Here is a 72,089-nt window from a genome sequence, read left to right on the forward strand (position 1 = left end):
AATCTATAGCATACAAAACTTAAGATTTTATTTAATCATAACTTCATTAAACTAAAAGGTATATTACATATATAAAAAGAAAATTGCTACTCCCATTTATAACAAAAACTCAAGCGGTTATTTTGAAGTGATTATTACGCTTAAGGAAATATGATTAACAATAAAAAAATCAAGTTTTATAATAAGAGATATACTATTGTAAGATTCCTCCCCAGCCTCTCAGGATGTCCAGTATCTTCCCCTGTAATCATTTTCCTCTTCAGAAATATAAGAGATCTTGTTTCTGCCTCTTTTGGCCTAGAGAGAGAAAATATTCTAGAGAGATAATATTCAAATTTTAAATATTTTTGGATAGAAAAATACCTCATCTTATTAAAATAAGTTTCCTTGAAATAGAAGTTCAAAAAGATTTTCAGAAGGTGCATTAGAAATTAAGTATAATCTGTTCAAGAGGCATTATCCTGGGGGTGAAGATTTTTTCTAAATTTTAAATTAAGGTTCCTATGGACCAATAACATTCATCCAAATGCAAGGAGGAGATAAATGAAGAAATAAAAGAAAAATCTCCCAAAAATGAGTAAATACTCACATAAGATGAAGAGTTGACTAAGGACAAGGTTAATAGTTAAAAAAGAGAGATATTTAGGTGAAATGATGCATTTTTAACACCTCTGCATGGGGGAATTTCCCTCATGAAGAGGGCGCCTAATTCACATGCTTGAATGAGTTTTAAACTCCCAAATAATGAGATATTTTCATCTCTCCTGTTTCAATTAGATCCAAAAAGTGAGCAAAATTGACCTAAAAATGGTCAAAATTGACCAAACTGATCTGGAAAATTCTAGAATCAGTTGGCTTGGTTAGAGGCTCACTTTTTCCTATAAATAGAATCCCTCCTCTTTGTTAAAACTTAATAGTGTTTTATGTACTGTTACTCTGCTCCTCCCAAGCTAAGAACTGTGAATTTATTAATAATTCACTAGTTTTTGACATTTTCCTCTTCCAAAGATTGGTGGCCACTCTTGTTACAAACAAGAGTTGAACCCTCAAACCATCAAGCCAAAGGAAAGCTCCAAGAAATTATGTAAGTAGATATTCTTGTATTTTTCTTATTGATTTTATGTTTTTCTAATGTTTATGATTGTTTGAAGTGATAAATGGATGTTATGCCTTGATCGAAAGGCTTTTCCCCTCTCTCTTCTTAGAATCAACCCTTCTTTATCCTAGTTAAGTGAAGATTGTTGAAATTAAACTTTTTATAATGTTTTCTCTTTTATAAGTGAATTTTGATTAGTATAGATTACTTTAAATCAATTAGAGTTAATTTTAAGATAAAATTAAGTTAAAAAAATTAAAAAATGGTCAGCCATACAAAGGAGGTTATGGCAAAATTTTTAGAAATAAGAATTATATTTTATTATGCTAAAAGAGTAATTCCTATCAATTCTATACTCTAAAAGTGTCATTTTCATGCATAAAAGATTATTATTTTATTGTAAAAGTGTTATTTTTATCATATTTGATTTTCATGCATAAAGGTATGTATAAAAGATTATTATTTTATTATAAAAGTATTACTTTTATCATATTTGATTTTCATGCATAGAGGTATGCATAAAAGATTATTATTTTATTGTAAAAGTGTTACTTTTATCATATTTGATTTTCATGCATAGAGGTTTGCATAAAAGATTATTATTTTTTTGTAAAAGTGTTATTTTTATCATATTTGATTTGCATGCATAAAAGATTATTATTTTATTATAAAAGTGTTACTTTTATCATATTTGATTTTCATGCATAGAGGTATGCATAAAAGATTATTATTTTATTGTAAAAGTGTTATTTTTATCATATTTGATTTTCATGCATAAAGGTATGCATAAAAGATTATTATTTTATTATAAAAGTGTTACTTTTATCATATTTGATTTTCATGCATAGAGGTATGCATAAAAGATTATTATTTTATTGTAAAAGTGTTACTTTTATCATATTTGATTTTCATGCATAGAGGTATGCATGAAAGATTATTATTTTATTGTAAAAGTGTTATTTTTATCATATTTGATTTTCATGCATAGAGGTATGCATGAAAGATTATTATTTTATTATAAAAGTGTTACTTTTATCATATTTGATTTTCATGCATAGAAGTATGCATAAAAGATTATTTTTTTATAAAAGTGTTACTTTCATCTCATAAATGATTTTATGCATAAATTAGATGCATAAAAGAAATTCTTTTATATTAAAAGAGTGATTTTCATCATAAATGATTGTATGCATAATCATATGCATAAAAGATTTTTTTTATATTAAAAGAGTGATTTTCATCATAAATGATTTTATGCATAAATAGGATGCATAAGAAAAGTTCTTTTATTCTAAAAGTGTAATTCCTACTAAATTGGATTTATGCATGGAAAGATGCATAAAGAAATCTAGTTGTAGTTCAAAAGAGTTATTTTTGTCAATTTTGATAAATTAAGCATAGGAAGATGCATTAAAGATTTGGTTTTCTATTCAAAAGTGTCATTCTCATTTAAAATCAATTTATGCATAGGAAGATGCATAAAAGATTGATTTTTATTTCGAAAGTGTTAGTCTCCTTAAAATGGAATTTATGCATAAATAAATGCGTAAAGAAATCTTATATCGAAAATAAGAATTCTCTTGTATTCTATAAATAGAAATGAGGATGTGAAACGAATCAATTAGATGAAAATGAACGAGGAATAGATGTAGTTATATGTATGTGAAAGAAATGATGTAGATATGGAATGTGGATGTGGATGTATGTAAACGTGAATAAGGATGTGGAATGTGGATATGGATGTCTAGATGTGAATGTGAATGTGAATGTGGATGTATGTGAATGTGAATGTGGATGTATGTGAATGTGAATGTGGATATGTGAATGTGGATATGGATGTAGATATGGAATGTGAATGTGGATGTATGTGAATGTGAATGTGGATGTGTGAATGTGGATATGGATGTAGATATGGAATGTGGATGTGAATGTATGTAAATGTGAATAAGGATGTGGAATGTGGATACGGATGTCTGGATGTGAATGTGAATGTGAATGTGGATGTATGTGAATGTGAATGTGGATGTGTGAATGTGGATATGGATGTAGATATGGAATGTGAATGTGGATGTATGTGAATGTGAATGTGGATATGGATGTAGATATGGAATGTGAATGTGGATGTATGTAAATGTGAATAAGGATGTGGAATGTGGATATGGATATCTGGATGTGAATGTGAATGTGAATGTGGATGTGTGAATGGGGATATGGATGTAGATATGAAATGTGAATGTGGATGTATGTGAATGTGAATGTGGATGTGTGAATGGGGATATGGATGTAGATATGGAATGTGAATGTGGATGTATGTGAATATGAATGTGGATGTGTGAATGGGGATATGGATGTAGATATGGAATGTGGATGTGGATGTGGAATGTGGATAAGGATGTATGGATGTGAATGTGAATGTGGATGTACGAATGTAGATGTGGATGTGGATGTATGAATGTTGATTTGGATGTGAATGTATGAATGTGGATGTGAAAATGGATGTATAAATGTAGATGTGAATGTGGATGTACGATGTGGATGTGTGTGTGAAATAATGAATGCAAATATGAATGTGAATGAATATGAAGTCGATATGAGCGAATGGATGAGATGAGATGTCATGTGAATCATTAGAATGTGAATGAATAATATAAGATCTGAACGAATGAGATATAATGAGAAATGGATGTGATGAGACGTAATGTAAATCAAGAAAGATAGGAATGAATGTTATATGAAGTGAATGAATCCGATGTGATGGGATGGAAAATGATGTATCTGGTCAAGAATGGATACACATATGATTTGGAATTGGATTAAGTAATATGGATTGATATGGAATAATGTGGAATGACGAGAGTTCAATATAGAAACTGTATTTGTAAACTGTTTGCAAATGATTGTTTTATGTCAAAGATGCTGGGGAAGCATTTTGACTACCTTGAGTATGTGGTCGTAGAGACCTACCTGATAAAGTTGCAACTTGCTGACGGAGAGTCAATGGAGGACATCTCGCATAGCAAGGTCGGCCGAGGTCTTGACCAGCCTCGGTTCAATTTAAATGGTGAGCTTCGAGTACGGTGGATGAGGGACCAAGGAAGCGACCTATGAGTGAAGCACTAGGTGACCTGCGAAGGATCCTAGACGGTGCTGACCATACGGTGCTCGGGCTCTGGGTCACCGAAGATACCCACACGTGCATCGTGGAAGATATTGGAATAAGGAGTAAGAGATGTTTTCTGAAACCGGGCATGGATCTAGTTGATTGACCTTGCTGGTCCTCAACGGATGAGTCCATGGCTCTTTTATATGGATCTGTTGGTTGATCTTGCTGATCTTCCATGGAGATTCCATTTTGTTATGTGAATATATTACCGGTTACTATGAGCTAGGAACTATCGAAAAGGCCCCTGAGTGAACAGGTGGTGAGCGTTCTGGTTGCCAATGATGCCATAAGTACACCGATGAATGAATAATTGGAAATATGGACTCAACCAGAGATTTTGAGGATTGTGATCAGTGACATAATGGTTTCATTAAAGGATTGTTTTAAAGTTACCTGATGCAGGAACATATTGGGTGTGTAAGTGGTGTGACTAGTTTTATGTTTGCGTGAACTTCCAGCTAGGGGGCCTGGGAACTCTTTTCCCTGGTACTCGGGACAAAACCTAACCAAATTCTAAATTGGATCCCATCACTACAGTGGTTGGGCGGTTGGCTAACCCATGGGACTGGATGGGGTTAGGCTGGACTGATGAATCTATAAATCGAGACTCAAATTCTGTTTAGTTCGATAGATGAAGTAAATCCCGGACAAAAATTGTTCTATGGAAAAAGGATCAACGGTTGTGCCTCTCGATGAGGAAAAAAGCGTTGGTCTCTATGATCCAAGTGCAATCTGTCCCTTGAATCTGACTATGGAACTTACGAGTTCGGTTAGATCAGTTCAATTAAGTAAGGCTTTTGACTACGTTAGGGAAAAGCTATCCTGGTGGAATCGCCCGTGCTTTTCGGGCAAGAGAAGTTTTTCCAAGTTTGGTTTGGAAGAATCGAGGAATTAGTCACCTGTCCGGATATCCATGGTGGGCGAGGCCCCGAGTGTGGGACCCTGCCCCACGCAAGATGTGCTACTTCCGTTGCTAGCACCCCGAATCCGTTGTGCGGTGGGGACAGGGATCTGTCAGTTGGTATCAGAGCTATTTGGCTAATGAGGATCAACCGAGAAGCCAAATACGTCAAAAATTTATCAAGAGGCACTAAAAGGTTGTAATTGTGTGATAAAATTCATACAATTGATATTCAAACTGAAATTCGTAATTTGGTAATTCGGTCTTCAGGTGGAAGTACCGCAGTTGCATGGAATCCTTGACTTGCTTGAGGCCTAGACATGATAGTATTTACCTTATAATTCCAAGGACCGTGACTACCCGTATATACCGAGGATATAACTGCAGCTCTTTACTGGCTCTATATACGAGTAAATCTAAGACTTGAAATTATAAGCATTAATGCTATCCAATATTCGAATGTGGTTGATATGATTTTTAAATTCTAGTTGAGAACTGATGAGTTGATTTGGATTCTGATTGAAAAATGATGATCCCCGAAAATTGGTTGAAATATAATGAGCTAAGCGAAACCGCAATGAGGATGAATGGGACGAGTCCCTGTGATAATGTTCGTAGCTAAAATGAAGTTAATGACTTTAGCCAATCACTATCAGATTAGTGGATTGTGCTACCAGATTACTACTGTTAACTTTTGATCAGTGGATCAAGTTAAGGGATGATAAATTAAAAATCTGAAAAATTGAAATCCCCATGGACTGTTCAGATGGAAAAATTTAGTCTAATGGACCATTACTGTGTTAAAGATATGAATGAGATATTCTGAATGAATTATTAACTGATAATGCATTCTATATGAGTATCTTTATCCCTTGATTCTGTGGGGAGCCGACCTATTTAGAGAACCCCGAAATCAGTTGAATCAAAATTCGGATTGAATCATAAATAAAGAGACTTAACTAGAATTTTCGTATTGATAGGAACATGGATCGAGGTCGTCGTGGTAGAAATGTTAACCCCCAACTCGATGAAGAAGAGCTTGACCTAGATGTTCGTAAAACTCTTCAAGCCTGGACCTTTCAAAGGTGAAGGGGAAAACTTGGGCGAGACTGTGGAGAAGTGGATCGAATCAATGGAAGAATACTTCGATGTCACCGGGTACAATGAGAAGAGCAAAATGGCTCTTTCAAGGCTAAGTTCCCTCTTCCAAAGATTGGTGGGCCACTCTTGTTACAAACAAGAGTGGAACCCTCAAACCATCAAGCCAAAGGAAAGCTCCAAGAAATTATGTAAGTAGAGATTCTTGTATTTTTCTTATTGATTTTATGTTTTTCGAATGTTTATGATTGTTTGAAGTGATAAATGGATGTTATGCCTTGATCGAAAGGCTTTTCCCCTCTCTCTTCTTAGAATCAACCCTTCTCTATCCTAGTAAGTGAAGATTGTTGGAATTAAACTAGATAAAATTAAGTAAGGAAAATTTAAAAATGATCAGCCATACAAAGGAGGTTATGGCGAAATTTTTGGAAATAAGAATTATCTTTTATTATGCTAAAAGAGTAATTCATATCAATTCTATACTCTAAAAGTGTCATTTTCATGCATAAAAGATTATTATTTTATTGTAAAAGTGTTATTTTTATCATATTTGATTTTCATGCATAAAGGTATGCATAAAAGATTATTATTTTATTATAAAAGTATTACTTTTATCATATTTGATTTTCATGCATAGAGGTATGCATAAAAGATTATTATTTTATTGTAAAAGCGTTACTTTTATCATATTTGTTTTTCATGCATAGAGGTATGTATAAAAGATTATTATTTTATTGTAAAAGTGTTACTTTTATCATATTTGATTTTCATGCATAAAGGTATGCATAAAAGATTATTATTTTATTATAAAAGTGTTATTTTTATCATATTTGATTTTCATGCATAGAGGTATGCATAAAAGATTATTATTTTATTATAAAAGTGATATTTTTATCATATTTAATTTTCAAGCATAACACCATATTGGGGAATATGGGAATTTCCCATAAGTTTGGGACACGTGGTCAAATCTTTGGATTAATCATAACTTGAACACCGTTACTCCAAATTGAGCGCTCTATAGCTCACTAGATTCCATTTTCCAAGCGCTTTCCAACAATAGGTCACATGATATGGTTTTGAAAAACTTATAGGCATATTATCCAGGTCCCACCTTTTTAGTATTCAAAAAATGGGAGTTGGGAAATTCCCAAACTCACGAATATAGTGTTGCATAAAGGTATGCATAAAAGATTATTATTTTATTATAAAAGTGTTTCTTTTATCATATTTGATTTTCATGCATAGAGGTATGCATAAAAGATTATTATTTTATTGTAAAAGTTTTACTTTTATCATATTTGATTTTCATGCATAGAGGTATGCATAAAAGATTATTATTTCATTGTAAAAGTGTTATTTTTATCATATTTGATTTTCATGCATAAAGGTATGCATAAAAGATTATTATTTTATTATAAAAGTGTTACTTTTATCATATTTGATTTTCATGCATAGAAGTATGTATAAAAGATTTTTTTAATAAAAGTGTTACTTTCATCATAAATGATTTTATGCATAAATTAGATGCATAAAAGAAATTCTTTTATATTAAAAGAGTGATTTTCATCATATAAATGATTGCATGTATAATCATATGCATAAAAGTTATTTTTTTATATTAAAAGAGTGATTTTTATCATAAATGATTTTATGCATAAATAGGATGCATAAGAAAAATTCTTTTATTCTAAAAGTGTAATTCCGACTAAATTGGATTTATGCATGGAAAGATGCATAAAGAAATCTAGTTGTAGTTCAAAAGAGTTATTTTTGTCAATTTTGATAAATTAAGCATAGGAAGATGCATTAAAGATTTGGTTTTCTATTCAAAAGTGTCATTCTCATTTAAAATCAATTTATGCATAGGAAGATGCATAAAAGATTGATTTTTATTTCGAAAGTGTTAGTCTCCTTAAAATGGAATTTATGCATAAATAAATGCGTAAAGAAATCTTATATCGAAAATAAGAATTCTCTTGTATTCTATAAATAGATATGAGGATGTGAAACGAATCAATGAGATGAAAATGAACGAGAAATAGATGCAGTTATATGTATGTGAAAGAAATGATGTAGATATGGAATGTGGATGTGGATGTATGTAAATGTGAATAAGGATGTGGAATGTGGATATGGATGTCTGGATGTGAATGTGAATGTGAATGTGGATGTATGTGAATGTGAATGTGGATGTGTGAATGGGGATATGGATGTAGATATGGAATGTGAATGTGGATGTATGTGAATGTGAATGTGGATGTGTGAATGTGGATATGGATGTAGATATGGAATGTGAATGTGGATGTATGTGAATGTGAATAAGGATGTGTGAATGTGGATATGGATGTAGATATGGAATGTGGATGTGAATGTATGTAAATGTGAATAAGGATGTGGAATGTGGATATGGATGTCTGGATGTGAATGTGAATGTGAATGTGGATGTATGTGAATGTGAATGTGGATGTGTGAATGTGGATATGGATGTAGATATGGAATGTGAATGTGGATGTATGTGAATGTGAATGTGGATGTGTGAATGTGGATTTGGATGTAGATATGGAATGTGAATGTGGATGTATGTAAATGTGAATAAGGATGTGGAATGTGGATATGGATGTCTGGATGTGAATGTGAATGTGAATGTGGATGTGTGAATGGGGATATGGATGTAGATACGGAATGTGAATGTGGATGTATGTGAATATGAATGTGGATGTGTGAATGGGGATATGGATATAGATATGGAATGTGGATGTGGATGTATGAATGTGGATTTGGATGTGGATATATGAATGTGGATGTGAAAATGGATGTATAAATGTAGATGTGAATGTGGATGTACGAATGTGGATGTGTGTGTGGAATAATAAATGCAAATATGAATGTGAATGGATATGAAGTCGATATGAGCGAATGAATGAAATGAGATGTCATGTGAATCATCAGAATGTGAATGAATAATATAAGATCTGAACGAATGAGATATAATGAGAAATGGATGTGATGAGACGTAATGTAAATCAAGAAAGATAGGAATGAATGTTATATGAAGTGAATGAATCCGATGTGATGGGATGGAAAATGATGTAGCTAGTCAAGAATGGATACACATATGATTTGGAATTGGATTAAGTAATATGGATTGATATGGAATAATGTGGAATGACGAGAGTTCAATATAGAAACTATATTTGTAAACTGTTTGCAAATGACTGTTTTATGTCAAAGATGCTGGGGAAGCATTTTGACTGTCTTGAGTATGTGGTCGTAGAGACCTACCTGATAAAGTTGCAACTGCTGACGGAGAGTCAATGGAGGACGTCTCGCGTAGCAAGGTCAGCCGAGGTCTTGACCAGCCTCGGTTCGATTTAAATGGTGAGCTTCCGGTACGGTGGATGAGGGACCAAGGAAGCGGCCTATGAGTGAAGCACTAGGTGACCTGCGAAGGATCCTAGAGGGTGTTGACCATACGGTGCTCGGGCTCTGGGTCGCCGAAGATACCCACACGTGCGTCGTGGAAGATATTGGAATAAGAAGTAAGAGATGTTTTCTGAAACCGGACATGGATCTGGTTGATTGACCTTGCTGGTCCTCAACGGATGAGTCCATGGCTCTTTTATATGGATATGTTGGTTGATCTTGTCGATCTTCCACGGAGATTCCATTTTTTATGTGAATATATTACCGGTTACTACTATGAGTTAGGAACTATCGAAAAGGCCCCTGAGTGAACAGGTGGTGAGCATTCTGGTTGCCAATGATGCCATAAGTACACCGATGAATGAATGATTGGAAATATGGACTCAACCAGAGATTTTGAGGATTGTGATTAGCGACATAATGGTTTCATTAAAGGATTGTTTTAAAGTTAGCTGATGCGGAGAAAAAGGCAATTTCATATTGGGTGTGTAAGTGGTGTGACTAGTTTTATGTTTGCATGAACTTCCGGCTAGGGGGCCTGGGAACTCTTTTTCCTGGTACCCAAGACAAAACCTAACCAAATTCTAAACTCGATCCCATCACTACAGTGGTTGGGTGGTTGGCTAACCCATGGGACTCGATGGGGTTAGGCTGGACTGATGGATCCGTAAATCGAGACTCAAATTCTATTTAGTTCGATAGATGAAGTAAATCCCGGACAAAAATTGTTCTATGGAAAAAGGATCAATGGCTGTGCCTCTCGATGAGGAAAAAGGCATTGGTCTCTATGATCCAAGTGCAATCTGTCCCTTGAATCTGACTATGGAACTTACAAGTTCGGGGGCGGATCAGTTCAGTTAAGTAAGGCTTTTGACTACGTTAGGGAAAAGCTATCCTGGTGGAATCGCCCGTGCTTTCCGGGCAAGAGAAGTTTTTCCAAGTTCAGTTTGGAAGAATCGAGGAATTAGTCACCTGTCCGGATATCTGTGGTGGTGGGCGAGGCCCCGAGTGTGGGACCGTGCCCCATGCAAGATGTGCTACTTCCGCTGCTAGCACCCCGAATCCGTTGTGCGGTGGGGACAGGGATCTCACAACTATTGTCAAAAAACCAATCAAAGTAGGATTGATACTTTCTTTATACTTTTATGTTTCTCATGTTAATCAATTTTGAAAGGTCATTCAACTTACACTAACATAAAAGTTTCCTTCTATCTATTTCTATCCAATCTTTAAATAAGACCTTACATATTGATTATTTAATCTCTCTCTCTATCTCTATCTCTATCTATCTATATATATATATATATATATATATATATATATATATGTGAGTGTGTGTGTCTGAGAGAGAGAGAGAGAGAGAGAGAGAGAGAGAGGGAGGGAGAGATTGTACAATAGTTCACCATATGCCTAATCTCTAACAACTTTCTTCCCATATTTAGCAAATTAAGATTTTTATAAATCTTCCCTTTAACTATTTGGATTAAAAGAAACTTTTGCTATATGGTCCCTATTTTTGTCTATGTACTTGCAAGCTTTAAATTATTATAAACACCTAATGTAAAGAATCCCTCGTGAAAGTAGCTATAATTTTACATTGACCATAAGAACAATAAGAAACACTTTAGTTTTCAAAGAAGAGATCATTCTTATGGATGTCGACTCTTCTAGGTCGTTGTTTGTTAAGACCTGGATTCCACCTAATTTACTCTTTGCAAAGTCAACATAGGTTACTCTTACTTGGGTCCTACATTCAACTTGTAACATCTACTTCCTTGTCATTTGTGTGCAATTTAAAATTTCCCACAATCCCATGGATTGCATGTCTAAATTGCCATTATGTAGATGCATGTCTGCCATGGTTAAATAAACTTTTATCTTTATTAGGGAGTGATATAACTTTGATATACTCTGGAATTTACACCATCAAGGCCAAACAAAAAGCATGCCATAAATAATAGCTACATGAAACCACCTCCACTTTTCTTTCTTTGGAGTCAAAGATCCACTATATATAGGTAGACAAAAATATATATGTGACTAAAACACACAAAAATATATATGTGACTAAAGATCCACTATATATAGGTAGACAAAAATATATATGTGACTAAAACACACAAAATCATGTAACTTAATCCATTTATATCAATCAAGACACATTCAAACCAAATTCCAAGTTTATCCAAACAAAACAATGATAAAATATTTAATATATATATCCTTTATTAAGCCTTTCCTGCAAGGCTCTCAATGTCCTTGAATAAGGTAAGATAAAGAAGAGGTTTAGAAAAAAAAACATGACTTTTAATTCTATGAATATTAAAAAGTAACTATATTATATCTTACTGTCTCTTTCATTCATCTCACCAATTGATATGTGGGAACATGGAAAACCACAATAATCCATCATATCAAGTAGAGGTAGTTAATAAAGCTTTTGGAAGAGTAGCCACATTCTGGAATCACCACAATTATCCATCACATCAAATAGAGGTAGCTAATAAAGCTTTATATCCGTTAAGAAGAATATGCTAGTCCAACTCTACACATTTGGAGGATTGATGCAGCTTGGATGGCATTGCATCTATGAGAAGGATAAAATGTGGTATTACTCCACATTGGACAGAAACAACTCTACATTGGACAGAAACAACTCCAACCTAGGACCATCACAATAATTGTGAGATGTTAGAAACATGTTTCATTATCTTATTAGACTTAGGACCATGGAAATAATGGAGATGTTTAGAAACATTATTCATTAGTGTATTAAACTTTGTAAATTGAAGGCTTCAAAATATAATTAGAAGTCATACATACCCAAGATACAAATAAGCCACATTATCTTCTTACGTTGATTTTGGAGATTCTTCGATTGATTTTTCAACCACTATTTCTGTAGACACTCTTGGATGGTATAAGTTGTTGCTTAGGCACTCTTGGATGGGATAAGTGCTCAAACCCCATGAGGGAACATTGACCCCTATAGGAATAGCCTTTGATAGCTACATATGTCCATGAAACCTTCATAAGCTCACCTATGTTTCTTCATCACGTAACTTTGTCAACACTGAACCATAACGTCTTACCTTGAGTTTGAGAAGATTGTTTTCTTCCTGAAGAAGAGCTTCCTATAATCAAAAAATTTAAAAACAAAAATGCAACACACCACACAAATTACTTTTAAGATTTTCAACAAAATCCACATCTTTAATTACTTTCAATATTTTCAACAAATTTCACATGATGTTGATGCTCTCACAATGGACCACATTGACTCACCCACTCATGTCACTCAAGTCACACATTTAAATCATGCTCATTATGAAGCATTCTTAGAATCTCATGCACTTTCCTAAAATCTCATCCACTTAAGATCTCTTATGAATGCCTAGCAGTGCTCATCATCATTGTCACAGTTGTTGGGGACGTTCAAAGTATCACAACTACCATTTTTTGAGGTAGATAAGGAAAATTAGAAATAGAATATACACACTTCTTTGAGCTGGCACCCAATGAGGGTATGGTGATTCCTACTCAAAACAATATCTTGTATATAGAGTTTAGTGGGTATGTTGTGTTAGGTAAGTCTTATAGTACCTCAACTCCTCATAAGGCAATACTTGGTTGTTTTATTGCTCTTAACTAGTTTGGCAAGGTAATGCCTTGCTGGGTAACCAAGGCATTATAGTACCTCAACTCCTCATAAGGCAATACTTGGTTGTTTTATTGCTCTTAACTAGTTTGGCAAGGTAATGCCTTGGTGGGTAACCAAATCACTCTAACAATTGTGAGAGATAAGTAATGATAAGTGTTTCTATGTTTATGTCTATGGGTGGCATTCTAAGGCCATGTTAGTCCTTGGCTTAGAAAACAAGATAAAATACAAAAAGTTGTTTTCCAATAAAAAAATATTAAGTACTCTAAATGCTATTATCTAGAGTGAGTCATCCCCAAAAGTGTTGTAATCAAATTAAGCCTAGAGTGAGTCATTCCCAAAAGTGTCGTAATCAAATTAATCCTACCAACCAGGAACCTTAGAGCATCTAGAAGCTACATGCTAGCATAAATCATTCCTAAAAGGAGCATAATCAAAGACCAAGGATGCCTTTTAGAATTATTAACCACATACTGGTTTTTTTAACTAGCCTTAGGCCCAGGATCCTCTTGTAATTACCACTTTTCACCACCCATAGTAGGCGCTTTTTATCTGCTTGTAGGTTATGCCACCGCGCAGAGAGGAAGCACCTTGTCAGGTTTTGAAACAAGGACCTCCTAGTCCAAGGCATACACCTTCACCATTTGGGCTATCCCCTCATCGACTACACATTGGTGTTTTAGAAAAAATATTTAATGGGATAATTCTTGGTGAAAAATATAGCTTGGACAATATGCTTATAAAAGAAAAGTTTATAAATCTGCATAAAATGGATCTTCTTAAAAATTCCCCCTAAGAGAAATGAAATGGATACAACTTAATATAATTTTTTTTCTATTTTAGATTTCCAACACTCATGCCATATGAAGAAAGAATATGCAACACACTGAGAATGTAACATAGTTGGACCTAAGGTTGTTTTGCACTCTTTTCTATATAATATTTTTTTAAATACTATTTATTTCATTAATGCTAAATTTATATTCTCTATCTTTTTACCCATGGCATATGTATGATATATGATGGTCAAGTGTTATTTACCATCCAATATACAAGTTAGAAGGATAGGAGCCTTAAAGTTTTAATTTTGTTGTTTTTTTTAACTCTTATTATGCCTATTATTCTACTATAAATATGTAGATTCTTATTATGTCTATTATTAGAGTACACAATTATTACTAACTTGTTTCTATTACAAAGCTATTCATTAAAACTCTCTTTGGTAAATTTATAATTCAAATAGAAAAACATGTTTAGATATTAAATCAAAACATATCAGAGACTAAAAATGATATCTGTCATCTTATTATTGTTTATAAATCTTACCCTTTCACAAATTTCTTGAGCTTTTTCTTCTAATAGTTGCACCTGTTTCATTGAATAGAAAACTAATAACATTAAGAAAATATGATTTTTTAGCCATTTTGAATAATATTTTCAAAGAACAAAATTGTAGTAAAATGTAAACAACACGTACCATTCTTTCTCTTATCTTGTCAAGTGCAATATCAATTCTATTTTCAATATCTTCAATCTCACCAAGATTCAAGGGCATGATATTCTCACCCAACATGTAGCTGTAAAAGTGTTAAGAACAAGTGTCACATGATTTTTAGAAAAATTGTCACATGCAGTAGACCCAATGTATACTAGAAGTTTTAGCACTGTTGAGTGAACTTTCAAATCTACAAAGTGTACCTTTGGAGATCATTTAAGTAGTCTATTTTCTCATGTGCTATAAGAGCTTTGCGCCTCCAATACTATTTGAACAACCATTACAAATAAATGAAGATTACAAAGTTATTTAAATAAGAAATATAAAAAAGATATTGTGTGAGTTTATCTACATAAACAGAGTTCTTAATGATCTACTACTTGTTAAAAATAAGAGGGTTGCTTAATGGTGGAAAAATGGACTAAAAACTAAGCTTAAAATAATATTCACATAGTTGTTTCTCATATCCATGGTACGAATCTATTTGTACAGAACGGTTCCATACGATATCGTACTCTCTCATAATGTATGAACTAAACTTTGAATCTCTAACCTCCCTCTCTCTCTCTCTCTCTCTCTCTCTCTCTCTCTCTCTCTCTCTCTCTCTCTCTCTCTCTCTCTCTCTCTCTCGTGCTCTCTATCAACTCTCAATCCTCTCTCCCCCCTCTCCCAAGAATGTCTCTCTCTCCCCCCTCCCTCTCTCTCCCTCAACTTCTCAATCCTCTCTCTCAACTTTCAGTCAAGCCTCTCTCTCTCTCTCTCTCTCTCTCTCTCTCTCTCTCTCTCTCTCTCTCTCTCTCTCTCTCTCTCTCTCAACAAGTGTTAAAAACCCTTATTTTATCGTATAGTATCCCAAAATTTCATATCCCACCAAAAATTCCCGTACAATACAGTACCGTACATCGTATTTTTGTACCGTAAAAAATATGAATTCACATAGAGTAACTCACACAAAGTGTTGATTAGTATTAATAATAATGAGATTAACCATAATGAATAAGACTAAGCACTATGATTAACTCATAAAGACAAGAGAACAAGGGTAGAGTGCACAATGGATGGTGAGCACAATACAGGAAAGCCTGCTCTTGGGAGATAAATTTGAGGAAAATTTGGACAGAACAAACCTAGTCAAGAAAAGAGAAGAGATTGAAGCTAGAAAGAAGCCGATGTGCAATGGTAGAGCAATCGAAGAAAGGATGTAGAAGTGCCAACTAGAGCCAATTATAGCCCAAAGCAACAGAAGCGTCTCGAGAAAAGAAATGGAAGGAATCCAGATAAGAAAACTGACAAGAAAAAGTGAGGAAAAGGAAAGGGAAGCAAACGAGGAAGAAGAAAGAATGTATAGAGGTCAAGGCATGTCAACTAACGAGGAGAAAAGCAGCAACTCTATGAAGGAATATCTACCCTTTGCACACTTGAATGATTTCAAGGCTAATATATACCCTTATAAAATCAATGCAAGTCCAAGTTCCACTACCTATATAATAATCCCATTTAAAGCAAAAATGTTATTTAAAAAAACATGTTTTAGATTAGTGATTTGAGCTCTCAAATGATGTTCATTGTAGCACATTGGGGACATATCAGCACTTCAGCAGCGTTTTGGAAGGGGGAATGTCGTGGCTTTTAATACTATTGTGAGTAGTGCTTTTTCACTGCTCAGTAGCACTTTAAAAATGTTGTTGAGCAATGCTCAACAATGTTTTTTTGTGCTGCTGAGCAACACTTTTTCATTGCTCAGTAACATTTTTAGTAGAAAAAACACTTACAGTGTAAAAAAATAAAATACTACTCAGCAGCATGACCTAGAAAAAATACTCTCGCTTTTTTTACCTCTGCGTCGATTTTATCATTTGAATATTCTAACCTTCATGCCTTGGGTTTTCTTGTAGGTTTATGTTTAGTCTATCACTTCTACCTCTCCTACCCTATTCTCCTCAAGCTCAAGCAAGGTATATCTTCTCTTTTCCTTCATCTCCTATATAAACAAGTTTTCCATGAAAGCTTTCTTGTAAGTATTTTCCTTCTCTTTCCTCTCCTTTCCTTCATCTCCTATGCAAACAAGCTTTCCATGAAAGCTTTCTTGTGAGTATTTCCCTTCTCTTCCCTCTCTTTTAAGTTCTTCTTTTATTATATGCATAAAACCCAATTTCTATGAAAATAACACTTTTATATAAAAGAAAATCCTTTTATGCATCTATTTATGCATAAAAATCAATTTTGATGAAACTAACACTTTTATAATAAAAAAATTTTTTATGCATAAAAATCCATTTTGATGAAATGAACACTTTTATAATAAAAATCCATTTTGATGAAAGTAACACTTTTATAATTAAAAAAATTATTTTATGCATCTATTTATGCATAAAAATCAATATTGATGAAAGTAACACTTTTAAAATAATAAAAAATCTTTTATGCATGATTTTATGCATAAAAATCAATATTGATGAAAGTAACACTTTTATAATAAAAAAATTCTTTTACGCATCATTTTATGCATAAAAATCAATATTGATGAAAGTAACACTTTTATAATAAAAGAATTTCTTTTATGCATTTATTTATACATAAAAATCAATATTGATGAAAGTAACACTTTTATAATTAAAAAAATTTCTTTTATGCATTTATTTATGCATAAAAATCTAATATTGATGAAAGTAAAACTTTTATAATTAAAAAAATATCCAATATGCATCTTTCTATGCATAGAATTTAAATCTAATGAAAATCACACTTTTATGAAAAAAAAATAATCAATATGCATCTTTCTATGCATAGAATTTAAATCTAATGAAAATCACTCTTTTATAATTTAAAAAATAACCAATATGCATCCTTCTATGCATAGAATTTAAATCTAATGAAAATCACTCTTTTATAATAAAAAAATAACCAATATGCATCCTTCTATGCATAGAGTTTAAATCTAATGAAAATCACTCTTTTATAATAATAAAAATAACCAATATGCATCCTTCTATGTATAGAATTTAAATCTAATAGAAATCACTCTTTTATAATAAAAATATTTCTACTATGCATTTTTCTATGCCTAGAATGAAAATAACACTTTTAGAATACACAAACGATGGGGATTACTCTTTTTGAATAGTAAAAGGTAATACTTATTTCACAAAATTTAAGAAAATTTTGTCATAACCTCCTTTGTATGGCTGACCATTTTTTAAATTTTCCTATTCTTAATTTACTTAAAAATTATCCCCAATTTGTTTAAAGCATTCTAAACTAATTAAATTTCACTTTTAAAAGAGAAACAATATGAAAAGTTTAATTCAAACAATTTGATTACTTAACTAGGATAAAGAAGAGCTGAATTTAAGAATGAGAGAGGGGAAAAGCCTTTCCAGCAAGGCATAGCATCAGATTATTGTTTTAAAGATAACAAAAATTAGAAAACCATTAAAAGAATAAGAAAAAGTAGGATTTCTAACTTACATGAAATTTTGGGAGCTTTCCTTTGGCTTAATGGTTTGAGGGATCTCTTGTTTGCAACAAGAGTGGCCACCAATTCTTTAGAAGAGGGAATGGTCAAAAACTAATGAATTATTAATAAATTCACAGTTTTTGGCTCTAGGGAGGAGGAGTAGAGTAACAGTGCATAAAACACTATTAAGCTTCAACAAAGGGGGAGGCTTCTATTTATAGGAAAAAGTAAGCTTCTAAACAAGCAAACTGATTCTAGAATTTTCCAGATCAGTTTGGTCAATTTTTGACCATTTTTTGGTCAGTTTAGCTTACTTTTTGGAACTAGACTTGAATTAGGAGAGAGGAGAGATGAAATATCTCAATTTTTGGAAATTTAAAACTCCACCACACACATGTGAAATAGGGGCCTCCTTCATGAGGGGGAATCCCCACTCTAAGTGTCAAAAATTCATTTTTTTAGTATTTCCTTTGGTCTCCTTAGTCCACTCTTTATCTTATGTAAGTATTTACTCATTTTTGGGAGAATTTTCTTTATTACTTCTATTTATCTCCTCCACACATTTGGATGAATCTGATTGGCCCCTCAAAACCTTAGTTTAGAATTTTCAAAAAATCTGGACCCCTAGGATAAGGCCTTTTGAACAATTAATTTCTAATGCACCTTCTGAAAATCTTTTTAAACTTCTATTTCGAGGAAATTTATTTTCATAAGAAGATATATTTTTTCATCCAAAAATATCTAAAATCTGAATAACCTCTCTCTAGAATATTTTCTCTCTCTAAGTCAAAATAGGTAGAATAAAAATCTTTTATATTTTTGGAGAGGGATTTGATTAGAGGAGAAGATACTGGACATCTTGAGGGACTAGGGAGGAATCTTAAAAAATAGATGTGATAAGATGTGATATGAATCCGATAGATGAGAATGAATTGAGAAAAGAAGTAATGAGAATGAGAGGTAAATAGATGTGATATGAATCAAATAGATGAGAATGAATTGAGAATAGAAGTGATGAGAATGAGAGGTAAATAGATGTGATGAGATGTGATGTGAATGAGATAAATGTGAATGAATAGATGAATGTGATGTCATATAAATCAGGATGTAAATGAATGATATAGGATGTGAATGAATGTGATGACATGTGAATCAGGATGTAAATGAATGATATAGGATGTGAATGAATATGATGACATGTGAATCAAGATGTAAATGCATAATATAGGATGTGAATGAATGTGATGACATGTGAATTATGATGTAAATGAATGATATAGGATGTGAATGAATGTGACGACATGTGAATCAGGATGTAAATGAATGATATAGGATGTGAATGAATGTGTTAGCATGTGAATCGAGATGAAATGAATGATATAGGATGTGAATGAATGTGTTAGCATGTGAATCGAGATGTGAATGAACGATAAGGGACGCGAATGAATGTGTTAGCATGTGAATCGGGATGTGAATGAATGAGATGTCAGGTGAAATAGATGTGATAAGATGCGATGTAAACTGGATAGATGTTAATGTATGTGAAGTGATGAGATGTATGGGTAGATGCAAGTGGATTGATGAGTGGATGATGTGGATTGGTGTGTGTATGATGAGTGAATGATGTGGATCATGTGGATGGACGTATGGATGATGTGGATTGACGAGTGGATTGATGTGGATGATGTGGATGGATGTATGGATGTGTGGATTGATGTGTGGATGATGCGATTGGATGTGATTTGATGTGGGAATGATGTGATGTGATAGGGATCGATGAAGAAAAAAAAATTTATAGGAAGATGAGAAAAGATGGGGACTAATGTGAAAGGATGTGGAGTGAGAAGAAAAGATGGAAATATTGTTGGAACTCTATTTGTATGTGAAATCTATTTTTAAATAACTCTTTTATGTCAAGAATGTTGGGAAAGAATTTTGACCGTCTTGTGAATGAGGTCGTGGAGACCTATCTGTTAAAGTTGCAACTGCTGGATGGAGAGTCAACGGAGAACGTCTCACATAGCAAGGTCAGCCGAGGCCTTGACCAGCTTCAGTTTGATTTAAATGGTGAGCTTCCGGTATAGTCGGTGAGGGACCAAGGAAGCGGCCTATGAGTGAAGCGCTAGGTGACCTGCGAAGGATCCTAGAGGGTGCTGATCATACGGTGCTCAGGCTCTAGGTCGCCGAAGATACCCACAAGTACGTCGGAGAAGATATTGGAACAAGGAGTAAGAGTTATTTTCTGAATTCGCGCATGGATCTGGTTGATTGACCTTGCTGGTCCTCAACGGATGAGTCCATGGCTCTTTTATATGGATCTATTGGTTGATCTTGCTGATATTCAACGGACATTCCATCTGGATATTTTTTGTGACTATATTGCCAGGTACTATGAGCTAGGAACTATTGAAAAGGCCCTTGAGTGAAGGAATGAATTAGAAATTAGGATTCAACTGGATAATTAGAGGATTATGATCAGTAACACTATGGTTTCATTAAATGATTGTTTTAAAGATTGTTGAATCTGTGAAAAAGGCAAGTTTATATTGGGTGTGTAAGTGGTGTGACTAGTTTTATGTTGCATGAATATCCGGCTAAGGGGCATGGGAACTCTTTTCCCTAGTACCCGGGGCAAAAACTAACCAAATTCTTAATTGGATCCCATCACTACAGTGGTTGGGCGGTTGGCTAACCCATGGGACTGGATGGGATTAGGCTGGACTGATGGATCCCTAAATTGAGACTCAATTCTGTTTTGGTTCGATAGATGAAGTAAATCTCGAATAAAAATTGTTCTATGGAAAAGAATCAACGGCTGTGCCTCTCAATAAGGAAAAAAGCATTGGTCTCTATGATCCAAGTACAATCTTTTCCTTGATCTGACTATGAGACTTATTATGGGTTCGGTCAGATCAGTTCAGTTAGTTAAGGCTTTTGACTACGTTAGAGAAAAGTTATCCTGGAGGAATTGCCTGTGCTTTTTTCCAGGTAAGGGAAGTTTTTCCAGGTTTGGATTTGGAAGAACCGATGGATTAGTCTCTTGTCTGGATATCCGTGGGCGAGGCATCGAGTGTGGGACCCTGCCCCACGCAAAAAGTGCTACTTCCGCTGGCTAGCACCCCTGAATTCGTTGCGCGGTGGGGATAGGGATCCTACACTTAAGCAGATGCAAGCAAGCATAAAGGTGCCATAACTTAGTAATCACAGCCTGCATGGCTTAATCATCGCTCATAAGCCTCTCAGCGATCTTCATCTCTATGCACATCCCACTGTAATTTGGCATTAAAGAGCATCTCTGGTTGGCCTACTTTGGCATCAAAGAGGACATCTCTGGTTGGCCTACTTTGGCATCAACAAAGAGAACGTCTTGGGTTGGCCTACTTTGGCATTCATACAACCAAGTGTGAGTGGTGGGAGTAGGCATCAACTTATCATCAACAAAGAGCCAACAAAAAAACCAACAAAGCTAGCATACAGAGCCTTGTTCACGGGCGTAGGCATGACAATGATGTCATCATCTACAAGCTTTCCTTCAGTCTTCTTAGGCGGGTTTGTAGGTTCATCTTGATTTTAAACACACATCAGACCAAGCATCAAAATGTGGTGCTAGAATGTGGAGCAATCGGTCAACCAAACCGATCAAATGTTGTTTCACATTTTGTCCGAGGTGAGTAACAAGAATACCAATCCACTCTTACTACCTTAGCTATGTGATTAAGTCCCACAGTCTCAGTGAGCATACTATTTTCATCCGTACCAACCTGTATTTTCTGAATGGACACTTCAATGTCTTGAAGCGCACCATACCAAAGGTCTGCAACTCTTTATACAAGCTTGTCTCTCAAATCATCAAGTTGAGATCAAACTTCAAGAAGTCTTGGTTTACTAGCATTATCCTACTTGCACAGTTGCACCGTTCAGTGCAAGTAATTGAGTTCCAGATTGAGGCCCACACTTAAGATGCTTGATCTTCTGCTCAATGCCAGGTTTCCCTGAGGGTCCCTGATCAATGGCCGAGTGAAACACAGCAGTGATGGGGCAGAACCCGGTGCTTGCTCTGCTTCTACATGCCCACTTCCAAGGTGTGGAAGACAAGCGTAAAGATTGTGCTTCCAAGGTGTAGAAGACAAGCTTAAAGGTTGTGCTTCTGCAAATGGCTTCATTGCCTTGATTGATTCAAGGCTCAACCATCTTGGAGTGACTGCAGCACAGTAAGTAAGACTTCATTAGATGAAAGGTTGTGCTTTTGCAAACGGCTTCATTGCCTCGATTGATTCAAGGCTCAGCTATCTAACTGTGACTGCAACACAGTAAGTAAGACTTCATCACATGACTGCAGTATAGCAAGGCTTCATCACCTTGATTGATTCAAGGCTCCATCGCCTTGATTGATTCAAGGCTCAGCCATCTTGGGGTTACTACAGCATAGTAAGTAAGGCGTTGTCGCATTTAAAAAAAGATAGAAAAAGCAATGCAACTTAACAAGACAACAAAAAGAGAGAAAGCTTCATCGCCTAGGAGGCTCAACGCAGCTCAAAAAACACTCTACTTCCACCATCTCTAGCTGTGGAGAGCACAAAGAGGAGAAATGAATTGGTCACCATGAGCTAATAGGTGAGACAAGAAGAGGAAATGTTGGCTAGGGTTTCTAATCTTCTACTTTTGTCCACACCATTTCCCATTATACTGCCCATAAACCTCTTACAAATTATGTGATTTAGCATACATCCTTAGTGGCAAATCCTTAGTGGTATCTTAGAATAAGTGGTCTAAGGTTAGAAGACCCTTGTTTTACTTGATTACTATATGTATAGGTCAAGTAGGTGACTCCCTATTATAGTCATCACCTTTTATTTGAGTCAGGTGTGAGAGATCTTAGGAGAGGTGGAGTGATTCTAGGCCTCTAGGAACCCCCCTCTCATGAGCCTATATAAACAAGGCATTCTCTACTTATTCATTAGTGAGATGTGTGGAGAGAGTAGAGTCCATACTTTGTGTACTTGTTGCTTAGTGCTTAGTATACTAAGTGGTCCTTTGTGGAAATCATAGTCATAGGGGACGAAAGGGACGGCTGCTTGGAATGCAGGGACGGTGAATCAGGACAGAACAACGATGGGGATGGACGAGGATGGACGGACGTCCCCCACGATGCATCACTCACAGGGGATGGGGACGCCGGTGGGGGGTGGTAGAGAGCCGTTGCTAGCTGTTTTTTGCCGTTGCGCTCGTTGTTTTTGGCCGTTGCGCTTGCCGTTTCTAGCTATTTATGGCTGTTGGCTTGGCCTTGGGCCTTGGCCCTTGAGCCTTGACCCTTTGAGGCTTGGCCCTCTCTCTCTCTCTTGCCCTTGAGGCTTTCCTCTCTCTCTCTCTTGCCTATCTATATAAGAACAAGCCTCTACAAGGCTACAAGCACACACAACTCTCAAGGCTCAAGCTTTCAAGCTTCTTCTAGCTTCCAACTTCCAAGTTCCAAGCCTCTAGGCTCTCACACGAGGCCCGCGGGCTGCCGCCCTACTATCTAGATTCTAGAATCTAGACTCTCTCTCTCTCTCTCTCTCTCTCTCTCTCTCTCTCTCTCTCTTTCACCTCTCCCTCAACTTTCAAGCCTCTTGAGTCTTCCAACTTCCAAGCCTCTAGGCTCTAGCCTCTAGGCCTCTCTCTCTCTCTCTCTCTCTCTCTCTCTCTCTCTCATTCCTCAAGGACAACAGGATAGACATGGTGGGAGGAGGTTAACTACACCCCATCCGCTCATGGAGGTGGTTCTCGACCATGGGTATGCAAGCTTTGCCCGTACCGGCGAATGGGTGGCGCCGACAAAGTGCGAGCCCACCTTTTGCATGAGAGTGGGCATGAGGTGAGGATTTGCACGAATGTCACGCCCGAGAAGAGACGGGAACTTCTTGACAAGCTTAGCGTCTACGAAACGGTCGAAGCAACAAGGACACCACAAGTGGCCGTGGATCCCTTGACGATGGGGAGAGGAACTCAAGCCTCTGCAATGGAGTCATGTGGTGGATCGGGATCATGCACACCATCACCTTCACCATCAAGTCGGAATGTTACTCCATCCACGACGCCGGCACCCTCCATCTCCACGGCCTCTCAAAAAGCATTACGTGGCCCACGGTGACAATCTACACTTGGGGAGAATCGGAACTCCAAGTTGAAGGAGGAGGTGGATATGGTGGTGGCCCGCTTCTTCTTCCACGACCACATTGCCTTTCAAGCCGGCTAGGTAAGTGCAATCGATCATTGCCAATTCATCATTCATGTTTTCATCATCCTAGTCCCCTTCTCATTAGTAAATTACTTTCTTGAATAGGTTGGAATACTTCAAGGTCATGGTTAAGAAGATTGGGGAGTATGGCTCAACCTATACGCCCCCCTCATCCAAGAGCTTGCGCACTACATTGCTCGAGAAGGAGAAGTGCATTGTAGAGCAAGCGGCCGACAACACAAAACGGCAATGGGAGAGGAACGGAGTCTCCCTCATTGTGGATGGATGGAGTGACACCCGCAAGAGGAGTATTCACGGTATGGTTGCATATTCCCACGGAGAGATGTACTTCATCTCATCTCATGATGCATCTGGTGTTGGGAAGAGCGCGGATGTGCTTGCGGTGGAGTGGGCCCCGAGCATGTAGTGGGCTTTGTTGTGGATGGGGAGCCTTCCAATAGGGCGGCAAGAGCTATTCTCCCCAAGGTATGTATGGACATGTCATGGTGTCCTTTTGTATGGCTCATTGCCTAAACAACCTCCTCAAGCTATGCAACCATGCATAGGCAAGGTCTACGAGGCCATGGATCGCATGATAAAGAAGTTGAAAGACTTCGTGCCTGACGAGGAGGAGATCCATGCCTTGTGTCTAGGAAGGTGGAATTCCTACTACTCTCCATTGCATGCAGCAGCTTTTGTGGTGGACCCAGAATTCCAAGGCAACAAGCAGGAGAGCGACCGGGAGGTGAGCACTGGGGATGGAGAATCATCTTGGATCATCTTGTGCCTGATGCATCGGTAAGGCGCAAGATCAGGGACCAGCTTTTGATGTATAGGTCATCTCATGGCTCCTATGGCTGTCATGATGCACAGGTTGACCGCTCCAAAGTTGGTGCTGCTCTATGGTGGGAGGACTTTGGTTTAGATGGACCGGAGCTGCAGCAGCTTGCCATTGGCATACTTAGGCGTGCTCCTCTTGCTTGGAGCAACTTTGGAGTACCTACAGCCACATTGCCTCTAGGAAGAGGAACCGACTCGGGGTAGAGCATGCCAATGACCTTGTCTTCGTCAACGCGAACTTGCGAATGCTTTGCAAGAGCGTGACCAAGAAGGCAGATTCCTTCACACCGAGTGGAGATGAGTCAACAAGAAGAGCAACAAGAGGATGAGGTGCAGGAGCAGCATGCCAGTGAGGATGAGACTGAGGATGAGCTTGATGCTTCTTTGGCACAAGCTCCTGATGACCATGAGGCTTGCACTTCACGTGGATGATCATTCATGGATCATGATTCATGGGCCTTACTACTTAGCCTCTAGCCTCTAGTCTTCACCACTTTTTTGTCATTGACTCATTTGAGTCCGTCCATGTATTCTACCTCCTTAAGGCTTAGACTCCTGACTCTTGAGTCATGACTCATTTTGTATCTACTTAATTATTAATATGACTCAAAAGCTTACCATTTTAGTGTAAATTTGTGCTCATTTTGATGTACTTCCAAAGTAGAATAAGTGTAGAGTAGAAAAGTTAAAAAAAAGTATTTTTTGAGTGTCATTCCCCTCCCCCGTCCCCGTTCCCTACTTATGGCCGTCCCCCATCCCATCCCCGTCCATGTCCCCCGTCACCGTCTCCCGTCCCTTGTGACTATGGTGGAAATAATATCCTCATTAGCATTTCATTAGCATGTGTTTATGGTTATGTCTAAGTGGTGACTCTTGAGTATATTCCATCGCCCATTGGTCATATCTCATCTTAATCTAAGTGGTTGCATGTGTTGCTTCATTGGTGTGAGTGTACTTATGTGATAATCATCTCCACTGTGTGATTCACTTAATCACTACCAATATTAAGCTCACAGCATGTCTTTTAACATAGTATCAAAGCTCCTTTCCATGGGAATGTAGTTCTTCATAGCATAGCAAGGCTTCATTACCTTGATTGATTCAAGGCTCAGCCATCTTGGGGTGAGTGTAGCATAGTAAGGCGTCATTGCATTTAAAAAAAGAAAGAAAAAAATGCAACTTAACAAGACAAAACAAAAGAGAGAGAGAAAGCTTCATCGCCTAGGAGGCTCAATGCAGCTCAAAAACACTCGCGACTTCCACCATCTCTAGCTATGGAGAGCACAGAGAGGAGAAATGAAGTGGTCACCACCCATGAGCTAATAGGTGAGACAAGAAGAGGAAATGTTGGCTAGGGTTTCTAATCTTCTACTTTTGTCCACACCATTTCCCATTATATTACCCATAAACCTGTCATAAATTATGTGATCTAGCACATCCATCCTTAGTGGTATCTTAGAATACATGTTCTAAGGTTAGAAGACCCTTGTTTTACTTGATTACTATGTGTCGGTCATGTACGTGACTCTCTGATTATAGTCATCACCTTTTAGGTGAGTCAGGTGAGAAATCTTACGAGAGGTGGAGTGATTCTAGGCCTCTAGGAGCCCCCCTCTCATGAGCCTATATAAACAGGGCATTCTACTTATTCATTAAGTGAGATGTTGGAGAGAGTAGAGTCTATACTTTGTGTACTTGCTTAGTGCTTAATATACTAAGTGGTCCTTTGTGCAAATAATCTCCTCATTAGCATGTGTTTATGGTTATGTCTAAGTGGTGACTCTTGAGTATATTCCATTTCCCATTGGTCATATCTCGTCTTAATCTAAGTGGTTGGATGTGTTGCTTCATTGGTGTGAGTGTGCTTATGTGATGATCATCTCCATTGTGTGATTCACTTAATCATTACCAAGATTAAGCTCACAGCATGTGTTTTAACATGGTATCAAATCTCCTTTCCATGGAAGTGCAGTCCTTTATGTAGGATACATCTTAGTGGTTGTGGGTGTATGTGTTATTTGTTCACAAGCATTCTTTATTGTGTACCATCTTAAAGTGTGCATACACATGATGTGTGATAATGCCTAGATTCATCAAAACCAAAACCAAAGCCCAAGTGCAAAAGCTAAAACAAACCATTCAATCCAAGCAAATATTCATATTATATCAAAGACAATCTACCTAGAGTGGTCAAAGTTCATGTTCACACACCTACATTTATTTGGTGAAGGAATTCTTGAGTGAAGTTCTTTGTTGTGACAAACCAGCTCCATTCTAAAGTCCTAGAGCTATAAAGAACCTTCCTATTTGTGTAATTTGGGAGCATTGTTTGTGTGTAAGGTTAAGTACCATGGAAAATATGGTGGGAAAAATGTTTGATAAAACAGATAAATGCAAGTACTATACTTGGTGCATCATAATGTAAATGTGTCTTATAGGGTTCCAAGGCTTTAAAGCTCTTCTTTAACACAAGTTCCAATGGAGCATGCCTATTTTGCCACAATTAAGGACAAAGAGAAAAAGACCAAGGCTCCTCGAACCTACTAATATTGCAAAAAGAAGGGTCACATCATCAAGGATTGCTTCAAAAGAAATAAGGATGAATAGAAGAAAGAGACAGGAAAGGTAAAGCAACAAGATAAGGAGATGGCCAACTTTTCTGACACATTATTCTAGCCATTACTATGTATGACATTTTATAGCACATGGAACATTTTTATCTTAGTGATTTTATCTTAGTGGTAGACTAATCCAAGCACACCCTACATGGTATGGATGCTTGATCAAGGGAGGGTATTCGAAATTATGTGATCTAGCATCCATCCTTAGTGGTACCTTAGAATAAGTGGTCTAAGGTTAGAAGACCCTTGTTTTTCTTGATTACTATGTGTAGGTCAAGTAGGTGATTGCTTAATTATAGTTATCGCCTTTTAGGCAAGTCCATTGAGAGAGCTGAGGAGAGGTGGAGTGATTCTAGGCCTCTAGGCACCCCCCTCTCATGAACCTATATAAACTATTAAAATATTAAGGTCATGTAAAAGGGTAGGAGAAGGGTGTGTGTATGAATGGACTTATGGTCCACTAGCTCACCTATTTGAAGGTGAAGCTAGAAGGCATTTTGTAGTGTGCAAAGGCCAAGTTGTATTCATAAGCAACTTAATAAACAAGATGTGTTCTTGTATTTTGTGGGTATCTCTCCTCCACTCATCTTGATCTAGCATAAGCACCACGTTCTCTCAACATGGTATCTAGAGCTTGGGTAGATTAGGTCACATTTTTTGTGGTGTAGACTAGGCTATCCACATCTCACGTCTTGTGGAGATGAACCCCCAACCAGTGGAGGCCTTCCAACTGCTTGTGGAGGCCTTCCAGCTGCTTGTGGTGGAGGCCATATCTTGGCTTGATTTCAACTAGGAAGATGAAGCATACCCCTGGGCGTTCAGTTTCGTATAGCCAATTGTAGGGTTACTCCTCTCTCAGCCGCGCCATTGCACTCTGAGTAGGCCCACGCATGCTACACTGTAGCGCTGTTTTTGTACACGAATTCGCCTTCAGTGGGTAATATTAGGCCACATAAGCTTAGGGCTTTTGAAGCCCATAGCCTCAAGGCTCTACAGTCAAGACATGAGCCACAATGGCTACTCGACGTACGCGTAAGAAGCAAAAGACCAGGCCAGCCCTGTGAGGAAGCCATGGAAGCTTCAATAAAAGCTTCACAATAGTGTTTTTTTAAACACTAATCTTAGCTTAATTAACCTTAATCACTTAAGTGCTTCTTGAAAGTGCTATTGCTCTAGATTCTCTGAAGTTGTTGGCATACACCATGAAGTGTTCATAAGTCTCATTCATCAAGCTTCATCAAGTGTTCAACATTCCCAAGTGTGCTTATTTAGCACTAAAAGTGTTGCTAAACACTATTGGTGGGTGTAGCCATCAGCAAAGGGGAGCCTCTCGACATTACGGAGTGTTTCTAAGCACTAAGAGTGTTCTTTAACACTAATGGTAAATCTAATCACCAATACAAGTGTCATTAGACACTAAAAATATGCTCTTAAGCACTAATACTGTTGCTAAACAATAATGGTGATCTTAATCACCAAAGAAAGTATTCTTTGACACTAATGAAGCTCATCTCCATCAAAATTAGTGGTTGGACACAAACCCTAAGTGCTAAACCATAAGCTTCATCATCTTAATCTCTTTTTATGCAACATCCTTGGCTTGATTAAGGGTTGTTGCACTCTTATAAGCCATTCTCTTTCTACTTAAGCCAAAACATCACAAAGTTTTTGGTTTTCTTCTTCATAAATCAGCCCATTACACTCTTGTAATCTCCCTTCAATACCCAATGTCAAAGGAAAACACCCAAATTAAGAAGTTCTCAAGAGAGGGCTTCCACACTTGGCAAGTTCTTGATATCCCACCAAAGGTTTTTGGCCATTCATCTCCGGCACTAAGGTTATTGATCGAACTAAGGCTGAAGATATTGAAGATGATGAGAGGGCACAAGCCATCATCATGCTCCATCTTGAGATGAGACTCTTATTCACCATGTGGACCAGCTTCCAAAGGAGAAATGGGATGAGCTTGACAAGCTCTATGGAGCTCGTGGTAAGAATTCCAAGATCTCACTTAAAATTGAATTTTTTAGCTTGGAGCTCCAAGAGAGCGATGGCATTGGAGCCTTTATCTCTCACTTGAAGGGCCTTATGGCTCAACTTGCATCAGCGAGAGAATGCGAGAATGGATGAAGATGATGCAGTGGGGCTGTTTTGTTAAAAGCAGTCAAGAAGGTGTACCCCACCTTAGTCACCACCCTGAAGAACATATCGAATCCCACCCTTGAAGGAGTTACTCAATCTTATCTTGATGAAGAAAAGAGGCCAAAGGGAGGATCTGAATCTTCAAATGCATCCACTCCATTGAATATCGAACAAGCTTTGTCACATCAAGTGAGCAAAGTAAGGTGTACCCATTGCAAAAAGGTAGGTCATTTTGTAAATAATTGTTGGATCAAATATCCCAACAAGATGAAATGTAACAAGTGTAAACAAACGGGACATATCACTTCTAAATGTCTTAACAACGAGTCAGAGGCTAACTTTGTATCAACCTCTAACTCCTATGAGCACTTGTTCTAAATCTCAATGTAACAACACCTATATTCCTAACCTTGTACGCCTAATGTTATAAAGACAACCTATGTCCAATACCACCTATTCCAATTCTTTCATAGTTGGTATTGAGGGAGGGTATTAAAAGATTAAGGTCATGTAAAAGGGTAGGTGAAGGGTGTGTGTGTGAATAGACTTATGGTCCACTAGCTCACCTATTTAAAGGTAAAGCTAGAAGGCATTATGTAGTGTGCAAAGGCCAAGTTGTATTCATAACCAACTTAATAAACAAGATATGTTCTTGTATTTTGTGGGTATCTCTCCTCCACTCATCTTGATCTAGCATAAGCACCACATTCTCTCAACATAAACAGGGCATTCTACTCATTCACTAGTGAGACATATGCAAAGAGTGGAGTCCATACTTTGTGTACTTGCTTAGTGCTTAATATACAAAGTGGTCCTTTATGGAAATACTATCCTCATTGGCATTTTAGCATGTGTTCGTGGTTATGTCTAAATGATGACTCTTGAGTACATTCCATTACTCTTTGGTCTTATCTCATCTTCATCTAAGTGGTTTCATGTGTTGCTTCATTGGTGTGAGCTTTCTTATGTGATAATCATCTCCATTATGAGATTCACTCAAACATTGCTAAGATTAAACTCACACCATGTATTTTAACAAAATCTAACTTTTTTCTTTCACATTTAACCCAATTTTGACCACTTCTCCATTGTAGTAGCTATTAAAATCTTTTATCCATCCCAATTGATTTGAACACTAGCTCTTCACATTACTTTGTAAACTGTAACACGCGAAAGTTTTGTGATTGAATCGGTAACTTCAAAGCTCTGAATTTAGCAATCTTTCACGACAAATATAACACACAAGACTGAAGTTGATGCGTAGAAAAGAGAGAGAGAGAGAGAGAGAGAGAGAGAGAGAGAGAGAGAGAGAGAGAGAGAGAGGGAGAAGAGGACACAGTATTGGGTCCCAAATACCCTCTGTAGGGCCCCCACCACGAATGTTGTATCTGCTTTATTAGAATGAGCGTAGAAAAGAGAGAGAGAGAGAGAGATAGAGAGAGAGAAGAGGACATAGTATTGGGTCCCAATTACCCTTTGTAGGGCCCCCACCACGAATGGTATATTTGCTTTATTAGAATGATGTAATTTTTTTTTAAAAAAAAAGATTGAATCATGACCTGCAATATTCACCTTGGTTGAAGCACTCCCCTTGCCTGTGTGATGGCCCTTAGAAGGCATCAACCCATTGTGAAATATGAGACGAATCTACTAAATTTCCAAGCAGGGAGTCGTCGAGGGACATCGCTTGCAGGGCAAAGCCTACAGAGGTCTTGACTAGCCTCGTTTATGGTTAAAATGGTGCGCTTCCGATGGGCAAGGACCGATGAAGCGGTCCTCCTAAAACTGAAGTGCTAGGACACCTAATAGGATCCTAGAGGGTTTTGACCAGGTGATGCACGGGCTCACGGTTTCTAGGACACCCATGCGTATGTCGAGGGAGATATGGATGAATTGAAAAGAATTACTTTTGCGAACTGAATTTTAATATTGGATCTCATTAGTTGACCAGCTGGTCTTCAAACAGAGAGTCCGGATGATATATTTTGTAAATCAATGGACTCAATATTTTGGAGGATTATGATCAGTAATACTATGATTTCATTGAAATATTATTTTAAAGATAGCCGAATCTGTTAAAATGGTAATTTCATATTGGGTGTGTAAGTGGTATGACTACCTTGAATTTTGCTTGAAGCACCGGCTAGGAGACTTGGGAACTCTTTTCCTTGGTACCCGGACAAAACATAACCAAATTTTTATAAAGGAATCCTACCAATACTATAGTGGTTGGGCAGTTGGCTAATCGATGGGCCGGTTGGGTTTAGACTACTGTATCGGGGGATTCCTATGATACAATTAGTTACGATCAAGTTACGTTAGTTAGATTAAGTCCTAGGAAGACCCTTGTTCTGTGTGAGGGAATCAACGGTTGTGCCTCGCAAAAAGGGAAAAAAAGCGATGATTTTATGGACCAAGTGCAAGTCTCTTCCTCGATCTGACCATGTGACTTTCAGGTTCGGTTGGATCAGTTTGGTTAGTTAAGACTTTCACTCGTTAGATCAATTCTCCCGTTAGATGATTTTCTTGGCAGAATCGCCTGTGCCTTCCGGGCAAGGGAAGTTTTTACGAGTTCGGTTTTGGAGGAACCGTCAGGCTAGTCTCTTGTCTAGATATCCGTGGGTGAGGCCCCGAGTGTGGATCCTTGCCCTACGTGAGAGGTTGACGCTACTTCCGCTGCCAACGATCTCGAAGGGGGCGAGCGTCTCATAGAGTTGCTCTCAGTGGGTTAATGCTCTGAAGTTGTGGAGACATTATCTTTTGGGACAGAGGTTCACCTTGATGATAGATCATCAAAGTCTAAAGTGGATCTTCACCCAAAGGGATCTTAACATGCGCCAAAGAAGATGGATGCAGACCCTGCAGGAATCCGATTTTGAAATCAAGTATCGGCCAGGGAAAGAAAATGTGGTGGCAGATGCACTCAGTAGAAACGCCTCCTTGTTTGCAATTACAATGGTGTCAAATCCATTGATTAGTGAAGCAAGGGAGATAATCGTGTAGGATAAATTCTTTGTCCCTATTGCTACCCTTCTGATGCAGGAAAGCAAGACTCCTCAGGAAATGAGTTGAGTTCTTGGGTACAAATTGGATGAAGGATGCATGTATTATAATAATTGGCTATGCATTCCCAATGATGAGGGAATAAACTGAAGGATTCTGAGAGAAGCCCATGATAGCCTGATAGCTGGACATCCAGGGTTTATAAAAACCTAGTTGTCTATGAAGAAACGTTTCTTCTGGGGCCAGGACTCAAAAAGGATGTACTTGATCATGTGTAGCAATGCTTAATATGTCAGAGTCAAGGCAGAGAGAGTCAAGATGCCAGGAAAATTGCATCTCCTAGACATTCCACAAATGAAGTGGGAATGTATCTGTATGGATTTGGTCACTGGACTACCTTCAGTGCAATGAGGTTACAACTCCATTTTTGTGGTAGTTGACAGACTAACCAAAGTTATCCATCTGATTCCAATGAAAGTAACCTACACTGCAGTGAATGTTGCTAGAGTTTTTCTCAAAGAGATCTTCAGATTGCATGGCTTACCCAGGAGGATAGTAAGTGACAGAGATCCCAAGTTCACATGATTCGAAATTCTGGACTGCATTCTTCAAAGCAGTAGGAACTTTCTTGGATCTCAGTACAGCCTATCACCCCGAAACAGATGGCCAAACTAAAAGAGTGAATCAAGTAATAGAAGATATCCTTCGGTCATGCTGTGGTAGGGAACCCAAGAAGGAGTTAAGCCATTTGCACCTGGTTGAATTTGCTTACAATGCATCTTATCATCGAAGCATTGGGATGAGTCCTTTCAAAGCTCTGTATATGGACAAGATTGACTTACACCATTGGCTTGGTCCGATCCATTGATCAAAATCGAGATGTCCAAACAGATGCTTGATGACATGGACCAGCAAATGCAATCATTCCGTAAAGATATTAAGGCAGCCAAGGATAGGCAAAAAGAAGTATGCAAATGAAAAGAGATCAGAGAGAGTACTTGAAGAATCAAATATGGTCTTCATTCGAGTACGACCCAAAAGAAGTTTCTTATCTTTAGGGAAGTACAAGAAGCTCTCTCCTAGATACTATGGACCGTATGCTATTTTAAAGAAAGTAGGCGATCTAGCTTATAAACTTCTTCTACCTCCCCATCTCAAGGTACATAATGTATTCCATGTCAGTTTACTTAAGAAATGTTTACCCAGCCCGAGTCACGTGCTTGATGATGAACAATTGATTTCTCCGAGACTGAAGGCCAGATGGTACTCCAACCTGAAGAAATCCTTGACGTTTGGGAGAAGGTTCTCAGGAGCAGAGTCCTCAGAGAGTTTTTAGTTAAGTGGAAGTTCTTCCCTCTAGAAGACGCCACCTGGGAAGAGAAAGAAGAAGATTTTGAAAAAGATTACTCCCATTTTGCGAGATGAGGACATCTCGTGTTTTTCAAGTGGGAGAGGATGTAAGATTCATCCTCAACTTGAATAATAAATAAGCTTTTATCTCAATCCACTGTAATCATTTCCTATTTTTGAATGCAAGAAAATATTATTTTTTCTTGTTTTTGCCTAGAGAGAAGAAAAATTCTAGAGAGAGATAATTTAATATTGAGATATTTTTAGATATAAAATTTCTCCTAATATCTAAAATATAATTTCCTGAAATAAAAATTCAAAATAAATTCTCTGATGTGCATTAGGAATCAATTAAAAATATGTATTAATGACCTTAGCTTAAGGATCCAGATTTTGAGAAATTTTTGAATTATGATCCAATTAAGGTTTCTATGGGTCAATAGGATTAATCTAAGTGTTGGGATGAGATAAATCCAAAGAATAAAAAAAATATCCAAAAATAGGTAAATGCTCACATAAGATGAAGAGTTGACTGGGTACAATGTTTATTAGTTAAAAATTAAGAGATATTTAAAAAAATGAGATATTTAGAGAAAATGATGCATTTTTGACACCCCAATAAGTACCTTTTTTTTCATGATTACTTGAGTTTTTTAATCCAAAAATGGGATATTTTTCTCTCTCCTCTCTCTTGGACCAAAGTGGATAAAAAAGGGAGCTAAACTGGTTCAAATCTTGTCCAAATTGAGTCAAACTGAAGCTAAAAATTTCTAGAACCGAATTGGACTTGGTTAGTGGCCTCCCTCACCTATAAATAGACCCTCATTCCTTTGTATTCTCATTTTTAAGCTATACCATGCCAGTATTACATTAAAATAATTATATTTTCTATTATCCCTTAATTTTTCTCTACTTTTGGGGAGTTTGGAGCTTGGAGCTTGGGGAGCTTTGAGCTTCTCTCTTTGTTCAACAACTCTTGGAGTTCTCTTCTCCTTTTGCTAAACAATTGATTGGTTGGGGGCTTCACTCCTAAAAGAAAAGAATCAAGCTAATCTTAGAGGTAAGAATGATTTTTATGGTTTTTTTCAATTTTTATGGTTTTTATGGTTTTTTCCAATTTTTCTCAATGATTTTCTTCTTCTCAGTCCCTCTCCAGCTTGAGAAGCTTTCTAAATGATTGCTTTAATTCAAATCAAGATTTGTCTAAGATTCTTAATGTTTAATTAAGAGAAAGTTAATCTTTATGCTTATTTATAATTATTTCTTTAAGTAAATCTCTCTCTAAAAAAGAATAGTCATATCTATGGCTAATTCTTTAACAATAGAATGCTTCTCAAAGATAATCTCTTATTTCAAAACTAAACTCTAGGCTTGATGAGCTAGAGATTAAAAGAATGATATTTTTCTCTTTTGATAAAAATACCCATGTATATACATACCATGAATATACCTATTTAAAATATGACAAAAATTTCTCTCTTTACCATTTAGACATTTATGCATTTATACTATAAATGGATATTCAAAATGTAACAAAATCCTTCTTTTAACATTTAAATGTTTATGCGTAGAATATAAAGTAACATTAAATGCTAAAAAGTGCAATGCTTTCACACTGTGGGCTGTTTGAGACTGCACATGCTACTAACCATGGGCTAGCCCACAATCTTGGCCTAGCCTTCAGGGCTAGCCAACTGGGCTGCCCAGGCCTGCCATGTTGGCCAAGCCCTAAGGTTGGCTACCTTGCTATCTAGGCCCACCTTGGGCAACAACATGCTAGTCCAAGCATGGGCCTCTTGGCCCTCTTTAGGGTGCCTTAAAGACCTTCCATCAGACATACAACCTAAATGCACCTAGAGAAGTTCGGCACCTGGTCGCAAACCAGATACTCAAATTATCTGACATCATTCGCCAGAGGGAGACTCACAGTATGGATTGGCACTACTTCATGTTCACGACAATGCACGGAGTGGAACCCTGGCTGGCTCATTCCAGACTCAGCTCACATGGGACTAGTTTCCACTTCAGGTCCTACAACTTCTTGTTCAAATATGTCTACGTGGCATGCAAGTGTGGTATGCACATGACATCGCCTTCTACTTAACTTGATGGAAGCTTCATAGCCTCTAAATAGTCCATCTCAATAAAGCCAGATAGTTGTCAAAAAACTCTTTGTCAAGCCATACCGCTTCGTGGGTCCCTCGTCGGTCCCTCGGTCTTAAAACTTTGTGAGAAACTATCTTTTTCTTCAGCCGGATCCATGCTTGAAGCAGTGTAAAAGGATCTCATCTGGAACCATCACTTTAGCTTCATGAAATATATCTGGTTCCACTTCGTCTTTCACTTCTGAAGGGATTGTACTTGCATACGGGTTTAGCTAACTAACATGGAACACATCATGCATAGTCTAGCTCTCGGAGGTAGCTTTAACTTCATTTCTTCATTCCACACTCAACCCTAAAGGTGAATAATTTACACGCATTGTGCTTGATGAGGTGTGTTCATACACCTTGATTTCTGTGTGTAGGATTGTTCACACGCATTGTGATTAATGAGGTGTGAGTCACACTCCTTGAGTATTATTTCACATGGAGTACTCATTGGCTTGTGTTGTGTTCTAGTTGGCATCATTCACGTGCAGTGACACTTTGTTTGGGATTGTTCACACGCTTGGTGCTTTATGAGCATGTTTTCACATTTTTTTTGTGGATGTGTTTTGCACGTTTGGGGGTACTTTGAGGAGAGTGTTCACATATACAGTCATGGGTTTTTGCTACTACTTTGCGTCTCTTTTGAGATCGACACTCTACACCCCATCGTCGTCTTGATATCACTATGTTACCATCTCAGATCTGTATCTTAGGAGGGATGCTGATGTATTATTTTCATGGCGTTATCCTTGTTATCATTATGAGCTACCATTTCATGTGATGGATCGTATTTCTTTTGCCACATTCACACATGCTTTTGGCACTTCGAGGTTTAGGCCTTCAGCAAACCCTCATTCATCGACTTCATGTTATGATGAGGTAAACTACTCGTGCCATGAGTGGGTTTTTGAGCTCAAGGATTGATGTCTAGTGACTTGGGACAATTGTTTGATGAGGTGGATGTTTGGGATAGACGGTCTACTTGGTCCTCACATGGAGATTTCATTGTGTCAGTACTTGACTACTCAAACGGATGGTGCACATGTATGGATATGGACCTAAGCACATGGACCTTGGGCCCCTTGAGTATATATTTGGGACATGGACATACTGATTAGCTAGTGTGAAATGGCCAAACATTATATAAGTGATCTTGGTTAAGGCTATTGCACCTTTATCATCTTTTGACATATGTCTATTACATCTTCTTGAAGCTTATACCTAAGCTTTCATGGCAGCCAGGTGCTACTCCCTAGGATGAGTGGGAAATGTGTGTACTTCATGATGCTGATGAGTGCAATCCCCTAGGTCCGGTCCTTTACTGGCAAAATTAGCTAATTACTTTTTTGTCTCTTAAACTATTCTATTTTAAAGAAACGCAATTTATAAAGATAGTATCAATAAATGATAATGGTTTCAAAATCTTATCAAGATTCAAACAATTTAAAATTATGAAAATCACTATGTGCTAGAAAGTCTAACCTCTCACAACACCATATCTTTCTTAAGAGATCCTTACAGTACATTACTATCTCTTAAAGTCTCCTTTACTTATAACATAAGAAAAGACTAACTCAACATCCCCATTATTTTATTAAAAAACTTAAAACTCACATTTAAAATCCATGGCTTGTATTTTATTTGGTATCTCATCCTTTTTTTAAATGTAGAAATATGTTTATAAACTATGTTTTTGAGTTTTTTAGGCCAAAATAGAAACTATATATTACAAGAAATGTTATTTGATATCACTGTAACTTCACCTTACATCTCAAATAGGCAATGTAACATAAGTAAAACACCACACATTAGGATAATGATATTGATAGAACAAAAGAAGTGAAATTAATAATTTGGCCACCATGAAGTAATGGCCTTAAAACTACTTTCATTTAAGAGATACTTTCTCACATACATACATGTTAGATTATTCTCTATGTTAGTTCTTATAGCTCACCCACCTTTATCAAATGTCCTACATATTCTTACAAAAATGTTTACTTATTGTTAATGTTTTAAGATCGAAGAAATTATGGACATAATATTTTCCAAAGCTATTTGCTAATGGTAACATATCCTTCTTTTTAGACTTACGTTCATAAAATATAAGATTTTTCACAACCCCTTAATTATTTAGGTTTAAGATTTTGATTCTTGATCAATGCGTCAAATACTGTACACATTACATTTTGATCAACTTAAGTTTATGAGTTTAAAATCCCAACTCAAAATATGACTTTTCTTCTTACATGCACATCACATCATTTATAATTCTAGTTCATGTGCCTTTGTACATTGTCCTGCATATTCGTATTTCAGTGTTTTACATCCAGTTAGTGATGCAAGACCAAAGAGTTTATGGTATTCTGCATATTCTTATAGATGTGTTTTGCTTATAATTAGTACTGCAAGACCAAAGTCTCAAAGTCTAGTGCTTATGGTTATATATCCTTCTTTGTTATACTAATCTCAATACTCTGTAAGGTTTTTAGTTAACTTGTAATTCCTTTAATGTATTCATGACTTTCTTTTTAATGAATGCATTACAACATGAAAATAACTCACCACATTTTGAATAACTTAAGCTTTGGAGCTTACAAACACATTTCAAATTATAACAAGCTACTTAAAACTAAACACTTACTTTTCGAGTAACAAACTTGCATATGTAGCTCTCTCCTCATTGGCCACCATACACTAGTCTTATAAGATAAAATTTCCAACTCTATAGCATTCATAGAGAATTGTTTTTTTTACAATTAAAAACTATAAGGTTTCAAATAAAATTCTATGAAAATAATCTCAATAAAACCTTTTAGCTTCAAAAAAAAACTGAACAATTTCTAAGAGTATATTTTTCCATTTTTATTATGTAAACACAATCTACACAATTTTTTCCATGGTTTTTATTTGAACATAGTTTACACAATTTTTCTTTCTTGCTTAGAAATAATTTCAATATTGTCTTTAGTAGTGTGGTAAAAGCAATGTCCTAGAAATGTTACTATAGGTAATGAAGCACTCTTATTTGGTACTTTATAATTTTACCTGTTAAAAGCAAATTTATAAACATTTCATTTAAAAAAACATCCTTAGTACTAGAACTTGATATGTTTTCATAAATAGTGAGTATCTTGTAAAGACATATTTTACTTTTAAAATCAAGCCAGCTAACCATGATTTATTAAAACTACCCCAAATTACAACACAAAAACTCTTGTATATATGCATAAAGTATTCGCATGTAATTTTGAAGGCATTTATTTTTGTGCTTCTCCTCATATTCACATTGGTGGATGATGATTAACCTGAGAATTTTTTCAACTTCTAATATGATTTTTAGTAGCCCTTGCATGCCATTTATATAATGCTTTCACACACGATTATACTCCTATTGAAAAGTATTGTTCTAGCATATTGTGCTCATAGGGACACCTTGGCATCATTAGTATGGTGAAGTTTATTTGGTTATTAGCGATGATAAAGAACAAAGATGTTATGTACATTCTTGATCTTCACACAACTTTGGATGAGACGTTAATTGATATTTTAGCTCTCTGTATGCCTTTCATGAAAAACCAAAGATTTTCACGATCATATAAATAATCAATATTCACCCATTTGGGTATGCTATGAGTTTTCTAAGCGTAGTGAAAGTCTACAAGATCAATTTGTAACTATTCTAGACATGTTTTGTGTGCCATGAAGTTTCACTTTTTTTGTTGTGAAAAAATGGTGAGATAATGATAGTATTTTTTTATATTTATTCACTTAGGCTCACCTCAATAAATATCCATACATACTCTTTATTGCTCTCTTAAAGGTCTATGGTAGTTGTGAAAAATGAAGTTTTGATCTTGGTGGCTACTTCTTTTTTTATATGTACAAAGATGATTATTGATATTTACAAGGAAATACAAAACTATGTTACATAGTATTTTGGTCAAATATAGAAACTATATGTATATTTTTTCAAGATTATTATTTGGACATCCTAGTCTACACAGAGTTTTATTCATGGTTTAGATTTGAACATAGTTTACACGAAGTTTTCTTTCTTTCAGTAAACACACTTCAAATATTTTCTTTGCTATGGTATAAGGCACTATCCTAGAAATGTTTCTTTCAGTATATTAAGCACTCTCATTTGATACTTTATAATTTTTCCTACGAAAAGTAAATTTATAAACACTTCATTTCCTTCCAAAAAATTACATCCGTATAACTAGAAACTTGGTATGTTTTCATAAACATTGAGTGTCTTGTGTTGAGTGCTTTTACTTTTAGAAGCAAGCCACCTAACCATGATTTGGGCAAACTACAAATCCAAATTCCAACACAAAAACTCTTCTCTATATTCTTAGGGTATTCGCATGCAATTTTGAAGGTTTTTTTGTGCTTCTTCTCATATTCACATTAGATGACGATAAACTATGATTTTTGTTTCCAAGATCTAATATGATTTTTAGTAGCCCCAACATGATGTACAAGGTTCCCCACAAAGGATCGTACTCTTATTGAAAATGTTGTTCTAGCATATTGTGCTCATAGGAATACCTAGACATCATGTGAATTGTTCATATGTGCACTTTTTGTATAAATGCAACAAAGAATTGTGAATCAAAATCGTGTTCTCTGTAATGAGAGGATTGTGGAGGCTAGGGAAGTGCCAAGTGGGGGATTGAGAGCACCAAACCTTGACCAAATTACGCCGTACAAAAATTTTAGCTTTAAGGTCAGCCTTCTCTTTGATTAAAGTGATGCTTCCCATCCTTTAAATTAAACCAACATGTGTTTAGTATGAATAACTATCATATTTATTAAGTGAATAACCAATGTGTGTTTGGCATACCCACCACAATAGAGTGTTTTGATTTGGAGAATTCTTTTGTCTTCACTGATGCACAAAACTCATAATCTTAGCACAAATTCTTGGAGAAAAAATTTCTTGATTTCTATGGACAAGCTTGTTGAGTTGGAATATTAAAGATTCTCTCTCTCTCACTCTCACTCTCTCTCTCTCTCTTTCTCTCTCTCTCTCTCTCTCTCTCTCTCACACACTACATACACACATACACACACATGCTTATAGCGTGTTGGGCCTACTCATTTCGGGGTCCCTCGCTAGTAGGTGAGCCCTTTTCTCCATCTCGGGGGGTGGCATAGTTGGCAACTTTATCCGAGACAAAGACTACGTAGGCTCCAATATGCGTCCACGAAGAGAAGCAATCGCACAGAATCAACAAACCAAAATAAAATATAAAAATAAAAATAAAATCTATAATATAAAAGCTAAGGTTGAGAACCTTTATGTTCAAAGGTTCCACCTTAGCTTATAATAAATTATTTAATGACGATGGTAGTCGTCATTAATTAATGAATTAATCCGTAAAATTTATACACAATCAACGTAAAGACGTTCTACATGCAGTTATCATGCCTCTAATCAGTATTTTCAATGCGAACCCACACAGCAGGTTACAATAGACATCTGATTCAAGATGCTATCAAAGTACAATATAAATGCCAACCAGATCCCTGCAAGAAGGCAGAGACAATGAGGGATAAGCCTCGGCAAGTGACCTATAGGACAGACATGCCAGTGCCAGACCATGCCCCAATAGGAAAACCCCGTCTTCCATCTGCTCTGAGCCTCCTCTCAGGTAGGATCGAATCACGAGAGGTACCTGCACCCACAAGGAAAGAATTAGCCAAGTTAGCCACAAGGCAGGTGAAGAAGGATACCAGCCCGCGAGGAGAGGCCACCAACACCCCCGGCCCTGGTCGCCACCAACATAGATGAAGGAATCGGAACAGACGGGAAGCTCCCATGACCATGAGAGCAAGCCTCGGCTGCCGACATATCAAGGGAAGCAGTAAGTCCCTATCCAACAAAGCAGCTTCCCAGGACGCACCATCCTCCCCTGCAAGACAGTGTAGAAGAATCGGGAATGCATCAGGCAGGCGGGGGCGACTGTGGTTCAAGGAGATGCTAATCGCTGCCCTCCTCTACTCGGGGTGCCACCGTGCAAGGAAGCAGCTGAAGAGCTAGTTAGAAAGAATTTATGCAGGTTGGCGATGGATTAGACCGGTAGCCAACAGTTTTTTCTCTCTCACGTGTGGGCACATGCAGTCACATGCGCAGTGCCACTTGTAGGGCATGCCTTGTGTGACTGCATGAAGGACACGTTGCCCACAATGTATCTTTGGATTCTCCTTCTCTCTTAAATATATCTGCCCTTTTTTGAAAAAAAGAAGCTTGCATCCATGATTTTAGTGCCTTGACAACTATAGCTTCTTTCATGGCGCCTCCTGAGGCACCAACTTAAATGCCAACTATGCATAGTGATTCCTAAAATCATTAGCATTCTATTTGTCTATGTCTCTCTCACTCACACTCGCACTCTTGGACGCGCGGACCATTGCAATTACTTTATGTGTGTTAAAACACATAAATTAAATATGATATATATATGCCATTACAAACAATGACGCACCATCGCACGGATCCCATACCAGTTAGTATTTATTAAGTGAATAACCAATGTGTGTTTGACGTAGCCACCACAATAGAGTCTTTTGGTTGGGAGAATTCTTTGATGCACACAACTCATAATCTTAGCACAAATTCTTGAAGAAAAACTTTCTTGATTTCTATGGACAAGCTGGTTGAGTTGGAGTCTTGAACATTCTCTCTCTCTCACACACAAAGTACACACACCCACGACCACACACACACGTGCTTGTAACTCCAAAAATCAATACGCAAATTAAGGCCCAAATTATTTCGTGAGTGAGATTATTCATCAAATTATTTTGTGATTTCACCGGAGGAAGTATCATTTTGATCGTTGGGTGGGGGCTGCATAGCAGCTTTCCTTGGGAGAAAGCAGAAAGCCGTTTACTTATATTCTACTTCTACATAAACGCACACACCCGATTCTACAGAAGTTTACGCCATTCCAAATATCATCATTCCAACTCTTGAAAACACAGTAAAGCTTTAATTCATTATAGAATGGAGAATTTAGAAGTAGAGTGCAACGCCCCTACCTGGAGCTGGCGAACTCGAAGAGCTTTTCAGTGGCGGCGACGTCCACCTCGGCCTGGGAGGCTGATGGTCGGTTTTCCGCAGCCGCAGGATCAACCAGCAGCAGATGAAGGGGAGGGGGAGCCACGTCGGCTGCAGCTGGTTGGGAAATAGTGGTACGGGACGACGTCATTATGGGTTGGCCGACCTTGCAAGTGCGAGGCGAGGGTGGTTGCCGGGTGTGGTCGCGGGGGCAGGGTGCAAGGTTCTGTGTATTTCTATGAGAATCGAAAGATTTCCTGTTTTGAGGAGGGGAAGAACGGGTCACGGGAAAAAGTAGAAGGGAAAGGAGAGCTGCTGCGTACTCCGTCTGAGCCTCAGTCCGTCACGAAGGTGATGGCGAGGCTGGCACACGGTGTGTGGCCCAACCCTCTTAATACTTCACGGTCTCCGAGCTTGACCTACCTGCCAGTGCATGAGTTACGATTTTTCTGAAAAAAATTGGACGAGGCATTTTTTTCATATGCGTCTTCCTTCCCCTAACCCTTTATTCGGGGGGGTATTTTTTTTTAAAGGCATTTTAAAATTTTGCAAATATGTCAGGTCAAAAGCGGGCATGCGTTTTATTGCCTTTGCAACTTGCAGTGGTAGAGTCGCTATTGCACTTATTTCGTGTCAACCACCCTTCGCCTCTCCTCCACGACGCGGCGACTTCCGTAACTTCCAATAGTAATCCCATTTTGTACACGGCGCACGCCAGGAGACCCACGGGACGTTTTTCCACAGTAATCCCCCTGGCTACGAGCACTGTCACGCATGGGTAGCAAGCGCAAAGATTCAGTTTAATTAGGAGGTAGGGGCTCACTTTAATTAACCCCATCCCACCACGTAGGGGCAGCAAGGGCAAGGATTCACCGAAGGCTGGCGCACTCACATTAATCCGAATTGAATCGTTGGCCCATTGGCCCAAGTTGACATTATCTAATATCGCATTATTAATTAGTAATTACTAATTATTAATAACTATTAAGTTTTAACTAATTTACTAATTAGTAATTATTAATTAATATTAAAATTTTATAATTAATATCGATTAAAAATTTGTAAGAATTATATTAAAAATTTAAAACTCTTTGAAGCTTAGATATTTAATATTTTTTAAATGTTTAAAGTTTTTATAAAGGTCAAATAATTATATACCTCTAAAAATTACAATTCATAAAAACCTTCTAATTATATTTTTTCACGTTAAATCTCAATTTTAATAATTCACATTACACTAAACCCAAGTTTTTCGTGAACATGACTCAAGCAGTGTTCAGAAAAAAACCGAGGTTCAATGTCAGGTGAATGGCAAATTTTGAAAAATAACCTTCAAATTTAAAAATAACAATTCACAAAAAAAACCTATAAGAATTTGAGGTTGAAGATTTTTTGAATTGTTGGGAAAAATGTTTTCTACCAACCAACATTGGACTTGAATCTTTTTTTCATAAAGTTTTTGTGGGTCGAATACAGCGCTAGAATTTGAAGGTTGGAGTACCCTTCTAAGGGAGTCAAAACCTTGACAAGAAAGGTGAAAACACAATTACCTTTAAAAGAAGGGAAGGGTTTTGGAAAATTTAGTTCTACTAGTGTCGCGACCAGTCTCCGATGAGCTGAAAGCATTTTTCATGTACTTACAGGTAAAAGTAATATGTTTAAAATCACCCTTTCTTTCTGTTACAACTGGAAGATATGTGTATGTGTGTGTGCGCCTATGACGCATGTGTGCATGTCACATATACACATGTAAATATGTGTGTGTATGCGCACGCACCCATAATATCCATATATATTGTTCACACTCATACATATATGTATACATCGTCCTCAACTTGCCAACCTCCTATATAAAACACATCATGATTGCCATATATATCCATATAGAAGTTTCTAAAGCACCAAACTTGGCATATAAATATACATCTAGCATTACAAACGCATAAAATGATGACAACCTTAACACAACTAAACACGGCTTTAAAAAAATCTTCGGACAACTCGATTCTCTCTCCTTGGTAGCCTATATCCCGTACCTCTATCTGGCAAAATGTATGCCAGAAAAAAAAAACACTAGCATTGAAGATTTAATTCTTGTTGAAAAAAGACAGGATAAGGATAAAAGCTTACAAAACTCTTTTGGTGGATCAATATTTGAGGCGAACAGCATTTGAACAGGCTTGTAAACAGCAAATCAAAAAATTATGTGCTATCCAGTGCCTATGCATCGAAAATCTAACTTATCAGGCTTTTCATAATCCACAAACATTACACGTACATAAAGTCGATATGCAACCTTCCACAATCTTAGATTGTAAATTCCAAGGAGACCAATCTCTCGTCTCGTAATTGTCTCGACCATACAAACCCAACAACAATCTCGGTTCTAAAAAGTAAAGATATTCCCTGTTGCAAAAAGAATGTTTCAGTAAAAATATAAATTAATCAAAAGAAACACAAAAGCTACACAAAAAGGAAGTTTCTATATATACCGTAAAACACCAGTGCTCTCTAATAGTTTGATAATTAGAGATGATGTTACTTGTTCTTCCCAAAATGGAGGGTCTACAATTCAGCCATGAATATTAAATAGATCTTGGAAAACGATAATATCTATATTATAGCAAACATCTGAAAATTTTACCTTCAATGTCTTATCCATCACCATAAACGAATGAAAATGATCTCCTTGCCACAGCCATCCTAAGCAATATACCCTTCATATCAAATATAGCACTCTCTCTCTCTCTCTCTCTATATATATATATATATATACACACACACACACATACACACATAAATATATATATGGTTGTGTGTGTGTCTGTGTGCTCAGTAGCTTGAGCTAAGCAACAAATAATATAATGACACTGTGTATAAAAGCAATCCAAAAGCAATCAAAGACTGCACTTGCATATCTTTGAAACATTCTCCATTCAAAGATATGTATAAATGTAGGCTCTAACATTTGCAAGCTGCCATTTACATTTACATTCTTTGGCATGCCATTTGCAAAATCTCCTAGTAGACAACATTGGTTGTGAAGACTTCATTTGAACCTCTTGTGCCGCTTTCATATTCCACAATATGATTTACACACACTTTCACTACATGAGATGATCTAACACGTGACATAGCAACATACAGTTGTCCATGTGTGAACACTTGTGTGGCCAGATAAATCCCAATACACTCAATGTTTATCCTTGGGACTTATTTATTGACATACCAAAATCTAACTGGACAGGAAATTGCCTCCTTCTCATGTCAAAAGGCAATTGAAGTATAGTAGGCATAAATATTATCCTGAGAATAAAGACTTTGTATCCAATGTTTGTACCTATAATGATTTCTGCTTCTATCACCTTTGTGTTAAATTGCTTACATATCAATCTGGTACCATTACAAAGTCCACGCCGTGGGTCCAAATTGCGGAGAAGAATGATAGGGACATTAATCTTTAGAACTAAGCGGTGAGGAGGGTAACCACCACCTAAGTTCAAACTGTTCAAGTACTCAATTGGATACAATATTGCATCATTCTCGCAAGAAACAACAGAATCTGCACTGAGGTATTCTCTTTCAAGACCAGGCAACAAACTCAAGGCTAGTTCATTGATCCCATCAACCTCTAAATTTCGTGGTGCACGAATAGCACGGTCTTTGAAGAAGCATGCATAATCCTCAACTCTCTGAAGATATTTGTATACCCATTCTACCAAACTCAAAACAACACAGTTGCCATGGATCAACATTTACGGTGGAATTACCACTCTATCATCATTGTTTGATTGACCTATAGTGCCATCCCCAATTTGTAATGTCCATTTGACAAATTCATGTTCTATACCATTACAAGCACTTTGTCTAACCCGCATGTTTTAGGTGAGCTTTAAAACACTCACATATCTCCAAATATGTGACCGGCATAGCGCTTCATCAACAATGTCCTCGTGCAATCCCTTTGGCACAACCGATAAGATTTGCATGAAGTCAACATAACTTTTCCACCAAACACTATATCACTTTGCATAATGTCCTTTAATGTCTTGTCTAGTGCTTCATATGTGTGACTATGCATCATTGGAGCCTCGTCCCAAATGATTAGCCTTGCAAACTTCAACACCTCTGCTATTGGGCTATTAGCTTTGATTCCACATGTGCTAGAAGCATTGAGTACCAACGGGATTTTGAAACGTGAGTGAGCTGTACGACCATTTGAGAGTAACAATGCAGCTATTCCAGATGATGCACATGCCAAGGCAACATGTTTCTCTCTATGCAATCAACATAGCAAGGCATTATAAAGATAAGTTTTGCCTGATCCACCTGGTCCATCAAGGAAAAAAACACCACCTTGGTTCAAAGAAACAGCTCTAAGGATAATATCAAATGCTCTTGTGATTGACAACTATTAAGACTCCTTTCCATAGAAACAGACAAATTAGCCTGCTGAACAGAATCAAACATCATCTCTTCCATCAACAAACCATTGTTAAGAGTGGCAACACTTGATCTATCTGGAATAGGCAACCCTTCAAAATCAGCTAACCGCTTTCCATATTGATGTAACAGATCTTGCATGTGCAACAAAGCCTGATTCTTTGCTGTAGAATGATAAACACCAACATAGACACACCCTCTCTGCTATAACAACGAATGGAAAAACTCTTCTTCTGAAAGTTTGACAGAGAATTTTTCCCAAAGCTGCCCAGGGTATATAGGCTCACAAAAAACCATTATAACGACAAACAATTGATGCAACTAGAATCCTGTATTCTAAATTGCAGCTTCATGGAGACACATATACTGCTCCTCATCACTCTCTAGCATCCCTTTGGCTTCACATGCAGCCTTAAAACATGGATACAAATTTCCATTCACTGTTCGCAAAAGATTTGCACCCTTTGCACACTGTGAGTAGTATCCGTAAGTAATATTGCTCACCTGCACTCAAACTAACATTATATATACGTCCAATCATATTACCTCTTTTCCTTTTAGTCCATGAGTGAAGAGCCAAATTCCACTCCCACTTGCAAGGGAAATAAGCATACAATAAGCTATTTGCATCCGCATACAATTGATTGGCTTTGAACCATTCGGTGAGAGATGTTTTTTGGTTTCTATCACAACTAATCACATCATGCAAGTCATCCTGGTCATTGAGGAAAAGCACATTATTGTACATTGGGAGATGAACATGTAACCTTTGTATATCGGGCTTTTCATTGTGCAAATCATATTGATATATGCGCCAGCATGCCTCTGAAGCAGAAACGTACCGTGCATCTAAATATTGACTAACCTCATCACAATAACGCCATTTATGTCTTGCAACTCAATAGTAGCTCTATCATGTCCTTTGTATACATACTTATACAAATATTTTATAGTTGTAATGGTAGAGCATACTTTTATGTTAATATGGGCTTTGTACCTCAAAGAGAGAAAAGGGTTATATGGAACAACCCATCAACTATCCACCCTATGATCCTTTACCTGGATAAAACTAACATCATCTTGTTGCATGTAAGTTGGATACCCATTCCCATCAACGATAGTAGTCTCGCAAAAATTTCGAAGATACCGATGTTTGCAACTCCCATTAACCATGCAAGGAGAGTGAATATTTAGTTCACCAGGTCCATGGAGATTGCAATGACTAATTATGCTGTGCAACTCTAGAAACATCACCTTATCGGGAAGTTCAGCACATACAAACATATCATAGTGATGGATCTCGAGATCGGTTTACATCCACTTTCCAATATCAATAATATATGTGCATCTGGCAAGCCTATTTTTTGAAATTCAATAACAGAAACAAATCCCAATATCGTTCCAAATATTGATTTTTTGACCAATAAGTGCATCATGTCCTTATGCTTCTCATAAAAGACCCGTCCAGTCAAGTCAGGTCTCGATCTTGGGCAACCTGACCCAGAAATAAAGCATTGGTTATTTCATACCACTTGGGATTGCAAGTAAAGGTGATAAATTACAAGTCAGGTTTACCCATCTTTCTAACAATAGACATTGAACCCTGGTACAATTGATGCATATATCTAGGCTCCCTAGTATATGTAGATGGCAGTACGACCCTGCATCCAGCACTGCCTACAGGGACTCTATTAACCCCATCACATAAATTAACCATATCTGCAAGACCTTGATAAACTTCAGCACGCAATGCTTTCTGCTTATTGCGTATCCATACCAATCTAGATTCTTCCATGCTACTATATGCATCAACAATGTACTGTTTTGCAAAAGACGACCACCACGTAGAAGGCATGCATTTGTATCTTCCCTAATCTGCAGTCTATAAGCATAATATTGTCGTTGAGTTACGGTCTTTGTATCCTCATTTGAGCCTTCTCTATTCCTACCATAGAGGCATATATGAGTGATGCAAGTTAGATATTTTTTTCATAGCACCTGTGCGTGACATTATTTGAATGTCTCTATGGCCCACATAAAAATCATCTCCTTGATCGGGCATAATAGCTGCTATCTCACTTCTTCCTGTAGGGACTAAGGATTGCCATGAGGTTGATCGAGCTTCAATGATGACCATTCTCAAATCTGCATGTGGACTTGACATCAACATTTATCTCATTGAACGAAGTGCACAGGCGTATGGATTATATACATACATCATTATTTACAACCTTTCAACAATTTTATGATTTAAAGAGGGCATCCCATGAAGTCTATTCTCTAATTCATGCTCTGTATCTCATACACATAAATTTGGGCAAATCGAGGAGCCGTATCTCGAGTTTCATCAGGTATCACAGAACCAACATGATGATAGGTGGTACCATGGATTCAAAAATTGAATACTCCTCCTCCCTTAGTGAACTGACTATCCAAGTGAGCACCCAGTGAAACAAATGCCAAGGCATTATTATAAGACCGTATATTCTTTCTATATTCCTTACTTTCATTATTATTACCACGCAACAACTCCACCAGTGCAGGAGGTGGATTTTCCAATGGTAGTAAAGAAACCTTCCCACTTCCACAACACTGTTTGCCCACCTATTCTCCAAGCTTTCTTGACGCCTCACACTTTCAAATTATTGCACCACAAAAATGGCACAATCTCTAGAATATATCACCATAGTTACTGGGTGCTTGACATTCCAAAAAGGCAAAGAAAACACCCGCCTTATAGAGTGACATTCAGATCTAATATCTTTCACATCACCAACAACAAAAGTTATAGATTGAAAATTATCGTCCATAGGTAGCTCATTTAAATCAAATGAGAAATGGCCTCGCGTTCATGAAATCTCTGTGTCTGAGCATTGTGAGGTTCATTGATAGGTTCTTTAAGAACCGTAGCATTGAGAATTATTCTGTTTCTTGATTCCAAGTGGATTCCACCATGGGGTTCACTGTGCTCCTCATTTTCAACCCTTCCAAATGTTTCAATCCCAGCTATGTTAAAGTGATCCGTAAAATTAGCAACATTTTGTTTTCGAATGCAAGTCCTTGTGTCCGTGACCTTTTACGGTGAGTCATGCGTATTGCATCCAAAATTCGAAGCCGACGAACCTGGTTTGAACTCAAGTATGTACAGCTCCTAGCCATCTTCGATCTCCTTCGAAACACAAAATAACAAATACTACTTTTTTTTAACTTCAAACAACATAATATTTAAGATAGACAAAGAGACAGACAAGAGAGAGAGAGAGAGAGAGAGAGAGAGAGAGAGAGAGAGGAAGGCAGAGTTAAAACATGTTGAGAGATGGAAAATAAGAGAGCGAAGACATAATAGAAGAGAATTATTAAACTTGAGAAAATAAAAATTTCATATATATCGCCAAGATAAAGAGCCAAATATAAAAGTTGGAACACAATTTGACCCTTGATCAAAAAACATCATCCCTCTCTCACAAAAGCTCTAAGCAACTACCCTGGCTTCGAAAACATGGCACATCTTTTTTATAATTGCATTGAGTCAATTAACAGATATCTTTAGACTTAATACTTCCACGCCTAATGTACACACTTGATCTTTTAGAGAATCTACATGTTCTTTACATTGCCCATTACATCCACGTAGACATTCCCCGATTTGAACATGCATGTTCTCCATGAAAGAAATCATCTCTAGTTGGTTTGCCTCCATGCGACCACTACTGTCATGGATGCGATGGAGATGATGAGTCAACTCATCTCTCAACGTATCTCCCCTTTGGCTGACACTTCCACGAATCTCATCCCAACAAAGGGCCTCAAATACACTTTCTCTCTCTCTATCTCTCTCTCTCTCTCTCTCTCTCTCTCTCTCTCTCACACACACACACACACACCCACACACGCACACACCGCACACACACTATTTCAAATACACTTTCTCTCTCTCTCTCTCTCACACACACACACGTACACGCACACACACACATCCATACACGCACATATTTAGCCCTGTAAAGATATGGTGGTAAAAGTAGATAGTAGATGCCCGTCCAATCTCTTCATAAAGAAAAGCTAGTTAAAGAAAAGCCCTTAAAAAAAAAAGGGGTGCCCTTCAAATGCTAAGCCTGGTCGGATATGGACAAGGGGGTACCTTGCGTTGAAAGATCATGACTATGGGGATTACTAGGGGAGTTATGGAAAAACGTACCATAAGTTATGTAAAAACGTACATTGGGTCTTCGTGATTTGTCCCTGGTAAAAATACCTTGCATGGAAAGGTATGGAAGTTATGTAAAAATATTTCCCGTGCGGCGTCAAGCTCGGGAATTTAAACTGTGAAGTATTTAAGAGGGACAGGGTCGTGTTGGCCTGCCAGCCTCGCCATCACCTTCGTGACGGACTCGGAGAGTCGGAGTACGCAGCAACTCTTCTTTCCCTTCTAGTTTTCTCCGTGACCTGTCCTCCCCCTCCTCAAAACAGGAAATCTCGCGATTCTCATAGAAATACACACAACCGCACCTGCTTTTTTTTAAACATTCCTTGCACCCTGCCGCGCTCACATCCGGCCGCCACCCTTGCACTTGTGTAAGATCGGCCAACCCAAAATGACGTCGTCCGGCACTACTGTATATTTCCCAACCAGCTGATGCCGACATGGCTCCGCCTCCCCTTCATCCTGCGCCTGCGAAGAACATAGAATTCTCCGAACCAAAAGACTCTATTGTGGTGGCTACGTCAAACACACATTAAATTCATATGATGATTATTCACACTAAACACATGTTGGTTTAATTTAAAGGATGTGAAGCATCACTTCAATCAAAGAATAGGCTGACCTTTATAGGCAAGGTAATTTGGTTCTGAATCCCCTCTAAAAGTCAAAGCATTCAACTCAAGATACTCGACGTCTATGAAAACATATCAAGAACTAGTACCAAAAGGATGCAATTTTTTTGGAAGAAAATTAAAGTGTTTGTATCTAAATGGGAATCTCTTTCGAATAGGACTGACTGAGGAGGACTAAGGTATGAGTTGAAAGACATGTTCAAAACAGAGACGACACAACTTGAGAATTAGATAGCATAGAACAGGGTGACCAACAAATTGCTCTATTACTACTGAGCAAGGCTTAGCCCCGTATATCCTCATGCCCCTCATTCTCTATTACTACTGAGCAAGGCTTAGCCCCATATATCCTCATGCTCCTCATTCTCTATATCATTTCTTTTACATTCACCTGGGTACTATCTATTGGCAAGAATCAGTTACAAGGTTGTTATAAGAAAAGATACTGAGTTGTTTCTCAATGGATATGCTTAGCGTTCACGGTTGGGTGGCCACCAACATCTAGTGATCACGCGGTGGACGCTGCATCAGTAGCAGTAGCGAAGTCTACAACATTTCCTGTCTAGCCCCTGGGTGGCTATTCCATCTTTTGATTGTGAAACTTTATTTCTAGAATCCGGATCTTATTCCTAAGGTCTTTTCCAGTCCCCTTTTTTTGGTCCTTCTTCTGTGGCAAGGCCCCCAGAGACAAATATAATTGGCTTGTCGTTCTTCTGTGGGGCATAACTGGGCTCGTAAGCCCTCCTCTTGCTACTCCTCACTCTTGCATGGCCAACCCCCATCCTTTCATCTGCTCTCCGAAACTGTACTTCAATGGGCTTGGCGTAGGGGTACTTCTTCCTAGCCCTTTCCCCATTGTGTCGACGATGACCATCCCCGCACAACAAAAGCATGGGGCTTTGTCAACTCTGAGAGGATGGCAGAGTTCGCGAACACTGTTTGCTAAGGCTCTCTTGGTCTCCTTCTACCCCCTTGACTCCACTTCCATCCATACAAGGGTTTACCAGTTGGTTCTGGATTTTACCTTGCTCTTTCTTTTCCTGCCAGGAGACTCCGTTAGTGAGGGGCACTGGCAGTCCTGCTTAGTGCATGAGCAATTGCCTCCTCACTCGGGTCTGTGAGTCATAAGATGCCCCCACTTCCCTAAATAGCTCGGGATCCAGATGAGGGGCTTCTCTCGTGTCACCAGCTTGTGAGCTGCTTTGCCCTTGATTCTCCAGTCTCCCATCCAACTGGTTCATAAAACTTGCAATCTCATCCCAGTTGAACCATGTAGATTTGTGGGTTCAAGGAGGTTTATACCCTCTTCACCCATCAAATGGTAAGCCTCCATCATTTATCACTTTATCACTTTGCATGATCTTGTTTGATTCATTGGGGATGGTAGAGAAGGCTTATTTGGATACTGCTTAACATTGAATAATCAAGCTACTATTTTTCATTATTAACACACACACACATAGCTAAAAATATGCTTGGTGTGTACAAGCAATCTTTTTAAAGGACTAGAAGACATTGTGATCTCACAAAACGTGTAAATAAGTTAGAAAGACTAATTCAATCATCTCAGGAAGAGGTAATAGAGCTTAAACAAACTAACCAAAAGCTAGAGGAACATGCACTCCAAAAAACCCAACTAAAAAAAACTCCATTTGGGTTAAGATTGAGATCTAGATAGTTTAAAAGTGTTACATGCCTAGCCACACATGGGGATGCTAATAAGAAGAAATGGATGAGGTTGCTCGAAGCTACATGAAGAGTGTGGGAGGTTTCTGATTGGATAATACTCTAGATAGAATTTCTATAATCAAGTCTACTATAAAAACAATGACTTGATTGAAATGCTCAAGCTCTCACAGTGTGCAGGGCTTTGAAGGAGGATAGTTAAGCAAGTTTGCAACAATGACTTCCGTGACTTGTTCAAGCCTAATGAGGTGGTGGAGGTTTGTGTGACAAGGTTTCAATAAGTAGAAAGGGATACAGAGCCAGATCAAAGCTACTCAAATGTTGTTGCGGGGCAAACTAGGTAATATCTCCTAAAAACAAGAAACATTTAGCATCTTTCAAAGATTCCATAAAAAAAGGCCAAATTTTTATCTTTTTTTGGAAAGTGGTCTATGCATGTGTACAATGCCGCCCAAAAATGACACTATTCAGGACACTCTACGCATTTTTACAAAAATTGGAACGAAAAAAAAGACATGGTTTTGCTTACTTTTTGAGATTACAACTTAAAATCTCACAATAAGTATTAAAAAATATACCAAAATAGATACCATTTGTCATTGACATCTTCAATCCAGAAAAGTAATTAATACAACTCTAAAAAAGGAGCTGTTTTCTAGACATACAACTCATGGCATAGTTATGGCTGCTCATCATCACTACTACCTATACCATCACCATCACTCATTGGTGTGCCTTCCCCTGAGGAGGTAGACGAGGCATCCTCTTCATCACTATCCACAAAGACATTTTCTCCTTCTATGTGTACACCTAAAGCTAAGACTCCTTGGGTTCGCTGTCGTGTTAGCACACCCGAGGATGTGTTACCAAGCTCAGAGTTATTGAAGCAAGGGATCTTGTCTTGTAAAATAGAAATGGTTGACTTTCTCAACTAGCTTGCTTTTGTGAGAGTAAAGCCATACACCAAAATATCTACCTCATCAAGTGGTAGTACACTAGTGCTAGCAGTGTTCTTTCCCCTCTTGTGCTTGCCCTTTCCTTTTGTTGTATTTACCATTTCCAAGCTATACTTTCCCTCAAATGCATTTGCATCATGAGTTGTTCTCACATCCATGCACTATTAGTGACAATGTATGCTCACCAATTTCATCTTTGTTGATAGCTATTACCTTGCCAATCCAAAACAAATGTTTTAAAGCATTATCCTCAGCTAGGGTAGCAACAAGGGTACCCTCCTTTATGTCTTGTGGATCACCACTCCACATCGATTGAATTCTTTTTCGCCTTTCTTTTGATCGTCTAGCTCCTATGTACATATCTCTTGCTTCCCCATGAATAAGTTTATCGATCTTTGTTGGAATTGGTGCTGCAAAATAAGTGGTTTTTTCAGCAATAGTTGGCCACTGAAAAGAACTAGCTAGATTCCATGAGTTATTGATATTCCTTTTTCAAGTATTTCTTCTTGTTGTTCAAAGAACATGTCCCACCATTTTACATCTTGCTCTCCTACATACTGCTTTGCCTTCTCGATTAGCGATCTTCTCTCTGCAATGCACCTTTGAAAGTCCATAGCACGACCTACCTTGCTTGGCTCCTTTGCTTCCTTTAAGCTTTCCAAGGGTGCCATTTTTTAATCTTGCATAACCATGTTTGGAGAATAAATTTGAGAACGTTAAGGCCACTTGAAGGAAACCACTTTACATCAGTAGAGAAAATCTTTCCATACAATAAAGTTTGTCCACTTTCTTCTATAGGTTTAATCAGAAAGGCATGCTCATAACTTAGATCATTCAACTGCTCCAAGCATCTCCTTTTTTCTATCCTTGGCCCATTAACAAAAAACTTGAAACCCATTGTCTCCTTCGAATGCTCTACCATTGGCTTTGGTGTGTAAGATTTCTCTATAAGTGTCATCATGGTTGTTGGCAAAGTAAATGCATTGTGGCAAGAATTTTTTTGAAAATGTGCTAAACATCTAATCAATGTGGTCATTAGTGGTGTGACCCACAAGTAGAAAATTCACTTTCACTTTCTTAAACACCCCTAGGGAAACCAACATGCTTAGGTATCCAAGAACTATTTGATTCTTATTCTCTCTTACAGTGTTATCTAGCTGTAAATATAATATGCTTAGCAATGCACCTTCCCAATTAGATATCACATGATGAATGATTGTGACAGTTAGATTTAGATCATTATGGATATTTGGATATGTGAAAAAAAGCCTTGGGTGAACTTGAGAATTGTATACAAGGCAACCAACCAAATGCATTTGCACAAGTGTGTCCTCTATAATGTCCTTAGGCAGCCTAGCAAAGTGAGGCAAGCAAGTTTTTTTCTGGTCCATTCCATCAATAACTAGCCCAAGATACTTTTCTGGAGATGCAAAACACTTTCCTCTATGATCCATTTCCTTCCTTCTTTCATTTTCTTGCTCTTCCCTGTGAATTATCAAAGCATCCTTGACTATCCTTAGCTCATCTGGATCACTTGCAACCTTTCTTCTTGTTTTTAGCTTTGCACACATAGTGGACACACCCATTCAAACTTTTCGTGGGATAGTCACGTTGGTAAAAAAGGTTTTCCAAAGCATGGTAAAATAAGAGTAGCTTGTATATTGCTCTTGTTTAGTTGTCATAGCATCTCTATACAATGAGAATACCTCTGACCTTGTAAAATTGTCAGATAAGTTAAACCTTCCTATTGTCGGCATACATTCTGCATGATACTTAAAATAACCAATGAAGCCATGTTCAAGCTTTTTACCCCATTGGACCTATGGATAATAAAGGATCTAACGGCTTTGGTCTGCCCCATTTTTTGGTCCTGCACTTCATTAGGAACTCAATGGAGTCTTTTTGGGCCCTTTAATTTGCCATGAGGTTATGGAAACGTTTAACTTTTTGACAAATAGGAGCCCGCCATGTAAGCAAAAACCATGGGTGATTAAGAGAGGTGTAAGAGTGGTCAAAGGGTGCACTTTTCCCCCCAAAAAGGGGGGGGGGAATTTTACAATTTTCGAACCTCCATAACTACATACAAGCTTCGATTTGAGCGGAGATTACAGATCCGTGATCTACGCATCAAGAGCTTTCCATAGATATGCTACATGATATGGTTTTATCCGCTAGATTTTAAATTCCATTTTCCCCCCAAAATTCAAATTCGAATAAAGTAGCCGTTTTGAAGCTTCAAATTATAAAACGTTTCTTCTTAAGAGAAAAGGTTTGACTCCCTTAAACTGCCAAATAAAAGGGCCCAAGAAGACTCCATTGAGGTCCTAATGCACCCTCTCAAGCCATACATTTCCAAGACTCCATTGAGGTCCTAATGCACCCTCTCAAGCCATACATTTCCAAGACTCAAAGCAACCTTAAAGGCTATCCTACATACTAAATCAGAGCCAAGGCTATATTCAAATTTTCCATGCAAACAAGGTATTAGCAGACCACTCAGAACTGCATCTTGCTCTCCATTGCTCATGTCAAAATAGCGTGTTCGTAATGCCTTTAACTTTTGCAACAACCTAAACTTTGCTAGACATTCTTGCTTGCAACATTCTGTTAACTGCATCCCTTAATTGTCTATCTGCACACAAGAATGCTTTTCCCTTCAACCCATGGTAGGTCTTACCTCGATACATTGGAGATGATGTCAACTACTCAATGGTATCCAAGGCATCATGTTCATCACTACCATCATTTGTTGCTTGTTGTGGTGTGTGGAGGGTTTACTTCTTGGAGAAGCAAAGTAAGGACTCCTTCTTGTGCTCATAGTTTCATATGATGTAAAAGAAAAGCTTGGTGATTGCCCATGGCTTGGAGTGTCCACTTCTCTATCTCTATTTTTAGTTTTTTAAACCCTAGGAGACAAGGAGTAGGATGAGAATGACAGACCCTTTAAATGTGATGCGGTGGCAGGGGATGAGCTCCCACCCATGAGCTCCCACCCACTTGTGTAGGGGAAATGACCAACGGAATGTCTCTCCTCATGTCTTTCTCCTTGGCTAACAAACGAGAAATGAGAACCCAATAGCCCATGTGGCCATCATATATAAAGTCATTAAACTTAATACATAATTAAGGTGGGACTTGATTAAGAAACCCTAGAATTAAAACACTAAATAACTACTATTTTTGGAACTATGAGGCTACATAAGAAGTTGAGAGGCTCATTTAGTAACCTCGCATTGTGTGAGAGAGAGAGAGATATAAAGAAACAGAGAGAGCACTATTTGGGCACACAAGAAGCAACGCAACAAGGAGAGAAAATCGCACTTTCAAGTCCAATGATGGCAAGGTACACAAAATCTTGATCCTTAGAAAGATTCCATAAAGATTCTTTTTTCTTCTTATTACTTAAAAGATTTATTTGTGGTAACATAACATTCCTAATATTTGTTTCAACCTATAGGATGTTTTAACTTGGATGTTATAAAAACTATTATAGAATGTACTTATATCTACAGATGAACCCCTCTCGCTTTTGAGGTGTGTAGGTGTAAGAACCTCCCCTTCTGATCTTATAATTATTCCCCTCATCTCTGAAATAAAAGAACTTGTTTTACCCTGTTTTGGCCTAGAGAGAGAAAATGTCTAGAGGGAGGTAATTCAAAATTGAGATATTTTTTGATATAAAAATCCTCCTAGTGTCTAAAATGGTTTCCCCTGAAACAGATATTCAAAAAGAAATTTTCAATGTGTAATTGGAATAAATTAAAATCAAGTAAAAGGGACCTTAGCGCCGCCTCAGGGTCCATATTCTTTGAAATTTTTGAATTAAGGTTCCTATGGACCAACTAGATTAATCCAAATGTAGGGAGGAGATAAATGGAAGAATAAAAGAAAATACCCCAAAAATGAGTAAATGCTCACATAAGATGAAGAGTTGACTAAGGACAAGGTTATTAGTTAAAAAAGAACAAATATTTAGAAGAAATGATGCATTTTGACACCTCGGTCTAGGGAATTCCCCTCATGAAAGAGGTGCCTATTTCACATGTGTGGTTGAATTTTAAACTCACAAATAATGAGATATTTTTATCTCTCCTGCTTCAACTAGATCCAAAAAGTAAGCTAAACTGACCTAAAAATGGTCAAAAATCGACCAAACTGATCTGGAAAATTCTAGAATCAGTTTGCTTGGTTAGAGGCTCACTTTTTCCTATAGAAGAAGCCTCCCCCTTTGTAAATGGTTAATAGTGTTTTATGCACTGTTACTCTACTCCTCCCCAGAGCCAAAAACAATGAATTCATTGATAATTCATTTGTTTTTTACCATTTCCTCTTCAAAAGAACTGGTGGCCACTCTTGTTGCAAACAAGAGTAGTTCCCTCAAACCATCAAGCCCAAGGAAAGCTCACAAAACTCCTAGTAAGTTAGAAATTCTACTTTTTCTTATTCTATTTTATGGTTTTTTTATTTTTGCTTTCTTTAAAATCAAAATGGATGTTATGCCTTGCTGGAAAGGCTTTCCCCCTTCTCTTCATTATTGAATTCAGCCTTTCTTTATCCTAGATGTGTAATCAAATTGATGGAATTAAACTTTTCATATTGTTTACTCTTAAAAAGTGAAAATTGATTAGATTAGAATGATTTAAATCATCTTGGATAATTTCTAGTAAATTTTAGAGTGAAAATTTTAAAAAATGGTCAGCCATACAAAGGAGGTTATGGAAAAATTTCCTTAAATTTGGTGAAGTAAGTTTTATCTTTCTATTATTCAAAAAGAGTAGTCCCCACCGCTTGTGTATTCTAAAAGTGTTATTTTTATTCTATGCATATAAAAATGCATATTAGAAATATTTTTATTATAAAAGTGTTATTTTCATTACAATTAATTTCCATGCATAAAAAGATGCATATTGGGAATATTTTGATTATAAAAGTGTTACTTTCATCAAAATTGATTTTTATGCATAAATGGATGCATAAAAGAACTTTTTTATTATAAAAGTGTTACTTTCATTAAAATTGAATTTATGCATAAATAGATGCAAAAAAGAATTTTTTTTATTAAAAAAAGGTTACTTTCATCAAATTTTGAAAAGATGCATAAATAAATTTATTTTTATTTCAAAAGAGTTATTCTCATTAATTTGATTTTATGCATTGAAAGATGCATAAAGAAATTTATTTTTATTTCAAAAGAGTTACTCTCATCAATTTTTATTCTATGCATAGAAAGATGGATAAATAAATTCAGTTTTATTTCAAAAGAGTTATTCCATCAATTTTGATTCTATGCATAGAAAGATGCATAAAGAAATTTATTTTTATTTCAAAAGAGTTATTCTCATCAATTTTGATTCTATGCATAGAAAGATGCATAAAGAATTTTTTTTAAAAGAAAGATGCATAAAGAAATTTATTTTTATTTCAAAAGAGTTATTCTCATCAATTTTGATTCTATGCATAGAAAGATGCATAAAGAAATTTATTTTTATTTCAAAAGAGTTATTCTCATTAATTTTGATTCTATGCATAGAAATATGCATAAAGAAATTTATTTTTATTTCAAAAGAGTTACTCTCATTAATGTTGATTTTATGCATAGAAAGATGCATAAACAAATTTATTTTTATTTCAAAAGAGTTATTCTCATCAATTTTTATTTTATGCATAGAAAGATGCATAAAGAAATTTATTTTTTTTTCAAAAAAGTTATTTTCATTAAAATTAAAGTTATGCATAGAAAGATGCAAAGAAAGATTTAATTTTATTTCAAAAATGTTATTCTCCTTAAAATTAAATTTATGCATAAATAGATGCATAAACGGATTTTTATAAAAGTGTTATTTCCCACTGAAGTTGTTCTTATGCATAAATAGATGCGTAAAGAATCTTTATATCAAAAATAAGAATTCTCTTACATTCTAGAAATAGATGTGATAATATGTGATATGGATTAGATAGATGAGAATGAATAGAGAATGGATGTGATGAGAATAGAAGTGATGAGAATGAGAGGTAAATAGATGTGATGAGATGTGATGTGAATCAGATAAATGTGAATGAATAGATGAGATGTGATGTCATGTGAATTAGGATGTAAATGAATGATATAGAATGTGAATGAATGTGTTAGCATGTGAATCAGGATGTGAATGAATGATATAGGATGTGAATGAATGTGTTAGCATGTGAATCGGGATGTGAATGAATGATATAGGATGTGAATGAATGTGATAGCATGTGAATCAGGATGTGAATGAATGATAAGGGATGTGAATGGATGTGATGTGATATGAATCAGATAAATGTGAATGAATAGATGAGATGTGATGTCATGGGAATCAAGATGTAAATGAATGCTGTAGGATGTGAATGAATGTGTTAGCATGTGAATCAAGATGTGAATGAATGATATAGGATGTGAATGAATGTGATAGCATGTGAATCGGGATGTGAATGAATGATAAGGGATGTGAATGGATGTGATGTCATGTGAATCAGGATAAAAATGAATGATATAGGATGTGAATGAATGTGTTAGCATGTGAATCCGGATGTGAATAAATGATATAGGATGTGAATGAATGTGATAGCATGTGAATCGGGATGTGAATAGACATGATGTCACGTAAATCACGATGTAAATGAATGATATAGGATGTGAATGAATGTGTTAGCATGTGAATCGGGATGTGAATGATTGATATAGGATGTGAATAAATGTGTTAGCATGTGAATCGGGATGTGAATGAATGATATAGGATGCGAATGAATGTGATAGCATGTGAATCGGGATATGAATGAATGATAAGGGATGTGCATGGATGTGATGTGACGTGAATCGGGATGTGAATGAACGATAAGGGACGTGAATGAATGTGTTAGCATGTGAATCGGGATGTGAATGAATGAGATGTGATGTGAAATGGATGTGATAAGATGCGATGTAAACTGGATAGATGTTAATGTATGTGAAGTCATGAGATGTATGGGTAAATGCAAGTGGATGAGATATGATGAGGATAAATGAGGAAATAAGTGATGAGATAGAAAAAGATGTGATTAGATGAGAATAGGAATATTTATGAAATGAATGTGGATTGATGTGGGTTAATGTGTGGATAATGTGGATTGATGTGGGTTGATGTGTGGATAATGTGGATTGATGTGGATGGATCTATGGATAATGTGGATTGATGTGTGGGTAATGTGGATTGACGTGAATGGATGTATGGATGATGTGGGTTGATGTATGGAAAATGTGGATTGACGTTAATAGATGTATGGATGATGTGGATTGATGTGTGGATAATGTGGATTGACGTGAATGGATGTATGGATAATGTGGATTGACGTGAATGAATGTATGGATGATGTGGATTGATGTGTGGATAAGGTGGATTGATGTGGATGGATGTATGGATGATGTGGATTGATGTGGATGGATGTATGGAAGATGTGGATGGATGTCTGGATAATGTGGATTGATGTGGACGGATATATGGATGATGTGGATGGATGTGGATGATAAACAATATGAAAAGTTTAATTCCATCAATTTGATTACACATCTAGGATAAAGAAAGGCTGAATTCAATAATGAAGAGAAGGGGGAAAGCCTTTCCAACAAGGCATAACATCCATTTTCATTTTAAAGAAAGCAAAAATCAGAAAACCATAAAATAGAATAAGAAAAAGTAGAATTTCTAACTTACGAGGAGTTTTGTGAGCTTTCCTTTGGCTTGATGGTTTGAGGGATCTAATCTTGTTTGCAACAAGAGTGGCCACCTATTCTTTTGAAGAGGAATTGGTCAAAAACAAATGAATTATCAATGAATTCACTGTTTTTGGCTCTAGGGAGGAGTAGAGTAACAGTGCATAAAGCACTATTAACCATTTACAAAGGGGGAGGCTTTATTTATAGGAAAAAGTGAGCCTCTAAGCAAGCAAACTGATTCTAGAATTTTTCAGATCAGTTTGGTCAATTTTTGACCATTTTTAGGTGAGTTTAGCTTACTTTTTTGGATCTAGTTGAAGCAAGAGAGAGGAGAGATAAAAATATCTCATTATTTGTGACTTTAAAACTCAACCACACATGTGAAATAGGCACCTCCTTCATGAGGGAAATTCCCCACACTGAGCTATCAGAAATGTATCATTTCTTCTAAATATCTCTTCTTTTTTAGCTAATAACCTTGTCCTTAGTCAACTCTTCATCTTATGTGAGCATTTACTCATTTTTGGGGGATTTTCTTTTATTCTTCCATTTATCTCCTCCCTACATTTGGATTAATCTAATTGGTCCATAGGAACCTTAATTCAAAAATTTCAGAAAATTTGGACCCTTAGGTGAAGGTCTTTTTTACCTGATTTTAATTTATTCCAATTGCACATTGGAAATTTCTTTTTGAATATCTGTTTTAGGGGAAACCATTTTAGACACTAGGAGGATTTTTATATCCAAAAATATCTCAATTTTGAATTACCTCCCTCTAGATATTTTCTCTCTCTAGGCCAAAACAGGGTAAAAGAGGATCTTTCTTTTATTTCATAGAGGGGAATAATTATAAGATCAGAAGGGGAATAATTATAAGATCAGAAGGGGAGGTTCTTACACCTGCACACCTCAAAAGCCGGAGGGAGGAATCTTTCATCCTACCCCACTTAAAAAATGTGAGATGTCCTTATCTCGCAAAATTAGACGAGAACTCTTTTCCTTAAGATCCAACTGATTCTGGGGTTCCTTATAGTCTGGTGAACCCAACAGAATCGTAGGATAAAGATCCCTTATATAAAACTCATCATTAGATCATAATTCACTCAGATCGTAACATTCAATCCTTATCACAATATTGGTCCATTAGATGGAAATTTCTATCTGAACAGTCCATGGAAATCTTCAATTATATAGATTTTTAATTTGACATCCCTTAACTTGATCCACTGGGTCAAGTGTTAACAGCAGCAATTTGCCAGCACAATCCACTAATCTCATAGTGATTTGGTGAAGTCATTAACATCATTCCAACTACGAACATCACCACCCATAGGGACTCGTCCCATTCATCCTCATTGTAGTTTTGCTTAGTTTATTACATTTCAACCAAAATTCAAGAATCTTCATTTTGCAATCAGAATCCAAATCAACTCATCAATTCTCAACCAGAATTTAAAATCATATCAACCACATTCGAATTCAATGTCTAGATAGTATTAATGCTTATAATTTCAAGTCTTAGATTTACTCGTATATACTGCCAATAAAGAGCTGCAGTTATACCCTCGGTATATACGGGTAGTCACGGTCCTTGGAACTATAAGGTAAATACCATCATGTCTAGGCCTCAAGGAAGTCAGGGATCCCATACAATTGCGGTACTTCCATCTGAAGACCCAATTACCAATTTACGAATTTCAGTTTGAATATCAAATTGTATGAATTTTATCACACAATTACAACCTTTTACTGCATCTTCATAAATTTTTGACATTTTTGGCTTCTCGATTGATCCTCATTAGCTAATTCGCTATGATACTAGCTGTGAGGTCCCTATCCCCACTGCGCAACGAATTCAAGGGTGCTAGCAGCGGAAGTAGCACTTCTTACGTGGGGCAGGGTCCCACACTCGGGGCCTTGCCCACGGATATCCAAACAAGAGACTAATCCATCAGTTCTTCCAAAACCGAACCCGGAAAAATTTCCCTTACTTGGAAAGCACAGGTGATTCTTCCATGATAACTTTTTTCTAACGTAGTCAAAAAACTAACTGAACTAATCTGACCGAACCGGTAAGTCCCATAGTCAGATCAGGGAAAAGATTGTACTTGGATCATAAAGACCAACGCTTTTTTTATCATTGAGAGGCATAGCCATTGATTCTTTTCCATAGAACAATTTTTGTCTGGGATTTACTTCATCTATCGAACCACAACATAATTGAGTCTCAATTTAGGGATCCATCAGTCCAACCTAACCCCATCCATTCCCATGGGTTATCTAACCGCCCAACCACTGTAGTGATGGGATCCAATTAAGAATTTGGTTAGGTTGTCTGGGGTACCAGGGAAAAGAGTTCCCAGGCCCCCTAGCCGGATATTCATGTAAACTTAAAACTAGTCACACCACTTACACACCCAATATGAAATTGCCTTTTTCACATATTCAACAGTCTTTAAAACAATCATTTAATGAAACCATAGTGTCACTGATCATAATCCTCTAATTATCCAGTTGAATCCTTATTTCCAAATATCCTTCATCGCTGTACCTATGGCATCATTGGCAACCAGAATCCTCACCCCATGTCCACTCAGGGACCTTTTCGATAGTTCCCAGCTCATAGTAACTGGCAAGTATTCACTTTAACAAAAATGGAGTCTCCGTTGCAAGATCAACCCAATAGATCCATATAAAAGAGCCATGGACTCATCCGTTTTGAGGACCAGCAAGGTCAATCAACCAGATCCATGCCCGAATTCAGAAAACAACTCTTACTCCTTGTTCCAATATCTTCCCCGACGTACGTGTGGGTATCTTCGGTGACCCAGAGCCCGCACCATATGGTCAGCACACTCTAGGATCCTTCGCACGTCACCTAGCGCTTCACTCATAGGCTGCTTCCTTGGTCCCTCATCCACTGTACCGGAAGCTCACCATTTAAATCAAACCGAGGCTGATCAAGACCTTGGCCGACCTTGCTACGCGAGACATCCTCCGTTAACTCTTTGTCAGCAGTTGCAGCTTTAACAGATAGGTCTCCACGACCTCACTCACAAGACGGTCAAAATGCTTCCCCAATATTCTTGACATAAAACAGTCATTTAGAAAAAGATTTCACATACAAATACAATTCCAACAATATTTCCATCTTTTCTCATCACTCCACATCTTTTCACATTAGTCCCCATCTTTTCTCATCTTCCCACAATTTTTTTTTCTTCATCGATCCCTATCACATCACATCATTCCCACATCAAATCACATCCAATCACATCATCCACACATCAATCCACATCATCCATAGTGGAAATTGATTAGATTAGAATGATTTAAATCATCTTGGATCATTTCTAGTAAATTTTACAGTGAAAGTTTTAAGAAATGGTAAGCCATACAAAGGAGGTTATGGAAAAATTTTCTTAACTTTGGTGAAGTAAGTTTTATCTTTTTATTAATCAGAAAGAGCAATCCCCATCGCTTGTGTATTCTAAAAGTGTTATTTTTATTCTATGCATAGAAAAATGCATATTAGAAATATTTTTATTATAAAAGTGTTATTTTCATTACAATTAATTTCTATACATAGAAAGATGCATATTGAAAAAATTTGGATTATAAAAGTGTTACTTTCATCACAATTTATTTTCATGCATAAATAGATGCATAAAAGAATTTTTTATTATAAAAGTGTTACTTTCATTAAAATTGAATTTATGCATAAATAGATGCATAAAAGAATTTTTTTTAAAATTATAAAGCGTTACTTTCATCAAATTTTGATTTTATGCATAGAAAGATGCAAAAAAAATTGATTTTTATTTCAAAAGAGTTATTCTCATTAATTTTGATTTGTGCATAGAAAGATGAATAAAGAAATTTATTTTTATTTCAAAAGAGTTACTCTCATCGATTTTGATTCTACGCATAGAAAGATGCATAAAGAATATTATTTTTATTTCAAAAGAGATATTCTCATCGATTTTGATTCTATGCATAGAAAGATGCATAAAGAATATTATTTTTATTTCAAAAGAGATATTCTCATCGATTTTGATTCTATGTATAGAAAGATGCATAAAGAAATTTATTTTTATTTCAAAAGAGTTACTCTCATCAATTTTGATTCTATGCATAGAAAGATGCATAAAGAAATTTATTTTTATTTCAAAAGAGTTACTCTCATCAATTTTGATTCTATGCATAGAAAGATGCATAAAGAAATTTATTTTTATTTCAAAAGAGTTATTCTCATTAATTTTGATTCTATGCATAGAAAGATGCATAAAGAAATTTATTTTTATTTCACAAGAGTAACTCTCATTAATTTTGATTCTATGCATAGAAAGATGCATAAAGACATTTATTTTTATTTCAAAAGAGTTATTCTCATCAATTTTGATTTTATGCATAAAAAGATGCATAAAGAAATGTATTTTTATTTAAAAAGAGTTATTCTCATTAAAATTGAGTTTATGCATAGAAAGATGCATAAAAGATTTATTTTTATTTCGAAAGTGTTAATCTCCTTAAAATTGAATTTATGCAAAAATAGATGCATAAATGAATTTTTATAAAAATGTTATTTCTCGCAGAAGTTGTCCTTATGCATAAATAGATGCGTAAAGAATCTTTATATAAAAAATAAGAGTTCTCTTACATTTTATAAATAGATGTGATATGAATCAGATAGATGAGAATGAATAAAGAATGGATGTGAGGTAAATAGAAGTGATAAGAATGAGAGGTAAATAGATGTGATGAGATGTGATGTGAATCAGATAAATGTGAATGAATAGATGAGATGTGATATCATGTAAATCAGGATGTAAATGAATGATATAAGATGTGAATAATTATGTTAGCATGTGAATCGGGATATGAATGAATGATATAGGATGTGAATGAATGTGTTAGCATGTGAATCGGGATGAACGAATGATATAGGATGTGAATGAATCTGATAGCAGGTGAATCGGGATGTGAATGAATGATAAGGGATGTGAATGGATGTGATGTGATGTGAATCAGATAAATGTGAATAAATAGATGAGATGTGATGTCATGGGAATCAGGATGTAAATGAATGATATAGGATGTGAATGAATGTGTTAGCATGTGAATCGGGATATGAATGAACGATATAGGATGTGAATGAATGTGATAGCATGTGAATCAGGATGTGAATTAATGATAAGGGATGTGAATGGATGTGATGTCATGTGAATCAGGATGTAAATGAATGATATAGGATGTGAATGAATGTGTTAGCATGTGAATCGAGATGTGAATAATTGATATAAGATGTGAATGAATGTGATAACATGTGAATTGGGATTTGAATGAATGATAAGGGATGTGAATGGATGTGATGTCATGTGAATCAGAATGTAAATGAATGATATAGGATGTGAATGAATCTGTTAGCATGTGAATCAGGATGTGAATGATTGATATAGGATGTGAATGAATGTGTTAGCATGTGAATCGGGATGTGAATGAATGATATAGGATGTGAATGAATGTGATAGCATGTGAATCGAGATGTGAATGAATGATAAGGGATTTGAATGGATGTGATGTGATGTGAATCGAGATGTGAATGAACGATAAGGGACGTGAATAAATGTGTTAGCATGTAAATCGGGATGTGAATGAATGAGATGTGATGTGAAATGGATATGATAAGATGCGATGTAAACTGGATAGATGTTAATGTATGTGAAGTGATGAGATGTATGGGTAGATGCAAGTGGATGAGATCTGATGAGGATAAATGAGGACATAAGTGATGAGATAGAAAAAGATGTAATTAGATGAGAATAGGAATACTTATGAAATGAATGTGGATTGATGTGGGGTGATGTGTGGATAATGTGGATTGATGTGGGTTCATGTGTGGATAATGTGGATTGATGTGGATGGATGTATGGATGATGTGGATTGATGTGTGGGTAATGTATGGATGATGTGGATTGATGTGTGGGTAATGTGGATTGACATGAATGGATGTATGGATACAAAGATGCATAAAGAAATTTATTTTTATTTCAAAAGAGTTACTCTCATTAATTTTTATTTTATGCATATATGCATAGAAAGATGCATAAAGAAATTTATTTTTATTTCAAAAGAGTTATTCTCATCAATTTTAATTCTATGCATAGAAAGATGCATAAAGAAAAAAAAATTCAAAAGAGTTATTTTCATCAATTTTGATTCTATGCATAGAAAGATGTATAAAGAAATTTATTTTTATTTCATTCTAATTGAATTTATGCATAGAAAGATGCATAAAAGTTTTAATTTTATTTTGAAAGTGTTATTCTTCTTAAAATTGAATTTATGCATAAATAGATGCATAAACAGATTTTTACAAAAGTGTTATTTTCCACTGAAGTTGTTCTTATGCATCAATAGATGCGTAAGGAATCTTTATATGTAAAAAAAAAGAATTTTCTTACATTCTATAAATAGATATGATAAGATGTGATATGAATCAGATAGATGAGAATGAATAGAGAATGGATGTGATGAGAATAGATCTGATGAGAATGAGAGCTAAATAGATGTGATGAGATGTGATGTGAATCTAATAAATGTGAATGAATAGATGAGATGTGATTTCATGTGAATCAGGATGTAAATGAATGATATAGGATGTGAATGAATGTGTTAGCATGTGAATTGGGATGTGAATGAATGATATAGGATGTGAATGAATGATAAGGGTTGTGAATGGATGTGATGTGATGTAAATCGGGATGTGAATGAAGGATAAGGGACGTGAATGGATGTGTTAACATGTGAATCAGGATGTGAATGAATGAGATGTGATGTGAAATGGATGTGATAAGATGTGATGTAAACTGTATAGATGTTAATGTATGTGAGGTGATGAGATGTATAGGTAGATGCAAGTGGATGCGATCTGATGAGGATAAATGAGGAAATAAGTGATGAGATAGAAAAAGATGTGATTAGATGAGAACAGGAATACTTATGAAATGAATGTGGATTGATGTGTGGGTTGTGGATAATGTGGATTGATGTGGATGGATGTATGGATGATGTGGATTGATGTGTGGGTAATGTGGATTGACGTGAATGGATGTATGGATGATGTGGGTTGATGTGTGGATAATGTGGATTGAGGTGAATGGATGTATGGATGGATTGATGTGTGGGTAATGTGGATTGACGTGAATGGATTTATGGATGATGTGGGTTGATGTGTGGATAATGTGGATTGACGTGAATGGATGTATGGATGATGTGGGTTGATGTGTGGATAATGTGGATTGACGTGAATGGATGTATGGATGATGTGGATTGATGTGTGGATAATGTGGATTGATGTGTGGATAATGTGGATTGATGTGGATTGATGTGTGGATTGATGTGGATGGATGTATGGAAGATGTGGATGGATGTGTGGATAATGTGGATTGATGTGGATGGATATATGGATGTATGGAAGATGTGGATGGATGTATAGAAGATGTGGATGGATGTGTGGATAATGTGGATTGATGTGGATGGATATATGGATGATGTGGATTGATGTGGATGATGTGGATGGATGTATGGATGATCTGGACGATGCGATTGGATGTGATTTGATGTGGGAATGATGTGATGTGATAGGGATCGATGAAGAAAAAAAATTGGTGTGGATGATGTGGATGATGCGATTGGATGTGATTTGATGTGGGAAGATGAGAAAAGATGGGGACTAATGTGAAAAGATGTGGAGTGATGAGAAAAGATGGAAATATTGTTGGAACTGTATTTGTATGTGAAATCTGTTTTTAAATGACTGTTTTATGTCAAGAATGGTGGGGAAGCATTTTGACCGTCTGGTGAATGAGGTCGTGGAGACCTATCTGTTAAAGTTGCAATTGCTAACGGAGAGTCAACGGAGGACATCTCGTGTAGCAAGGTCGGCCGAGGTCTTGACCAGCCTCTCTTTGATTTAAATGGTGAGCTTCCGGTATAGTGGATGAGGGACCAAGGAAGCGGCCTATGAGTGAAGTGCTAGGTGACCTGCGAAGGATCCTAGAGGGTGCTGACCATACGGTGCTCGGGCTCTGGGGGTCACCGAAGATACCCACACGTACGTCGGGGAAGATATTGGAACAAGGAGTAAGAGTTGTTTTCTGAATTCGGGCATGGATCTGGTTGATTGACCTTGCTGGTCCTCAACGGATGAGTCCATGGCTCTTTTATATGGATCTGTTGGTTGATCTTGTTGATCTTTAACGAAGACTCCATTTTTGTTAAAGTGAATACTTGCCGGTTACTATAAGCTAGGAACTATCGAAAAGGCCCCTGAGTGGACAGGGGGTGAGCGTTCTAGTTGCCAATGATGCCATAGGTACACCAATGAAGGAATGTTTGGAAATAAGGATTCAACTAGATAATTAGAGGATTATGATCAGTGACACTATTGTTTCATTAAATGATTGTTTTAAAGACCGTTGAATATGTGAAAAAGGCAATTTCATATTGGGTGTGTAAGTGGTGTGACTAGTTTTAAGTTTGGATGAATATCCGGCTAGAGGGCCTGGGAACTCTTTTCCCTGGTACTCGGGACAACCTAACCAAATTCTTAATTGGATCCCATCACTACAGTTGTTGGGCGGTTGGCTAACCCAGGGGACTGGATGGGCTGGACTGATGGATCCCTGATTTGAGACTCAATTCTATTCTGGTTCGATAGATGAAGTAAATCCCGGACAAAAATTGTTCTATTGAAAAGA

At 36.8% G+C, this 72,089-nt stretch overlaps 1 protein-coding gene across 1 annotated transcript; it reads right to left on the bottom strand.

Moving 5' to 3' along the window:
* Positions 1 to 12,038: 12,038 nt before the first annotated feature.
* Positions 12,039 to 44,047, bottom strand: LOC147604133 (uncharacterized). The gene is made up of 6 exons (XM_086795420.1): positions 43,674 to 44,047; positions 14,823 to 14,922; positions 14,672 to 14,713; positions 12,777 to 12,818; positions 12,508 to 12,692; positions 12,039 to 12,347 (listed from the first exon to the last, which is right to left on the bottom strand). The coding sequence occupies exons 1-5, from the start codon at positions 43,841 to 43,843 to the stop codon at positions 12,537 to 12,539; spliced, it is 510 nt and encodes a 169-aa protein (XP_086651546.1). The 5' UTR covers positions 43,844 to 44,047; the 3' UTR covers positions 12,039 to 12,347; positions 12,508 to 12,536.
* Between the last annotated feature and the right edge of the window lie 28,042 nt (positions 44,048 to 72,089).

Source organism: Cibotium barometz, chromosome 62, assembly GCF_041138505.1.
Source record: "Cibotium barometz isolate CiBa-2024 chromosome 62, ASM4113850v1, whole genome shotgun sequence".
NCBI classification, from domain to species: Eukaryota; Viridiplantae; Streptophyta; class Polypodiopsida; order Cyatheales; family Cibotiaceae; genus Cibotium; species Cibotium barometz.

Excerpts from the sequence above, each read along its gene's own strand:
- LOC147604133 (XM_086795420.1), bottom strand. The coding sequence starts at position 43,843 with ATGACGTCGTCCCGTACCACTATTTCCCAACCAGCTGCAGCCGACGTG. Across the intron at positions 14,923-43,673 it reads TTCGAGTTCGCCAGCTCCAG|CTACATGTTGGGTGAGAATA; the intron begins GTAGGGGCGTTG and ends ACACTTTTACAG. Across the intron at positions 14,714-14,822 it reads ACAAGATAAGAGAAAGAATG|GTGCAACTATTAGAAGAAAA; the intron begins GTACGTGTTGTT and ends TCAATGAAACAG.